The sequence below is a fragment of the Camelus dromedarius genome, chromosome 5, assembly GCF_036321535.1.
Source record: "Camelus dromedarius isolate mCamDro1 chromosome 5, mCamDro1.pat, whole genome shotgun sequence".
NCBI lineage: Eukaryota > Metazoa > Chordata > Mammalia > Artiodactyla > Camelidae > Camelus > Camelus dromedarius.
The window spans coordinates 18,864,136-18,935,803 of record NC_087440.1 but is presented as its reverse complement, the minus strand read 5'-3'; the positions used below and the strand labels follow the sequence as shown (position 1 = coordinate 18,935,803).

Here is a 71,668-nt window from a genome sequence, read left to right as displayed (position 1 = left end):
TTGAGGCCAGATGCCACCTAATCTTTGGGTTACCGTTTGGGTGAGGCTAGGTCTATTTTTGAAGCCATTAAGAGAGTGAGGGACTAGTCAAGGGAGATGGTTGTAATGACTAGTTTTAAAGCACTTAAAGCAAAAATTCGAAAGAAACACAATTGAAGGAAGGGGAGTCAGAGACAAGACAGGTAAAATTTGCTGTGGGGTGGTGATGTTAATTGAGAAGGAGAAAAGAAAAGGCCAAGACTGACATAGAAGCGTGGATGAGTGCTGCTCACTCCTATTCCATGTGTGACTTTTATTAGGACTTCGGCAAAGAGAGTCAAGTGTATTGAACACTTGGTAAAGGGACTACTAAGAAACAGAAGTGTATGTATGGACTTGAAGGTTCCTGGCTCTGCTTTGATCACAGACCTTTAAATTTTAAAACGTAGAGGACCTTAGTCCCGTGGTTAATATCATGTACTGAGAAGTCAGACTGCTGTGGTTTACATTTCTGTTTGATTTAGGGCCTTGGACTTACTTAAACCCTGTGTGCCTCTCAGTTTCCTAAACTGTAAGGTTGGGATAAGTGTTTCTGGCTTTATAAGGTTATGAGGTTTTGTGACGTCCATATAAAAGCCCTTAATCAAATAGTAAGAGCTCAAAAAATGTTGGGTGTTACAGTATCTTGAAGTCACATATCTGCGTGTGGTGATGCTTGTTTTGCCCTTTGTGCATGTCTGTTTTTTGCTTACACGGTTTCCTCTTGGATCCTTCGTCCTGTAACATCTTCCTGGTATACATCTATTTCCTCTTTGAAACTTAAATGCTACTTCTTAAGGTTTTTCAAACCACCTCCCAAAGAATTTCTTTAATACATTTGCCTTAACATTTACAATATTGGTTATATGTTCCCATCTTGCAAGGTTAAGGATATTTTTTAGTCACTTTTTTAATACTTCATGCAGTAGTGCCTGGCCTATAAGTTGGTGTGTGGATCAGGGTTCTTCAGAGAAAGGGAACCAAAAGTGTGTGTGTGTGTGTGTGTGTGTGTGGAGAGAGAGAGAGAGAAGGGTGAGGGAGGGAGAGAGGGGGAGAATTTATTTTAAGGAATTGGCTTATGTGATTGTAGGAGCTGACAATTCCAAACTCTGCAGGGCAGGCCAGCAGGCTGGAGAGCCAGGGAAGAGTTGATGTTGCAGCTTGAGTTCAGAGGCATTTGAGGCTGAATTCCCTCTTCCTCAGGAGACCTTAGTCTTTTTTTCTTAAGGGTTTCCACTGATTGGTTGAGGTCCACCCACATTATGGAGGATAATCCTAAAGTTTACTGACTTAAACAGTAGTCTGATCTGAAAAATACCTTCACAGCAACATCTAGACTGATATTTTCCCAAATATCTAGGTACCATGGTCTAGCCATGTTACTTACCACTTAAACTTAACCATCACAGTTAAGACTGAATTGAATCTAGTAGGAGAGAGAGAAACAAAAGTAGCTATGATTAAAAAAAAAAAAAAAAAAACTGGATTACAAAAATGTCAAATAAGGAATATGACAATAAAAAGATTAAATTCCTGCAATTCAGACATGGCTTGGGAGCCTGTAATCCTTGGATAATCCAAGCCACTGTGTCTATCCCTGATTACATACTCAGTTAGACTGAAAAAAATAGTGATAGCCAGTCCCAAGATCTTAGGAATAAAATGAGCTCAGAGATCATGTGTGTACTGGAGTGTACAAAAATAGATGCCACATCTGTGGTTCAGCTTTATTCCTTCTCTGTCAAGTTTTCTTAAAAACAGCTTCAAGGAAGAGGTGGACAGCTTTATCGCAGGCTCAACATCTTTAACTTCAAACCTGAAGTGCCAAAGGGACCATGCTGCCATCTTGTGGTGCTCTGTTCCCGAGTCCACAGTTCTGGCTTTTGTGCCTCAATTCATTTGGCGAAGTTTGGCCCAAGTGTTTTCAACTACAGTTTTTTTTGGTAAGTCGGGATTTTCTGTGTAGTCTGAACATTTATTTAAACAGTGAGATGTTTGAAAGTGATCTGTGAAACATTTGATGAGGTTTAAAACTACATTTTTCTAACTTTTTGCGTCTTTTAGTTTGATATTGGGCTTGAGGTTTTTTCATTTTTTTTTTTTTCCTTCTCCAATCAAGTAATCTGTCATCATCACTCATGTTCAGAATCCTGTTCTAAGAAAAATATTCCAGGCCAAAGATCTTGCTGTGGTCAAAGGCCCCAGGAGTTCCGTGCTTTTATTCACCTGACCCTCCATATTGGGCCTCTGCTGATAGGATCTGGGGTGAGCATCTGACCCAAGGGCAGCCAGTCCACGGGCCAAGTGGTGAAAAATTAGTTTGGCAGGAAAAACTCTGCCTAGATGGAAGCATAGAGTCTCCTTGGCTTAGTCAGTTACTGTCTTGGGACTGTGTATGAGAATATGCACTCGGACAGAATCAGTCTTTTGGTAATTGAGGGAGAAATGAGAAGACACACAGAAGCAGACAGCACAGCTGAGTGTTAAGTGGGGGGAGTAGGGATCCATGAACTTCTACTTCTGAAAGGGGACAAGGTCATAGACCCCTCAGAATGTCTTGGATCCCGAGCAGTTTTCCTGTATAAGGCTCTGTGTGACCTGGGGGCTGGGCTTTTCTTAGGTTTCTGTGGGATTTGATTCCTGGGCCAAGATTCCTGTTTTCCACGGATATTTTATAGTATCACCCTCCCATCCCCTTCTTCCCCCATTTATGAGATAACCTTAACAATTCTCTATTTAATGCAACTTTAAGCATCTAATGTCATTGTCTTTCAGGTTGCTCTAGCATGTTACATTTTTCAAGTGTTTTATTATCTCATTATCTCATTTAATAATAAGGATGCTACTGAGGGGATTGTGTGTTTCCATGCCTGCTAATCCAGGAATTTAAGGAAGAAGACGACACTCACCAGCACCCAAGTGCAGCCTTGCTGGCAGCCATACTCTTGTTCCCATTGCTTGCTGGGGTTTTCCCCTGATTTTGTCCAGTTTCTTTTCTTAGAGTATTTTCATCTCTGGCTGCATTTCTAATACCACATCTCCTTTCAGCTCATTCCCAAGCCTAAAATTCAGAGCCCCAGCTCTGTTGAGCATCTGTTACATGCCAGGTGCCTTATACATGTCATCTCATAACAGCAACCTTAGGAGTTACCACCCTAACACCACAGCCTTATCACCATTTTATAGGTGAGGGCGTATTACAGATGAGGACAACTGAGACACGTTGAATCTGAGTGACTGCCCAGATCACACAGCTGCAAGTCGGGGAACTGGATTTGATTTTGGGGAAAACTCGAAGCTATCACATTGCTGAGGAATTTTCTTGGGTTGGAGACCTTAGGAACAGAGGTAAGAATAGGCTTAGGAGTCTTATTTTAAATCTTTTGCTAAAAGTCTACAATGGTAGGGAATTATGTGGATACACTATTTCATCTGCCTATTTTTTTAATCCAGTCATAATATTGGAAGAACAGAAGTGGAGGAGACATGAGTGTCCCTGTTGGTAGAGAGCCTAGTGTGAAGAATGCACAGAAGTCGTCTTTGATTTTCCTGCAAGGCTGTTTTAATTCTAGGCTGCTGGTGAAGCTCCACATTTCTCCAACAGAAACAAGCAACAGCGGGACTGAACCTGGGTGGGATGTGGTTCATGAGCCTTTCCTGCTGCTGTTGCAGTAGACAGAAGAAAGACGAAGCTTCTGGGAGAAGTGAACTACCCCAGAAGGGCCAGGACATTCCCCTTACGGCTGTTTTGAGCAGTCTCACCCTCACCCCTACCTCGAGAAAGCTGTCATGGACGTTGCCTTGATGGGCCTGCCTTTCTGGGTCCTCAGCCTACCACTCAGCTCCATCTCTTATGCACCTTTATAGCTTTGAGGGAAGAACACAGCTAGACTGAGAAGCCAGGTTTTCTTACTGGAGAGCCCTAAGCAATGCAGTTTCCTTAGGATAAACGTGCAGGATCCCTGAGACTCTTCCAGCGTTAGCTTTATGAGACACCTTGCATCCGTGGCTCTCAAGGAGTGTTGATGTCTGGGCTCTTGTTTTCACCCAACAGTGGCGCCAGTCCACCTGCTTGGTGCAGTGGCAGCATCCAAGCAAGAGCGCTCATCTCTGATGAGATGTTTCTAGCCTTTAACTGCCTCACAGCCTGGGCCTCGGAAGGATCCTAAGATTTGTGAGTTTACCCTCTCACAATGGGGGAGTGGGGAAGGGGTTGCTTCTGAATGAGGGCAGATGCTCCTCTCCTGTTGGGACTGAAAGAACAATGGCAAGGGGAGAGGCACACAGGAGTTGCCATGTCTCCCTGTGGTCCTTCCTGAAACCCTTCTCTCCCGAGGGAGGTGTCATTCTGAGCAGCAGCTCTTGCCACCTGACAAGTCAGACCTGTTACAAAATATACAGACTGGCCTTTAAAGCAGGCTGTCACACCTGCCCTGATCTTTGTTCTGGGCTCCTCTTGTCGCCATGAGAGTATGTCTCACACATGTCTAACTCAAGGTACCACCGCTGACCAAGGGCCCCATCTACAGTGCTCTGAGACCTGCCTGCATTTGACTGAGGCACATTTCCTATAGGCTGCTCCCAGCCAGTGGTCTGCACCTGGGAGATGTGGGACTTCTCTGATGTCCACTTTGGCTCACGGACTCCCCATTGGCTTTGATGAAACTCTGAACAGCAGTTTAGGATGCTTCCCCCAAACCTTCCTTTTCTTCTTTTTCAGTGTTTTGTTTTGTTTTGTTTTTAGGTGGGGGTTGGAGGTAATTAGGTTTTTTTATTTAATTATTTTTTAAATGGAGGTACTAGGGATTGAACTCAGGGCCTCGTGCATGCTAGGCATGCACTCTACCAGTGAGCTATACCTTCCCCCTCTCCTTTTCTTCTTCACTCCAGCAGACAGTACAGGAAAGAATAAGGATGTTGAGGAAAGTGGGCATGCTGGGAGGGCTCTTATTATGTAAGCCTGAAGAGGATGCATCCCGTGAGAGGACACACCAGTCACCAAGCTGTCAAAATGCCCTGATGAGAGGGGTACCAACATCACTAAGAAGTCCTGCAGGCCAGGGGTGAAGGAAGGAGAGGCGGTTACAGACTGGACTTACCAGTATCTGCGGGGATGACAGAGTCCAAGAGGTGGCATTTACCTGCCAGAAACGAGGAGGCCCTAATTACCTTACTCATCAAAAGGCAAGAGTTGAGGGCAGGCAGGGGGCTTTACCAGCAGGGGGTTGTGGAAATGGTTCCAGGGGCATGGTGTCGATTTTGCACCTAGGGGCAAAAATCAGACAGTTGACAAGGTTGCTGTTTAGCATCTATAATGGGTCAGGCAACTTTTTAGGTAAAAGGCAGGATAGTAATTATTTTAGGTTTTGTAGGTCACATGCTCTCTGTCACAGCTGCTCACCTCAGCTGTTGTGGCACAAAAGTGGCCATAAACAATGTGTAAACAAATGAATGTAGCTATCTTTTAGTAAAATTTTATTTACAAAGACAAGTGGCTGCCTGGATTTGGCCCATGGGGCCATGCTTGCTGACCTTTTATCTATTAAAAAAACAAAACAAAACAAATTTGGAGCAAGAGGCTGAGGGCAGTCACTTTAATAAAATGTCATGATCTCTTGCTCAGTTCCCAGACTTGAGTCAATTGTCAGATCTAGAACCCAAAGAAGAAGTGTCTAGAGAAGGGACCCTGTGACATTATGGCAAGTACATACCATGACAATTCCTTGTCTTTCCTCAAAGAACTCTATGGCCATTTACTTGAGTGACAATTCACTAGGACTATTGGGCAAAGGTTCTGAGTTGACACTTATACTTGGAGACCCAAAGGAGTGTCCTGGCCCTTCTGTTGGATTGGGGGCCTATGAGGACCAGGTGAAAAATGAGGTTCTGGAAAAAATGCAGCTCACAATGAGCCCACTGGATCCACAGACCCATGCAGTGGTCACACTACCTTTTCCCACCACTGACCCTTCCAACACCATGGGGGTCAGCTGGCAGGGCTGCCTACACTGGGCTTGGACCTGTTGCAACAGTCTTTCCTGCTCCAGCCCCGCTGAACGCTGGCAGCTTCTGTGTCACTCAGTACCTGGGTCAAAGAAACATCCCCAGAGAACACAAAGAGGTCTGCTTGCTTTTTTGTGACAGGGTTGTAAGATGCAGTGCTTTTGTCTTCTACTTTAGAAGGGCCTATCCCCAGAAAATGACTGGACTTCTAAAACTGTCACTGAAATGGCCTGCTTCTGACTCTCCATAGGGTTTATTTCCCTATGGAAAGAAGCACAAGCATCGTATTGAGGACTGTGGCTGACTAGCCCCGTCTTGCTTGTCCTGTCCAATCAGCAAGGTCATCAGTGTAACGGATCAGTGTGATATTCTCCCAGATACCAAGGAGGTCCAGATCTCTCAGATGACAGTATGATAGGAGGTGGGAGAGTTAACAGAACCCTGAGGCAAACTGGAAGTGAGTACTGTCTGTTTTTCCTGCCTACAGAGCCTCAGCCAGCACTTCTTTCTGGAGGCTTAACGAATGTCCAATCCACAGGTATGGAATCCCTTGTAGCAGAGCAGCCCACCAGGGACTCTAACTTCAAATGGAGGGTGTGTGGGAGCGGGTCATGAGCGAGGATCCTCTGGTGCTACGTACCACACCACCCAGAGCTCACTGGCCGTATGGGTTGTTGAGAGGACCTTCTAAAAGCACAACTGATGAACTGGCTCTGAGAAATCTCTCTGAAAGCATGGAGTGCCATCCTTCAGAACCTGGGGTATTTCTTAAATGAGAGACCTGTATGGTGCTGTGTCCTCAGTAGGAAGGATACAAGGGCCTGGAAACCAATGGTAGAAGCAGGAATGGCCTTGTTTCCTGTCATTCCTAATGACCCACTGTGGGGTTTTGTGCCACCTTTCCCTGCACCTCTGGGCTCTGCATGGTTGGAGTTACTGGCCCCCAAAGGGAACACATTCTTGCCCACGGGCACAGTAAAGGTCCTGTTGAACTATAAGGTAAAGCTGCTGATGGGACACTTCGAACTTTTTGTGTCCAGGGAGCAGCAGGCCAGAGAGGAGTTGCCATGCTAGCAGGTGTAACCGACCCTGATTACCTGGAGGAAGGCTGCTTCTACACAGTGGAGCAGGGAGGACTATGAGTGAGACTCCAGTGATTAAGGTGGGCACCTCCTGAACCCTCTTGCCCTGTTATAACTGTGAATAGATGCCTACAGCAACTCGGCCTGAGGAGGGGGTGATTATCAAGGACCCCTCAGGAATAAAGGTTTGGGTCACAGCGCCAGGTCAGCCACTGAGAGCTGCCAAGATGAGAGCTGAGGCCGAAGGGAGTTAGAATGGGCGGTGGTGGGGGAGAGGGGAGACGTGAGTGCAGACTGTGGCCTTGGGCTCAGCTGTAGTGGTCTCAGCAGCCTGTAACTTATCCAGTGACTCCCTCTTCTGAGTCGGCCGCAGGAGGGAAGGCCCACAGGCCCCTGAGGAGCTGCTCCCTGCCCCTGTGTGGAGAAGTAGGTCTACATGGTGCAAGGGGTGACTGTGGTGGACAGGAGACCGTGGCTCCCAGCCCCCAGCATGCGGGGTCTGCTCAGAACCTTTCCTAACTTTGAATCTGATTCCACACCCACCCAGCCAGCAGCACATCTCTTGTGATTCTCTCCTGCCTGCATCCTTCACATCCAAACCAGGGTTTCTTTACTGGGTTGGGGAGAGTAGTGGGACTAGGAGGTGGGGTGGGGAATTTTGGAAATATATGGGGGTGTTTATTTATCAAAAGGATTGGGATAATAATCTATTGGCACTTAGAGGGTGGGAGCCAGCAGTGCTGACATCCTGTGCTGTGTGGATAGTGCCATATACAATTAACTGTCCTGAGTCCTGTGTAATTTTTGGTGTCCCCTTTTTGCCCCCAACATTTAAGTATGCAAAAAAAAAAAAAAAAAAAGTGGGTTGACTGAAACACATAGAGGACGAAGAACCGAGGGGATAGTGGAGGTGGTGCCTGCAATCCTGGTCTTCTGACCATAGCGTCTGAGTCTACAGCCCGAGAGAACCCAGTAGTAGCAGGGGAGGTGGTACACATGACTCTGGCCTCCTGCCCTCAGCAGTGCCTGCAGCCACAAGCAGCAGCAGTGGGATCTGGGACTCCAGCTCCCTGCTTTACCACCTGCAGTGTTGGACCCTGTGAACTTGACAACACTGGATATGGCAGAGGTACTTGCACGACCCCAGCTCCCCCCTCTCCCAGTGGTGACAGAGCCTGTGGCTCAGGGGATCCTGGACGCAACAGAAGAGTCCACCATCCCAGTGCACCGGTCAGCCACACCAGCAACACTGGCAGAAGCAAGGCACCAATGAACTCAGAGGCTCAAGAAGTGATAAGGAGGATGTGGGCCACAGAGGTGGTAGAGGGTGGAAGTACTTATTCTCAAATATAACGAGGCAGTGCAAGGAATAGAAACCAAAAACTTGTGCTATAGCACCACCTACTGGAAAACAAAAGAAAGGCCTCTAATCTCTAACCTGTTGAATTGTTAGAATCAAGCAGAAAAGGTGTTGGCTACTTCAAATACACCCACAGAGAAATAATTCAGGGAGCACAATGAAGAACCACAGTAACACCATACCACAGAAGGAAAATGGCAGTTACCCAGAAACCAAACTTAAAGTCATAGAATGTTGTAATCTAACTGCTAGAATTCAAAATAGCTGTTATGAAGAAACTCAATGAACTATAATAAAACTCAGGCAGTTCAGTGAGCTCAGGAATAAAATTAATGAACAGAAGAAATACTTCAATAAAGAGACTGAAACGCTGAAAGAGAACCAAACAAATCTGGAGCTGAATAGCTCAATGAGATGAAGAATGCATTAGAAAGCATTGGAAATAGAGCAGACATATGGAAGAGAGAATTAGTGACTTTGAAGATGGAAACCTAGAAATGATACTAGTAGAAGAGGAAAGGGAAATGAAATATTTAAAAATGAGGACTTTCTGTGAGAGCTATCTGACTCTTTTAGGAAGAGAAATACTAGGGTAATGTGTCTCTCAGAAAGAAAAGAGAGTGAGAAGGGAGCAGAGAACTTATTTAAAGAAATAATAGCTGAGAACTTCCCAAACCTGGGGAAGGAACTGGATATACAAGCCCATGAAGCTAAGAGAATACCTAATTACCTAAATGAAAAAAAGATCTTCTTCAAGACACATTATATGAAAATGGTCAAAAGTCAGTGACAAAGAACAAATTTTAAAGGGAACCAGGGAAAAAAGGATGGTAACCTACAATGGAACCCCATTAGGCTATCAGCACATTTCTCAGCAGAAACTCTACAGGCCAGGAAGGAGTGGAGTGACATAATTAAAATACTGAGAGATTAAAACTGTCATCCAGGAATACTCTATCCAGCAAAGTTATTCAGATATAAAGGAGAAATGCACACTTTCCCAGACAGACAAAAGCTGAGGGAGTTCATTACCGGTAGACCTTCCTTACAAGAAATGTTGAAAGGAGCTCTTCTACTGGAAACAAAAAGGCAAAAGTACAGAAAACTTCGAGCAAGGTGATAAGTAGACAACCAGAAAATTGCAACTCTCAATCAGAATTTGTTATGGCATAAAGGTTAAGGGGGGAGGAAGCAGGAAAAAAAGAACTACAGCTACTTCAATTTTATAACAAACTCACAACATAAAGAGAGAATTTGAGACAACAAAAATAAAAAAGGGGAAGAGGAAAAGGATGGAACTCATATGGGTAAATGAAGATAAGATGCTATCAGCAGAAAAAGGACTATTTTACCCAAGAAACACTTTATACAAACCTCATAGTGACCACAGAACAAAAATCTAGAGCAGAGACATGAAACATAAAAAAAAGAGGAAACTGAGAAAAATATCATAGAAAACCACCAAACTTAAATGGCAGACAGAAACACAAGGAAAAAGAAACCAGAATGAAGCAACCAGAAAACAAAAGATAAAATGGCAGTACTAAGTCTTCATCTATCAATAATCATCCTAAATGTAAATGGACTGAATTCAGAAATCAAAAGACACAGAGTGTCTGGATGGATTAAAAAACAAGATTCAACTATATACTGTCTCTAGGAGACACACCTCAGCTCTTAGGACGAACATAAGGTAAAAATGAAGGAATAGTAGATGATACTCCACGCAAATAGCAGCCAAAAGAAAGCAGGTGTATTCATACTCATATTAGACAAAATAGACTTCAAGGCAAAAAAGCTAAGTGACAAAAATAGGATAAAATGATAAAGGGGAAATTCATCAAGGAGACATAACAGTGATTAATATATATGCATCTAACATAGGAGCACCAAAATATATAAAACAATTATTATCAGACCTAAAGGGAGAAATTGACAATAACACCATAATGGTAAAGGAGTTTAGCCCCCCATTTATATCAATGGATAGGTCGTCCAGACAGAAAGTCAACAAGAAAACAGTGGCCTTAAATGATATATTGGACCAGTTGGATTTGATAGATTTGTACAGAACATTCCATCCACATGCAACAGAATACAGATTCTTCTCGAGCGTGCATGGATCTTTCTCAAGGATAGACCATACGCTGGTACACAAAACAAGTCTCAAAAAATTTAATAAGACTGAAATTATATCAAGCATCTTATGATCACAATGGTATGAAACTAGAAATCAACTACAAGAATAAAACTGGAAAAAATCACAAATATGTGGGGACTGAACAACATGCTCCTGAACAACTATTGGGTCAATGAAGAAATCGAAGGAGAAATCAAAAATTACTTGAAGACAAATGAAAATGAAAATATGACATACCAAAATCTATAGGATATAGCAAAAGTGGCACTAAGAGAAGTTTTTTAGCAATAAAGGCCTACCTCAAGAAACAAGAAAAGTCTCAAATAAACATTCCAGCCTTATACCTAAAGGAACTAGAAAAAGAACAAATGAAGCCCAAAGTTAGTGGAAAGAAGGAAATAATAAAGGTCAGAGCAGAAGTAAATGAAATAGAGACTAAAAAGACAATAGAAAAGCTCAATGGAGCTAAGAGCTGATTCTTCGAAAGATAAACAAAATTGACAAAACTTTAGCTACACACACTAAGAAAAAGAGGGAAGGCTCTGATAAATAAAATCAGAAACTAGAAGGGAGAAATAACAATGGATACCACAGAAATATGAAGGAGTATAAAATACTATTATGAACAGCTATATGCCAACAAATTGGACAACCTAGAAGAAATGGACAATTATTTAGAATCATACAACCTTCCAAGACTGAATCATGAAGACATAAAAAATCTGAATAGACTGGTAACTAGTACAGAGATTGAAATGATCAAAAAGTTCTCACAAGGCAGGAGGGTATAGCTCAAGTTGTAGAGTGGATGCTTAGCATCCACAAGGTCCTGGATTCAATCCCTGGTACCTCCTCTAAAAATAATAGAACTAATTGCCTACCCCTACCAAAAAAAAAAAAAAAATCTTAATAAAGGTTTTGTATTTCTTTAAAAAAAAAAGAAAAAGAGCTCCCACAAAACAAAAGTCTGGGACCATATGGCATCATAGGTGAATTCTACCAAACATTCAAAGATTAAGTATTCTCAAACTATTCCAAAAAATTGAAGAAGAGGGAATGCTTCCTAGCTCATTTTACGAGGCCAATATCACCCTGATATCAAAACCAGACAAATATGATACACACACACAAAAATCACCTGATGATATTCAACATTCACTTATGATAAGAACTCTCAATAAAGTGGGTATAGAAGGAATGTACCTCAACATAATGAAGACCATATATGACAGACTCACAGCTAACATCATACTCAATGGTGAAACACTGAAAGCTATACCTCTAAAATCAGGAGCAAGACAAGGATGCCTACTTTTGCCACTCTATTCAAGATAGTATTGGAAGTCCTAGCCAGAGCAGTTAGCCAAGAAAAAGAAGTAAATTTGTCGCTATTTGTAGATGACATGATTTAATATATAGAAAACTCAAAAGATTCCACCAAAAAACTATTAGAAATGATAAAGTTGCAGGATACAAAAATCTGTTGTGTTTCTATATGCTAACAATGAGCTAGCAAAGAGAAATTAATAAACAATCCCATTTATAATCACAACAAAAAGAATAAAATACCTAGGAATAAATTTAACCAAGGAGGTGAAACTACAAGATGTTGTTGAAAGAAATTGAAGAAGACACAAATAAATGGAAAAATATTCCATGCTCATGAATTGGAAGAACTAACATTGTTAAAATGTCCATGTTACCTAAAGCAATTTACAGATTCAGTGCAATCCCTATCAAAATCCCAAGGACTTTTTCACAGTAGCAGAATAAAAAGTGCTAAAATTTGTATGGAACTACATAAAAGATCCTGAAAAGCCAAAGCAATTCTGAGGAAAAAAGAGCAAAGCCAAAGGTATCACATTCCCTGATTTCAAACTGTATTACAAAGCTGCAGTACCAAAATAGCATGATACTGACAGAAAAACAGATACATAGATCAATGGAACAGAATTGAGAGCCAAGAATTAAGCCCACACACATACAGACAATTAATATATGAAAAAGGAGCAAAGAACATACAATGGAGAAAGGATAACTTCTTCAATAAATGGTGTTGAGATAACTGGACAGCCACATGCAAGAAAGGAAAAGAAAAAGGAAAAAAGAAAAAAGAAAAGAAAAGGAAAGAAAGAAGGAAGAAAGGAGGGAGGAAGGAAGGAAAGAAGGAAGGAAGGAAAGAAAGGAAGAAAGAAAATAAGAAAAAGAAAGAAGAGAGAGAGAAAAGAGAATAGAAGAAAGAAAAGAAAGAAAAACTAGAGCACTATCTCACACCATATACAAAAATCAACTCAAAATGGATTAAAGACAAGTAAGACCTGAAACCATAGAACTATAGGAAAACAGGCAGTATGCTCTTTGACATCGTCTTAGCGTATCTTTCTAGACATGTCTTTTCAGGCAAGGGGAAAAAAAGCAAAAATAAACAAATGGGACTACATCAAACTAAAAAGGTTCTGCACAGCAAAGGAAACATCAACAAAATGAAAAGAAAACCTACTGAATGGGAGAGGATATTTTCAAATATATCCTATAAAAGGTCAATATTCAAAATATGTAAACAATTTGTGCAACTCAACAACAATAAAAAAAAAAAACCTGATTAAAAAATGGGCAGAGGACCTAAAGAAACATTTTCCGAAGAAGACATACAGATGGCAAGAAGGCACATGAAAAGATGTTAACCATCACAAATTATTAGGAAAACACGAATTAAAACCACTATGAGATATTACCTCATGCCTTTTAGGAAGCTAATATGAAAGAGACACGAAATAAGTATTGGCAAAGATGTGGAGAAAAGGAAACCCTTGTGAACTACTGGTGGGACTGTAAATTGGAGTAGCCCAATGGAAAACAGTATGGATGTTCCTCAAAAAATTAAGAATAGAACTACCATGTGATCCAGTTATCCCACTTCTGTGTATTTATCCAAAGAACATGAAAACATTAATTTGAAAAGATATATGCACCCCTATGTTCATCGCGGCATTATTTACAACAGCCAGATATGGAAACAACCTAAAGTGCTCATGAACAGATGAATGGATAAAGAGGGATATATATATATATATAACGCTATGCTACTCAGCCATAAAAAACTATGAAATCTTGCCATTTGTGACTACATGGATGGACCTTGAAGGTATTATGCTAAGTGAAATAAGTCAGATGGAGAAAGACAAATACTGTATGATTTCACTCATATGTGGAATATAAAAAACAAAATAAATAAGCAAATCAAACAAAAACACTCAAATACAGAGAACAGAGTAGTGGTTACCAGAGGAGAAAGGGTTAGAGGGAGGGCAAAATGGGTAACGAGAACCAAATGTATGCTGACAAATGGAAACTAAATTTTTGGTGGTAAGCACTCTGTAGGGGATATAGCAGTAGAAATGAAACATACAATGTTATAAACCAACGTTACCTCAATAAAAAATAAATCTACAACAAAAACAAGATCAGGGGGAGGACCCAGAAGTTCATAGACAACTATATTAGGTTGCTTTCCTGAGCTCTTAACCTCTATGATTGCCTCAGTAAACTTTTGGTTTGTTAGAGTTACTCTTTAAAAACAAAAGACTGTTGACTGAAACAAAAAATTAAAAAAAATTCTTTATTCACAAAATGAAATCAGTGAAAAAGAAACGTTAACAATTACATGTTAAAGGGACTTTTTAAAGGAAAGGTTCTAACTCACGTCTGAAGTTATTAACGTTTAAAATTGCAGTAAGACTTTTAGGACACCTTGTATATATTACAAAAAGGCTCTAGATCTGATGTGGAGAACCACCAGCCTACACTTCGCACCTACTTAGAGCATCCAACTGAAAACGTCTGGTCATAAAAGTAGTACTACACGGAGCTGCTCCTGGCCTCCGCCCTGAGGGAAGAGCACTGCTCCAGCGCTGACTGAGACAGTTTGGGGGCTTCTCTGAGCCTCATCAGATAAGGGCTACCTTATCTGTGAAATGAGCACGGAACAGCTGTCTCGATGGTGTGGGGAACCAGATGAGAAGCACAGGGCGCTTGGACGACCCGACGCAAACCGCCAGGGCCCCTATCCACAGCACCACCTTCACCTTCGTCCCTCCCAGTTACGCAACAGTGTAGACACCCGGGATGAGGGGAGCGACAGGTGGCCTCCGTGCCCTCCGCCGTCTCTCCGAGAGCGGCGGGCCGCACTCCAGGGTGCGCTGGGGGTAGGGGCGACTGTGCCCCGCTGGCAGCGCCCGGGGCCCGCTGGGCCCGCGTCCCTGGCGTCCGCTGCGCGCGCTCAAAGCCCGAGTATTTTCTGCCCTTGGCCTTGGTGCCGGGGCTGCGGCGCCGGGCGGGGCAGCGGCGTGACTTTTCCGGAACTTTCCGGGGGGGTGGGGTGGGGAGGACTTGCTCTCCCCGCCTCCAGCCTCCGCCCGGCGGCCGGGCGGGGCCCCAGCCGAGGCCGTGAACCCGTGGAGGGAGCAGTAGTTTTTGCTGCGCCAACACTGTGGCCGGAGGTTCTGCGCACCTCTGGGTAAGAAGCATCCCGCGGCCGATCTCGGGCCCTTGCCCAGGGGAGGGGGACCGGGTGAGGACAGAGATCACCCCTGAGGCTGGTTGTTGGCCCACCTCTGTCCCAGCAGCCGGGACTGCGCGGCCCCTGTGCGTCCCGTTCCATCCCGCTTCACACTTTCCTTCCCCACTCCGGCATCCTCAGCTCTTTGCTGCCTTTGCTGGAACCCGGGTCCCGGGACTCCTGCTTCCTTCTCAGAGTGTGCAAGGCCTCAGGGTCCTGGAGAGGCCGACCTGCGAGGGGCGTTAAAAACCGAAGAATCCGTTGTCTTGTGTATGGGACTTTCTTGATACCTTAGTGTGTGGGAATATATGGCGCTTTCCACTTGTTTACTGTGTCACGCAAAACGGTTCCCAGAGCGCAGTTGGGTGCTCAGCCCCTGCCAGTGGGAGGTGACGTCTGCCCACAGCGGGGCACATTCATCCACCCACGCAGCTTGTGAGACCGAGAGGTGCTCAACTTTAGCTGAACCAGCAGAGGAGAGCATTTAGGGCACATGATGAACAGGAAGTGGTGGAAGGGTAGAAAGGGTCTTCTGCTGGAATTGGGGTCCTCTTTCCTCTTCGTTTCTCTCTTTTAATTATAAAAATCCCAATCTAGCTTCTTACTCAAAGACAGAGCGAGCAGAGCCTCTGGCTTTGCCTGGGCTGCCCATTGCTGTAGGATTCTGACCCGTTTTTTGTGCCATGTACTCCTTTGGCAGTGCTGTGAAGACTAAGGACCCCTTCTCAGTACAATGCTGTTAAAGGTGTAAAATAAAAGGCAGAGTATTATAAAGGAAACCAACTCCAAAACACTTGTCAACATATTGAAAGAATTTATGATGTAATTTTTGGGCCTTCAAAAAAAAACGAATGCTGATGGGGATGGTATAGTTTAGGGGTAGAGTGCATGCTTAGCATGCACAAGGTCCTGGGTTCAATCCCCAGTACCTCCTCTGAAGTAAGTAAGTAAACCTAATTACCTCCACTTTTTTTTTTTTTGAGAAAAGGAATGCAACAACAGGATCTAGCAGTGGATCTACATTTTGAAGTAGTAATGAATATAAATAGCATTTCCAGATTTAGGAAATACCTGTAATATAAGAAAGTATCTATGATTTCTTTTTGTGACAAAGTCCTAGGTACTGCTAGTACTGCTGGGGTTTATTGCCTGTGTATGTAATTGAAGAGAGTGCTAAATTTCACCTAGAGATTAGTGAAAATAAAGAAGAAAAGTTTTACTTTACATCCAAGTTCATGATTGAGTGGAAAGGGTACTGCCCAGGAAGTCAGGTCACATGGCTTCTGATCTTGACACTTCCATTTACTAGCAGTGTGACCTCGTCTTTTGAACTTCTAGTTTCACTTCATCATTGTACTGTGGAGATAATCGTGCCTTCCCACATATTTCCAGTGTCTGGCACTGCACCTGGCACAGAGGGATGAAATATTACTTCACCCAAGAGACTGCTAGCGGTTTGCCATATGACTTAAAATTTGGGCTTCTTTTTTCCTACTGGCTGAACAATGTATAAGCACATCTGGAACTAGATTGCTTGAAAGGTCAGTCAAGGCCCATGGATCTGTGTGTGTATAGATGTGTGGCTGGTGTTCTGCCAGAGAAAACAAAATTGTGTTGATAGGAAACCATGATTCCTTTGCCGAACAGTTTCTCCTGCATCTTGCCTGTGTCTAGGCTTGTTAATCTGACGTGATGTAACACAGGAAATGTCTTACAGGGAGTGGCGACAGACCCGTGATGAGGCATTTCTGGACATAATTGCACGTTTCTCTTTCTTCATCTCTTTTCACCTTGCCCTGCCCCACCACCCACTGCATAACTCCTCTCTTACCCTGAAGATTTGGTGAATAGGAGCAGTAGGTAGAAGTTGCTAGAAGCTGCCCAAACTAGACTTGAAGCCAACTAGTTGCTTTTTAATTCCAGCCTTAAAACTCTATGTAGTTCATCAAATGTTGATGGAAATAGGAAGAAGAAAGGTAGATCCAGCTAGCCATCCCTGTGATTTGCTTTGTAAAATTGCTAAATTGAGCAAGAAAGATGGGGAGAGAACTTGGTAAAGAACAGTAAATTTAGAACACACTGGAGCTATCTATGCCCCAGTAACTTGTGGAAGGGCAAATACTGGCATTATGGACTGAATTGTATCCCTTCAAATTCATATGTTGAAGCCCTAATCCTCAAAACCTTAGAATCTGACTATTTGGAGAGAGGGCCAAGGTTAAGTGAGATCATAGGGGTGGGGCCCTAACCCATTATGACTAGTGTCCTTATAAGAAGAGGAAAAGACACCAGGGGTGTGTGCAGAGGCAGGACTGTGCGAGGACATAGCAAGGTGGTGCCCTGCAAGCCAAGGATAGAGGCCTCAGGAGAAACCAAACCTCCTGACGCCTTGATCTTGAACTTCCCGCCTCCAGAACTGTGAGAAAATAAATTCCTGTTGTCTAAGCCACCTAGTCTGTGGTATTTCGTTATGCCAGCCCCATAACTGGTAATATAACTGGGCGTCCTATTCTAAGTCGTGATCTCAAGATGTCCATCACTTTCTCCTAGGACCTCTCTCCCTCTTCTACCCAGGAGACACCTATACTCTCTTTCTATGGACACTCTTTATAGTCCCTGAGATCCTGTCTGAGACCATTAAGGCCTGTTCACCTTCATGATCCTGACTGTTAGGGAAAACAGAACTTGCCATCTTAAGCAGACGACCAGGCCAGCTGCCTGGCCTTGTACAGAGCAGGTCCCTTATAAATGCATGGTGGGTAGTGGGACGACGGTGCTGGTGCTCATCCTTAAGTACCATGGAGCGATTCCTTTCTAGTCATAATGAATTTCCAAGTTTTGACTCTAGCCCAGCCCTCAGGGAGCTTTTATTCTGTACAGCCCTGTCTACAGTAATGGAGAGGACATTTCTATGTCTTTATCTTGTGACCAATCCCTGACTTCTGGAAGGGGGGCTTCAGTAGTGGGGCCTGTGGTGATTTCACCTTGCCATGCTTTCTTTTTGCTTTGGCAACTTGCTCTAAGGCAGCCCATGATGTCTCCATAGGAAAATGATATGTTTTAACAACCATCTTGTTTACAGTCTAGATTGTGAGAGCATCTCAAGGAGCTGCTGTGTTTAAATGTGGTTTTGTGTTTCTGTGAGCTTGTAAATGGTGCTTGAGGTAGGTGAGAGGTCATCCTGTTTTGGGCCACCTAGGTTTGCATGGTCATTGTGAGCCTTTCAAGATGTGGGTGATCAAATCTAAGCTTGCTTTGAGTCATAGAGTAGGAGGGGGCTTTAAAGTCAACTGGACGCATCCACTTACTTTACATTTGTGGAAATGGACTCAAAGTGGTTGTGACTTGCCCACGGCTCCACGATGTCTGTTTCCTCACTTATAAAATGAGGATAGTAATACCAACCTCTCAGGTTGTTGTTAGTACAATGCGTAGCACAATGCCTGTCATCCAGCAAACCTTCAGCTGTTTTTTCCGACGTTTTTATTATGCCTGGGATAGGGCACAGCTGCTGCCCAGTGAATCATGGCCAATCATGGTCCAGGTGTAGGACTCTGGGGACGAGAACGGGAGATATGCTTTCCAGTCTGATTATGTTCTAGGCCTGGTTGTAAACCTCTGTCAGTCTTTGCTGCAATAATTCAAAGGTCCGACCAATTTAAGGAGTTAGTAGAACAAGTATTCTCATTTGGGTATCTGCTTATGAACTTCCGTTTCCCTTTTGCTCTTATTTAGAGGACCATAGAGTTTTAGAAAAGGAAGGGACCTTTGAAGCTACCCAGTTGAGTCCTTTATTCCATTGATGAAGAAAGTGTGACCTGGAATAGTTAAGGACGAGCCCTACCTGGCACTACCTGGAGTATGGGCCTGGGTCTTCTGACTCCTGACAAGTCCTCAGACGAGGCTTTTGCAGGAGCGGGGAACTGTGTCATTTGGTTAGACGTAGGAGCCTGGCACACCCGCTGCCGTGTCTACTCCTCATGCTGTCCTAACCATTAAAGGATTGAGTTTGGCGTCTCTTCCATCCTGTTCAAACAGTAGATGTATATAACTTGTAATTAAAGAAGCTCTTCTCGCTGTGTGAAGACCTCACACCCTGGAGTCCAGGGGACACTATGCTTGACTAATTGGCCAGTCAGTTGTCTCTGTTTATAATGAAACTCCGCTCCTCAGAGTCTTCTTGTATGTGAAACTGAGTGGGGATTCCAGCACTCCTGAGGCTGCTGAGCAATTTTACTGTGATCATTGAATGGGTTCAGGAGACCAAGGTGTAAGCTGGATCCCTGCTGTGTGATGGAAGCCAATTCATTCCACATCGGGCCACGAGGCCTCCCTCTCCAGTGTGCCTTGCTCTGTCTTCTCAGGATGGACACAGACAGGCATATGCAAACGCTGAATAGAAACCTTCAGTACACTTGACTAGAGGCCAACTGTGGATGATGGAGTTGAAGGAGAGCTAAATCGTGATGTTTTAGACACTAGAACGTGAGCGCCCAAGCTCCCACTGGCTAAAGCAAGTGGGAAAACAAGGCACTCTCCCCATAGAATTCGGTCAAAGCCTTTAACTTTCAGTTGAATATTCCAATTGACTGACTTCTTTTTTCCTTTTCTGGAGCCATAATGTGAGAGAATTCTCCTTCTGTAAACATAATTTTTGTTTTCTGCTTAGCCAATGTAAGGTTTGGTGCAATTGTCAGCCCCTCCCTCTTATGTGGCTTTCTGGTCATACAATGAGTGTGGGCTAGGGAAACTTGTAGGAAAGGGAGTCACGCCTCATGGACACATTCCCATTAGTAACTCTTAATTAGTAATTCTTTAAAGAACTTGACTACTGTTTGCCCCTAAAGAGTCAGGGAACTAAAGAACCCCAGTGTGGCTCTAATCCCTGAATCACCAGGGAGCTATAGGTGATTGCTTCTGTTTCCTGGATGATTTGCTCCTGGTCCACTCCCACAGTACTGGCTCTGCAGCTTAATATTTAAACAAATATTTGCCACTATAACAGCTCTGGCGATCGAGTTCCAACATGGCCCTGCAGGCCTGAATGAAGATTGCTCCATTTTCTTTGTTTGTTAACAAAACAGTCATCCAGTTCCTGAACATATGCGCAATGCCATTACTCCCGGGGAGGCGAGCCAAGAAGAAGGACTCTGCCTGCGTAATCCCTGCAGACGGGCTCATTCTGCTCTCAGAGGGTGTGGTTTCCCTCCCTCTCTCCCTGCTTTGGACCTTTCCTTCACTTTGAGTAACTCCATACTGTTACTTCCACCCTCTCTTCAGTACAGCCACCTGAACAGGGTCCTAGTTCACCATCTTCCTTCTTTATCTCCTATAGCTAATTTGTCACAAAAATTCCTTCAACATGTGTTTTGCATTCACACCTTCACCTCTGTTCTCATCGACTGATCCAGGCCCCCACTGGTGCCTGAATGTCTGAAACAGCCACTTAATGGATCTTCATATTCCTGGTCTCTCCTGTAACAATAGTCAGTTTCTTCTTCATCCCAGGCTCCGCAGTGCTTAGCACAGTGCTTGGCACGTAGTAGACCAGCAAAAAAGCCGAACTCAACTGAATAGCTCTAATTCAGCCTCTCACGCCGCCCCTCTTCCCAGGGAGGGAGGGTCTTCTTCAGTTTCATTGAGAACTTCCAAGGGCTCTCACTGCCTTTTGTGGGGACCACAGCTCACATGCATCCAGGGCTGAGCAGGTGACAAATGATTATCGTGGGCCACGTGGGGCTGGATGAGCTGGAACCTCGTGTGAGGTCTAGCTGGGCAGGGACTGCTCAGCTCCAGCTAAGTGTTGACACATGAGAATGTGGGCTCAGTGTTGTCAGGAAGGCCAACCATCTGGAATTTTTGGGGTGAGATAGCCAAAATTTTTAATGTTGGCACTAATTCAAAATGTAAGCAAAATTTATGAGTTAAACAAAACACTGGTCTGCTCTGGTCTGCATTGTGACCCCAAAATGGGATTACAGTTGTCTAGGGTTAAGCTTCTAAACCGGAATTTTACTTGCATCTGCCCATCCAGTCTTATTTCTCCCTCTTCCCGGTGGACACCAGCGTAGGCTACCTTCCTCCTTGTCCACAGTTATGTGATGCTCATTCTAAGGGATTCTGTTTCTCAAATCTCAAACCTAACTGTCCCAAACTAGCCAGGGCAGGTCCATGTCTAGGCTGCGCTGTTTCTGCCCACCTAATTCCTCTCTCTTAGGTTACCTGAATGTCAACTTTGGCTTTTTTTTTGTTTTTTTCCCTCCCTCCCAGGGGCCCTTCCTACCTCTTATCCAGTCATTCTCTTTCCTCCACCTCGGTCTTATCTGAAGCTTTGTTTGTATTTCTGGTGAGCACACCTAATCACTCACACCTAGACCTCTGCACTAGTTTTCTAACTGACTTCCGGAACTGTTTTTTCTTTCCTCTAGTTTAATCTGCTCCCCGACACTAGATTCATTTTCTCAATGCTGCTCCCTCTGTTCTATCACTTCTTAAAACTTTGATTTTTCAATACAAAGCCTCAGTTTCCTCACATGTAGTCAGGCTGTTATGTTTCTCATCTCAGTATCAGGCACATCTGGTTGGCCTCCCCACCACGTCATTCAAGGGTTTCAGGGAAATAGCTGGCACACTCAAAACAGTGTTATTAGGAAGGGTTTAATGAAATAACTATTTATAGGGTTAAGGCAGCCAACAAGAGTGGTGAAGCAGCTGTGTTGATTTGGGGCCTGAAAAAGCAAGGAGAAGGAGAGATTGCTGGAACCCTGACAAAGAACTGCAGCTGAGGAGAGGGTCACCCCACAGGAGCCGAGGCCTTGGGCTGGAGGAATACAGCACTGCCGGGCTGAGGCTCGGCAGGAAGGGGTCTGGGGAATAAATATCCTAATCTTACTCTTTTCCCATCCTACAGTCTACTGGTGCCTCCCATTGGCTGAATCCACCTGGAAGCCAGAGGACAAGAGAGGCCAGTTAATGCCCACCTCATAGGTCGGCTCTCAGGGCTCAGAGCAGGACAGAGAAGGCTGGAGAGAGATCTGGAGGGCAGTCACCATCTCTGTCATCTCTCTGATTCCTTTACTCGTGTCATTTACTTGGCGTCCCTTCCCGCAGCATCTCCACTAGTCTAGATACTGCTGATCTTTAACCTCCTGCTCAGATCCTGTCTGTTTCACCAAGCTTTCCTGGATTATTCTTTCTCTCTTCCAGATGCCTACGGTGTTTGGTTCGTATTAATTACATTACACTTTGCTTCTGCTAGTTAAATCTGAGAGCTGGAATATAAACCCAGATTTTTGGAAGCCATCCCCAACTTTTCTTCCACTAATCCAGAGATTTGTCAGTGGTGGAAAATACAGGTATCCTATTGTTGGCAGCTGCACCTGAGGTGGTGGCTAGTGAGTGCTATAACCTTGATAGGCTTCAGGGATCTTCTGCCTGCTACCACCAACTGTGTGGCCCCCAGCTGGGCCCAGGTACTCCACAAGGGTCAGTGGGGATAGACAGGACCAGAGTCTAGAACCAGAGTCTGAAACCACTGAGAGGTTTCAATCCTACTGAGAAAAGAGATGCATCAGAACACCTGCAAATAACAGTGACCTCAAGAAAGTTTCAAGAAGGGCGAGATAGGTACCTTACGACTTATAGCTGGAGGGCTGGAGGGACTAGAGGAGCTGGGACTGGGCTGGACTTGGGGCCACAGCTAAGATGAGGAAACAAAAAGGCATTTCAGGCGGGTAGAGCAGTGAGGGGATGAGGAACTGTATGTACTCCATTCCAGTAGAATCTAAGTTCTGTCAGCACAAGGACCTGGGGTGACACGTTCGCTATTTTTTTCCTGGCGTAATGAAGGGCAGGATCCCAGTAATTGTCTTGATCTACTTGGGCCACTCTAACAAAATCAGTAGTCCTCTCTTTTCCCAAGGTCGCCCAGTGGGTGCCTGAAACCACGCATAGTACTGACCCCTGTAGATACTATGTTTTTTCCTCTGTGTACATACTTGTGATAATGTTTACTTTATAAATTAGGTGCAGTAAGAGATTAACAACAATAACTAATAATAAAATAGAACAATTATAACAATATACTGTAAGGAAAGTTATGTGAATATAGTCTCTTGCTCTTTCAAAAGATCTTAACTGTATGAATTTAATGCCTTTTCCATCCTAAGTAAGCACTTTTCACACACTGGGGCTGTAACTTTTGCAGTTTGAGGTGCAACAGCAAACTAGCACAAATTTCCTTTCCTTCTTCACAATTTCATGGAGAGAAGATTTGTTCTTACCGTAGATCTTAGCAATCTCAGCATATGATTTTTTTTTCCTTATTAAGTCAACTACTTTCACCTTTTCACTTAAAGGAGACACTTTATGGCTTCTCTTTGGCATATCCAAACTGCCAGTATCACCACTCTTGTGCTTTGGGGCTGGTGTTGAGTAAAATAAGGGTGCCTTGAACACAGGCACCACAATAGCAGACAGTTGAGCCGATAATCAGGTAGCTACTAAGTGATTAACAGGCAGGACACTCTGGACAAAGGGAGACTGACGTGGAGCGGGACGGTGAGAGATTGCATCACACCACTCAGAATTGCATGCAATTGAAAACTTATGGGTTGTTTATTTCTGGAATTTTCCATTTAATATTTTCAGACAAGAGTTGACCATGGGTAACTGAAACCATGGAAGGCAAAACTGTGGGTAAGGGAGGACTACTTCTTGCAGACTGAGTGGCTTAGAAACAACAGAAATCTATTTTTCAAAGTTCTGGAGGCTGGAAAATTCAAGATTAAGGTGCCAGCATGGCTGAGTCAGGGCCGATGTCTTCTCCCTGTGTCCTCACCTAGTAGAAGGGGCAAGGGATCTCCCTAGACCCTCATCATCCCTGAGGCTCCACCCTCGTGACCTGATCACTTCGCAAAAGCCCCACCTGCTAATACCCTAAACTTTGGGAGTTAGGATTTCAACATATGAATTTTGAGGGGACACAGACATGCAGACCATAGAATGATGAATGGATTTATTCAATGCCTTTCCATGTCAGATGTGTACACAGTGAGTGAAGGTGGAATTTAATTTATTCAAAAAAATGAATGAGTGTGGAGGAAAACAGAAAGCATTAGGACACATCCCTACTCAGGCTAGAAAGAGAAAGATTTGCACACATCTCACTACCTTTTACATTCCAGTATTTAAATTAGACCTTCTAACATTAAAAAAAAACCCAAACTTTCTCCTGAAATTTGGCTCACCTTACTCTTGGCCCACATTATTGGAAGTTGGCAAGCTCTGCTGTTCTTCCATTGGCACCTAAAGCTACTGTGCTGGGAGTGGGACCAGGACTGGGTGGGGAGACTGCTGTGCGTCAGCACAGGTCCTTGTATATAGTGGGTACTCACTGAGTACTTGTGAAAGCATTCTTAGATACAGCAGATTTGTGACCATGCAGACTTCGTGTAACTCTTTGTTTCCATAAAGATCTACTTGCACATTCAGCATAGCTAAATGTAATTTAATTTGCATACGTTTTGTATAGATATAAATCTGTAAATGAAAGTACAGCTTAGGTGATGTTTTCTGAGCACTTGTGGCTGATGACACTTCCCTTTTATCTAGGGTAAATGGATGAAAGCGATGTAAAAACTTTCCTTGGTGGATTAGATAGCTCAAGCTTCAGTCCAGCAGGAGATAAAGAGTGTGACCAAAGAAAGGAAGGCAGGGTGCTGTATTCTTCAGGAGTAATTTTCCCATTGAAAAATCATACTGTAGCTATGTTATTTAGTTGCAAAATTTGGCCCACTCACTCACCTAATTATAACATTCGACAGTAATATATAATTAAATGGCTTTTTAAATGTCACCTGACAATGAAGCGGATATGTAAGGAGAAGGCGCATAGCACAATTTGTTAAGCATGTGAAATCCTCCAGCAGGCTGAACAGTCAGTGAATGCATCTTAATGTCAGTGTATTAAAATGTACCTGGGGTTTGTTTTCCATCGGGTCTGGTGAGGCCAGCACATCAGGAGATGACAGCCATGAGGGAAGAAGTTTTGACTCCCAGTTTCCTAGGAACAGGAGGCAGGGTACACCACGGAGGGCCACATGGGGAAGCACCTAGGTTGGTCAAGAGGTGAAAAATTAAGGGAAAAGCATGTGCAAAACCTGTAGTGTAGTTTTCGTGAGGCAGGGGGAACAGACCGATCAGGTTTGGGATTGGCTAATTTGAATATTTTAGTGAGCTCTGGGGTATAGGGGCTCTCCTGGTTGTCTGATGTCTGGCCCTGGGATGATTAGGGCAGAGGAATGCTGCCTTCTGGAATGAAGAAGCCAGAGAGAGGAAGTGGTTGAGGTACAGGCTCGGGGTTGGTTGGTTTACTTACCAAAGGTGTGAGTTGTTTACTATCTTTAGGAGTTAGCTAGCCCTGGGAGGAGGAGTCTCTTTAGAATTAACAGAGCCCCAGAAGGCCAAACAATTATGAAATACGGAAATTAAAAAAATGGTTAATACAGTAGGATTTGAAATCTCTCTAGAAAGGTTTCATGAAGTGTCTAATCCAGTGCCATTTGTAAGTGCCACAAATATGCCCACATACTTCCCTTGCATGTACTTCAGATTAAGATGAGATCATTAAGGAGCCAGAGCATTTTTGGGGCAATGTTTGGCATTTTCTTGGCACCCAAAGTGGTGCAAATTCAGTCACAATGATCATTTCCCTTCTGAGATTTTTGCAGATTTGGACCTGCCCTTTTATAGTTTAAGTCAGAGGGTGTGATGGTTAATTTTATGTGTCAGCTTAACTGGGCCATAGGGTGCCCCGACATTACTCTGAGTGTGTGTATGAGGGTGTTCCTGGAGGAATCGGTAGACTGAGTGAAGAAAATTGCCCTCCCCAGTGTGGGTAGCCTCATCCAATCACCTGAGGGTCTGAATAGAAAAAAAAGGGCTGACCCTGCCACAAATAAGAGAGAATCCATCCTGTCTGATGGCCTGGGAGCTGGGACATTAGTTTTCTCCTGCTTTTGTACTGGAACTGAAACAGCTCTTCCTGGCTTTTGGGGCTGCTGTTCCTTTGGACTGAAACTACACCATTGACTCTCCTGGGTCTCCAGCCTGCTGACTGCAGATCTTGGGACTTGTCAGCCTCTGTAACCATGTGAGCCAATTTCCAGGAGTGTCCTTTGTAAAATAGGGAAAATTACATTTGCTTTGTTTCCCTCCCTTGCTCTTCTCCATCCCCTCCAGTTGAATCCTGGTTTTGTCCTTTATTGGTTCTTGGCCTTGAGGATATAACCAGTATCCTGGAGCCTCACTTTCTTCAAGTGGCAAAATGGGAACAGAATGTCTACTTCAAGTGCCTAGCACGGTGCCTGGCACATAGGGGTATGGGTTGGGGCAGTGATGAGCCAATTTTACAACAGGGATCAGGATGGAGCTTCAGATGGTCCAGCATAGCCATGTTATGCTAGGAAGGGGTGGGAAGGGCTTTGGTAAAGCTCAGGACTGGTAGAGGGAGGGACTGACCTGTTCAGTGAGTCCCAGACAGGCAGGTGCGCAGAGAGCCCTAGAAGACCGCTGTAAGCACTAGAGGTGGATTTACCCAGAAGCAAATGAAGTTTAAGCTTCAGGGCCTCTCTCGCACAGGACTGTGTGGGTGCAGGGAGTGACAGGAGTGGAGAGGTAGCCAGGTTCTAACCAGGAAGCATTTCTGTGCTGGGATTGCTGACAAGTTGCCTAAGAGAGATCTCGGAAGAGTCCTGAATCACCAAGGATCCAGACATTTATTGTGATTTATTTTCTCATTCAAAATTATTATTAACTATTGTGTCTAATTGTATATTTGTAATTTTGGGTCCCCGGATTGTATAGGCTTCAGTGCCCAGAAAGCCTGAATCTGCCCCTGCCCAGAGGGCTGCCCTTCTGGGAGATGGCGTGTGGGGCCACTTGGGGTTGCAGGGCCCTTCTGCTTTGCCTGGCCCAGCAAAGAGGCCATCCCGAGATCCAGAGCTGGAGGAAGGTCAGACTGGGAGCTTCTCCTCCTCTGAATTGCTGCCTCCTGCTAATCCTGCCTTGCTGCTTCGAATGGCACTCAGAAAAAGTTGCTGTTCACAGAGAGGTCTCACAGTAGCTCTGGACCCACTGTGGATTTAAGTGACCTTTAGAAAATCACCTCGCCTCTCTGAGCCTCAGTTTCCCCATGTGTAAAGTGGTAGCAGTACCTCCAGTGTGGGCTCATGCGTGGGCCCTGTGAACTGTGAAGCTCTGTGCACGTGGGAGGGAAGAATGATTATGATTGCGTTGCGGTTATTTGTCTGTCTGTTGTCTTGCTCTTACTTGAAATATGCTCAGACCTTACCATTTCAGTGACTAAAGATCAAAGCTAATGTCCACCTCGCACACTGTTTTTTTGATTTTGCGTTTTACAGTTTTATTCATTCATTCATTTTAACTTTTTATTGTGGAAACTTTCCAGCATATACAAAAGTACAGATTACCGCAAGGAATGCGCATATGTAAGTTGGCTTCAAATTATTATCAACCTGTGGCCAATCTTGTGTCATCTGCTCACCTCCTATATTTTCAAGCAAATTCCAAATCATTTCAACTGTAAGAATCCCAGTATGTATTTTTAAAATTTAAGAGCTCTTTGAAAAATTACATTAATATTATTATTCTACCTCACCCATCCCCCTCAAAACTTAATTTTTTGCCTTCCTATTTGCTTAGTAAGCTAAAATTTAATACCGTATTTTTCCCTCCCATCCCACTCCACGGGGGATAAGCTACTTTACATTTGAATGTAAATAAAATTCAGCTGGTAGGCATTTCCCTGAATTATCTCACAGGTCTAACACTGTGAGAACTCAATTGAGGAGTCAGTTTGAATTAAATTCTGCTGCTTCAGTTAGTGATGTGACCTTAGCAAGTGCTCTAACCTTACACTCCACTTCAGTTTTTGTCTGTAAAATGGGGATACTAACACCTCATTTACAAAGTTACTATAAGGAGTCCCTGAAACAGCGTAAGTACAACTAATAAACAATAAATGTTAGCCATTATTATTATGATAGTTTCTCTCTACTTTTTCTTATCAAATCCTGTCTTCCGGAAGTAATTTGGTTGAGAGATGTAAATAAGTGATGGTAGCCTTGACTGATTTAACTTAAAAGGCCCAGCGAGCCCAAGGGGGAGGAGCTAAAGGAGGAGGCGGAGCCTTCTGGGAGTCTTGCCACCTGGGCACTAGGTGTAAGCCCAACGTGTGCTGTGCGGGCAAAAGGGTCACTTGTGTCTCAGACACTGGGACCCGCAGGGATCCAGACCCTCAGGACATCACAGCTCAGCAAGAGCTTGGCCCTGGAAGCTGGAGGCAGAGGTCAGGTGGGAGGAATGGGGTGGGTGCCGAGAGCCGGAGGCTGTTCGTTTTCTGTTTTCCTTTTTGTCTTTGGAAGTCTGCCAAGGTAGTACATTAAAGGCTGGCCTTGTGGTTATTGAACCCCAAAGCGCAGAGGGCCCAGCCTGGTGTGGGCTTGAGATAAAACAATTCTGACCCATACAAAGACCCACTGTTTCCTCAAGAGCAAAAATAGCTGAAAGATGGACTGTAAGTCTTGTTGGCCTGATGGCTCTCTCATTAAGATGCTCTGAATAATCCTTGCTGAGAGGCCAGCTCTGCTTGAACTCAGCCAAGTGTCCTAGCTGACACCCAGTGAGTGGCATGTCACGTGGCATAAGATTAGGGAGCCTGTGACACTGGCAGACTACACTGCTTGTCCCAGAAGAGCTGATTGTGGAGAGGTGTGGAGTCCCAAAAACCAGGGAGCCCCGAGTCAGCGGCCAGCGATGTGAGTAGATGCCCGGCAGGCTGTCTTAACTTTCAGTCAGCTGGGGTTTTACTTCTCCAGTTAAGCCGCAGATACAGCAAAACATTTATTTTGATTCTTTGAAGGAGGCACTCGATTGATTTAGGATTAATTGAGGACTTTTTAATCTAACTTTAAAGCTTGGCATTATTTGACTAGAACATTTGTTAAATGAAATACATTTGTTTCAATTAAATAAATGAGTCACTTGTTAAATGAAAGTTAAATTTGCCTTATTTATTGATTTTTTTAAAAAAGTGTGTGTATGGTCACCTTGTTGGAATGCACAGAGAAAGCAGCGGCATTCTTCTGCATCGTTGGTAGTTAATTCTTATTTCTTAACCTAACAGGTGGATGTGTTTCAGGCTACCTTCTAGGGAGACTAAGAGACTTAGATTTATTCTTTGTGTTTTGTTGACAGAGATTTTCTATTTTTGTTGACTTCAGGGTCAGGTGTGGCTTTTCTTTCCTTTCTTTTTTCATTCTGGTTAAGATTGTGTGACTTGTTTCCTTCAATTGTCTGTTTTTTGATTGTTGCTACAGACTTGGTTTAGGTCAGTGTCAGAAATTTCTCTTGGTTCCCGTGCAATGTTTTCTGACACTGCTTCTAACACCAGATGTATGGTTTTTCTGACACCAACTGGGTGTCCAACAATTCAGTTTTGATGTTCACTTCCAGAGCTACAGATGGGGTCCCAGATGACCCACACTTCTGCCTGACTGGCTGACTATAAATTTTAGGGTGCCAGGATCCCCTCTTAGGTTTGATAATTTGCTAGAATGACACACAGAACTTAGGGAAACACTTTACATATGCTTACCAGTTTCTTGTAGAGTTGATTACAACTCAGGAATGGCCAAATGGGAGAGATGCATGGGTCAAGGTTGGGGGTGGTGCATGGCAGAGCTTCCGTGGCCTTTCTGGGTGTGTGGTACCACCCTCTCTCCTGGCACTTTAACATGTTCACCAACCCTGAAGCTTTCAGAATCTCATTGTTCAAGAGTTTTTATAGAATTCAATCTCCAGTCCCCCTTGCCTCCCAGAGGCTGGGGGCGGGGCTGAAAATTCCAACCCTCTAATGACATGTTTGGTCTTTCCGGTGATCAGCCCCCATCCTGAAGCTATCTAGGGGTCCCACCCTGAGTCACTTCATTAACATAAACTCCGTTATGGTTGAAAGGGGCTCGTTATTATTATTTGCTATAGGAATAACAACTCCTATCACCCAGGAAATACCAAGGGTTTTAAGAGCTTTTTCCCATGAACTATATAACTATATATATATAGTCTTTATTCAGAGCTGTGGTGTGTATATAAATTTGTGTGTGTGTGTGTGTGTGTGTGTGTGTGTGTGTGTGTATACATACAGTTCCAGAGTGGGATGTTGGAAAGTTATGACTATGCATTATTGTCCTGGGTTGTTTCTGGTCTTTGACTTTGTATCACGCCCTTCCTTCTCCACACATAATATTAGATTATAGTTCTGGTTTTTCTGATCCGAAAGTTGGAATGACATTACATTGTTAGAATGAGAATGTTAGTGAGATTTTCAAGTGTTTCGCAACTTGGAACATTTCCTCCAACACATTCTTTTAAGTTCTTGAAATTTTTGTTTACAATTCACAAGTGAAATTTGACTGCAAAGGCCAGAACGTTCTGCTTGATGCCTATTATTAATGAACTTGATAGAACTGGTTCAGAGGACTTTGTGTTTATAAATACTGAATCCAGAAACAGGCTACGGGTAACGGCTGAAATGAAACAGAACTAGCCTTCTTGGCCGAATGAGGGAAATATTTGCAAAAACTCTTCCTCTTTCAAGAGAGGAATCAAGGGAACTAGGAGGTTAAACAGGCTCAGATGATGTGGCTGGAAGTCACAAACTTAGCCAGGCCTCTTTCAAGATCATTGCTTGTTAACTCTTTCTGTGGAGTTAAGATATCATGTCGGGACTATGAAAAAACAGTCTCCCTTTTCTGGCAAGTGAGGAGTTTTGTTGTGATTCTGTCATTCTGTGGACACACAGAAAGGCAGGATGTGATGATGACTATTTACCGTCAGATCATTTCTTTGTCTACCAAACAGCAACATCCTACTTGGTGATTTTCTCCACTCTTCAGTCATTGAAAAACAAACAAACAAACAAAAAACCCAGCCAACCAAACAAAATCAAATTGAGTGATTCTTAAAATTTAAAGTTCACTAAAGAAGACTTGAGAAAAGTACACACAAAGAAGAGGAAAAAATCCATCACAGCACAACATTGCTAATATTTAGGTGTCTGTACCGTGAAAAAATGGTTCCCCTTTTCTGGGAAGTGTGGAAAATACACCTGGGTTTTTTTCAGGTAATGTTACTGTATGAGCATTGTTTTGTTGCTGATAAAGATCACAGATACAGTAGATGAAGTGGTTTAAAGTTGAGGCTCTGGCACTAAGGTGCCTTGGTTCAAACGACAGTCTACCACCTGTGTTCTCCCTGCCTCAGTTTTATCATCTGCAAAATGGCGCTGATAATGACAGCCAACTTACAAGGGAAATACTTATGTGAAGGACTTAGCACATATTTGTTATTATCATAAAACAGATTTTATTATTATAACATTAATGTATATAGTAGAAATTTTATAGATATGGAAAAGCAGCAGAAATAAAAATCATCCATTATTCTAAAACCCAGAGAAAACCACTTACCCAGTGTTAACATTTTACTATCTTTTTAAAAAAATGCAATTTTCTCTTACATAGTTGAGCTCATAGTGTATTTCCAATCTATATCCTGATAACATAAGCATTTTATATGTTCTTTGTAAACATAATTGTAAAAGACTACATAGGTCATCTTGTGTAACCATACTTCACTTAACCTTTCGCCAAGGTTTTGACATGGAGGTGGCTATCCCTGCCCATCCCCTGCCCCACCATATTCAATATGAGTGATCATAAGTTAGCCCTGGTCAGAGCGTTTGGAGCCTGAGCCTTCCGTGGCCAGTGTGGCGCCTGCAGTTTGTTTGTTCTATAACCAGGACAGAATCAGATCCAATCCACAAACCAGTTAACTCAGCGTTGACCGTATTATGAATGAATCTGTGAGATAATCATTGTAAAGGCTTGTTGTCCTCCATAGTAGGGCTTATTTCCTTAGACCAGAGTCCCAGAAATGGGTCAATGGGTGATAAATGTTTTTGATAAGGGTCATACTGATTTAACCTTGTGGCAACAGTGTATGAGCCTGCCCCACTTTCTGTAGCTCCCATGCCCCCTGCCCCTCCCCCAGCTTCTTAGATCTGAAATATTGAGGAAATTGTCAGGGGTGCCAAGACACTGGAAGAGAGTTAATCCTAATTAAAATCAGCACTCTGGCTCCTCCTTCTCTCGCCCAGTGACTTCTCTTCCTTCAGGGCCCTTCCTTCTGCCTATCATAGCCTGTTTCCCTCTTTGCTTCATCCAGTCCCCTCGTGTAGCCCTCCTCTTCTCCAGCAGAGGGGAACTCATATAATTAAGTCGTCCCCACTGAGAAGTTAGTGCCCTTAGCAGCTTGAAGTGTTATCCCCTAGCTTGCATTTTAATAAAGGGTTCCTGGAGCATTGTTGAACCCAAAGGACTGAGCTTGATGGTGGAATCTGGGACACTGTAATACACAGGGAGGGAGATATTTTGAGTCTGGGCCCCTCACATTTTACAATAGTTGGTGTCCAAGATGCGGGGTCCATTCTGTGAATGGGGTGATGCCAAGGCCAGTTTCTGAGACTCCTGCATTTCCTTACTGCCAAAGCACTGACTGCTCAGAGCAGAAACATCTTTTCCTAAAGGTAGAGTGTGTCTCTTGGAGAAACTATTAAAAGGAGATTATCTACTTAACTGGATATAATAAAAGACTGGTCAGCAGATTCTTTACATAAAATATAACTTTGTGATACCAGGCAGGGCTCCTTTTATGGCTTTTTAATCACATGGTTAAAACTGCCAAAGGTGTGGCAGGCCTTTGCTTTTATGTCTGTAGCCAGGACTTGATTGAATTGCATGTCCCTGGGCAAGCAGATCCAGGTACTTCTGAGGCCCTGATTACCTGGGCCTGAACTCTGAGTTACAGAAGGTGGCTTTCTTGCTGGACTGTTTCTATTTCAGCAAGGTCTTAGGTGCCCTTTGTGGCGAGGGATTGTGGACTCATTCATCTTTGATGGATTGAAAAGCCAAAGAAGGAGCTGAGGAGTGTGTCTGAGAGAAGAATGGGCCACAGCGGGATCCCCTCACTGATGCCCTAGATTTAGGGATGGACAAGGATAGGTCCAAGCACTTTATGGGAACTTAAAAGGTGGGGCTGACCTGGTTCAAACAAAGTCCGTGATGTCCTGAAAGGAGGAGGAAAGGGAGAAACGGAAAGCTTAGCCAATTGTTAGCTGTTGGTGGAACATTCCCCAGGAGACATTTGACCACAACATGGGGGCCAGGGGTTGGGGGGTAGGTGGTCTTGAAATGGTGGGAACCAACTAGAGCCGGCCAGATGCTGGCCAACCCCTTCCTCTGTGAAAGAAAATGCTTTGGTCCCGTTGTGGTTCCTTTCTGACCCGTAGCCTTCTCTGTTCCTTGCTAGCCTGATCCAGCCTGAAGATGACCCCACTGGCTGCGGTGATGTCCGGCTCCCGCACCCGGCTCTTTGCCTGCTTCCTCAGGCTGGGCGCTCAGCAGACCAGCCCACTTCAGCTGCACACAGGGGCCGGCCTCGCAGCCAAGAACTACTATGAGGTGCTGGTGCTGGGTGGGGGCAGTGGTGGCATCACCATGGCCGCCCGCATGAAGAGGAGGGTGGGCGCAGAGAATGTGGCCATCGTTGAGCCCAGCGAGGTAAGTCTCCCCCTTTTGCGTGCGTGTGTATGTGTGTGTGTGTGTTGTGCATTGTGCATGTGTGGGTTAGGGGTAGGGTGGGGGTGACTGTCAGGCACTGAGCCATCATGTTCCCAGGTTAGTGCTTCTCTTTCTGGGCATAAAAAGTGGGCCGTCTGAAAGAACTGGGAGAAGGTGCGGGGAGGGAGAGAGCAAGGACAGATCTTTTGGCTTCTTGTGTTCTCTGTTTCAGTTTCTTAGGGCTGCCATAACAAATTACCATAGGTGAGGTGGCTTAAAATAGCAGATAATTTATTCTCTCGCAGTTCTGGAGTTTAGAAGTCCAACACGAAAGTGTTAGCAGGGCCATGCTCCCTCTGAAGGCTGTGCAGGGGAGGGGAATCTGTCCCATGCCTGTCCCCTAGCTTCTGGTGGTTGTGTATAGTCCTCGGTGTTCCTTGGCTGCTGGTTCATCACTGCAGTCTCTGCCTCCATTTCCATGTGGCCTTCTCTCTGTGTGTCTCGTGTCTTCACCTGACCTTCTTATATAAGGACACCAGTCATTGGATTAGACATGAGAGACAGTCTAATGGATGACGTTAGAGAGTCAAGGACACTCTAGTCCAGTAAGACCCCATCGTAACTTGATTATATCTGCAAAGACCCTGTTTCCAAGTAAGGTCACGTTCACAGGTCCCGGCATGAGGACGTCAGCATCTTTTTTGGAGAGAGACCATTTAACTCACATCACCCTCCACCTTCAGTCTCATGTCCAGAGGAAAGTCTGGGGCCATTGCACTTCCCTTTCCCTGTTCCGTTCTGGAGAAAGGGTGATGAATTATGGGATGGGGGGGGGCCTCCAAAAAAGTGTTAGTGGGTTTGATAAATTTAAGTGCAAGGGATTATAAACAGAATATATAGCAGAAAAGGTAGCAGACATCAGGCGGGAAATTGGAAAGTGTTTATAAGGCACTATCATGAAAAACATTTTAAGACTGTCCAAAAGCTTCAGAAAAATAGTCAAGATTTTTGGCAGTTTGCCTAATGTTTCCTAAGGGATTGGATGTACACCAGCTGGGAGCTGTATCCTTGGAGGGGAAAAAGCAAAGTGGATCTGGTGCCTATTTGGTGGAGAGGGTAGAGCAAGGAAGGCACACTCCTTTTCAGGAGGTCTTCCCTGCACCAGATGAGGCTGCCCAGGGCTCCTTGCAACCTCCGACTGGTGTGGTGTGATCTGTGGGGAGACTAGAGGGCCCTGCCTGTCACTTTACTTTTTAAAGTAACTTTAATTCAGGGGCAGCATTTTAAATGGCAGTGGTCTTAGAGCTGTATCCAGTGGCCTCTGGTGGATTGTAGCTAACCCACAGAAGTTCTCCCCGTGGGGCTGCTCTCTGTAATGAGACAGGCTCCTCCAAGGCACTGGACGCAGTTCAGGAGGCCAGGATGGAGTCTGTGCTGCCCTGTGGGGAAGTGCAGGATGGGGGTTCTTGAAGGAGCTGCCAGTGACTCAGGCGTTTGGCGCTTTCTCTCCTGTGTCTGGTTTAGTGATTGCTGGAGCTCGAGCTTGCTTTGTAGTCTTAAAAGAAAATCGGAGCTTGTGTTTTCGTTCCCTTTTCTGTTCAAGATGAACTTGAAATTCTTGAGCCCTCACAGCTGGAGACGTCTGCCCTCCTCCTCTTTGATCACACACATTACGGCTGTCGGGAGATTGCAAAGCCGTCCCTTATATCCTTGTCACTCTCTGGGGGTGTCGGCAGTTCTATTTGGCCGGTTTGAGATATCTTGGCGAGATTGAGATCTCTTGGTCCCCTAGGCTACTCTGTGATTGAATTGGAATTTTCAGAGGCCATTAAATCAGTCTACCCTCTGGCCCCCAAGCCTAGAACTTTCACAGCTAATTGAGATCAAGAGTGGACCATCTGAACGAAGAAAGCTCCAGAAAATTGTGGAAATTTGGGCATAATGGGGTAGGATCTGATGCCTCCTTGCTTTGGGTATTAAACCTCTGAGAAAGGAGAAGAGGGGAACTAGGGCTCATATGGAACGTCTGCAGTCCTCCCCATGGGCTTGGAAGCCACGGTTGGAGGTTAAGTTTCGAGCATCCTCAAAAATGGCTGTCAACTTTTCATACTCACCGTAGTCCCCGCAAACTCCCGAGGAACCATATTTAGGCTGCTGGGCTTAATCTTCTTTATATCTATGCACATAAATGTATTTATAATATGTGTATATATGCATGTATATATACCATGTATATGTTAAACACCAAATCTATTTTCAGCAATAAATAATACAGTGCTCACTAAAAACAGTGTATGGATTTTTTCACCAAACTTGACTGCTCTTCAGAGCTTAACATAGTAGAAGACACCAATGGAGTCAGTGGGGGGAAGACTAACCTTCTGGAGACTTTTGTATATGATGCTCCAAGGGTCAGGAGGGAGTAACTGAGAGAATCTAGTTCACGTACTTTTAGCTATGACCCTTTTGATCAGCTTCTCATTGAAATGAATCTCCAAATGCTTTGTTTCTCAGAGACATTTCTACCAGCCAATCTGGACCCTGGTGGGTGCTGGTGCCAAGCAGTTATCCTCATCTGGCCGCCCCACAGCGAGTGTCATTCCATCGGGTGTGGAATGGATCAAAGACAGAGTGGCTGATCTGAACCCAGACAAGAACTGCATCCACACAGACAGCGGCAAGGAGGTAACCACTGGGGTCCTTTGGCTTTTGTTAATCTGAGGGCTTGTATTGAATGCACAGCCATTGTCAAACTGGACGGCTTCATGGGGAGAGGGTGGTGTATGTGCACATGTGCTGGACACTGCATGACATGGGAGGGGCTGTGGTGAGTGGAGGGTGGGATGGATGGAAGGATGGAGTGATGCTAAATTAATCGATAAACAATGAAGACAAGGATTTGTTGAACACCATTGCTTACCCTATTGCTTGGTACAGTATCTCGTGCCTGAATTTTTATTGAACAAATACCACTGCTATGTGCTACTTATATATGTTAAAATACCAGGTACTTCCCTCCTTTTTCTTTTGAAGCAGACCTCTTCTCCACCTGACAACTGGCCCTGCAGAGGAGGGGGATGTTGGAAAGCATCCATCCCAGTCACTCTAGGGGGCGCTCTGCCAGAGTTGTAAGGGAACCAGGTGACCGTGGTTGGTGTCTGGGCCAAGAACTGCTGCTGCTGCAGCTTGAGGCTCATAATTGCTCAGCACCATTTGGGAGTCTCCTCCCACCCCCACCATCCAGGGATCGAAGCTTTTCAGAAACCGTAGTGTTTGACTGAGGGGATGAGGGCAGGATGGTGAGAAGACAGGCTCAGAAGGCATCAGCAGCGTCTTGTCCCCTGATATGCTGCTGAGCACGGGACGGCCCTCGTGCTGCACCTGGCCTGTTCCCGGCTCCCGTGGTTCTTGGGCCCTCAGGTGTTCTTGGTCTTAATACCCTGACCCGTCTCCCCCATATTGGGCACTCTGGCATTGTCACATAACTGTGGAACTGAGAGTTGGTGGGGATCCAACCTTGCCCTAAGCAGGAACCACTGGCTGCAGGCATCTTCAGCCTTCCTTTAGTCATGGATCTTTCTGAGCAGGGATCTTAGCCTGCTCTAGAAAAATGCTTATATATCCTAATTTAATTTCAAGGAGTTTAGAGATTCTTTGTAGCCTTTCCCTGAACCTTGGTCAAGATTTCTGCCTACCTTCTGGCCGGTCTTCCTTCCTTCCTTTTTTCCCTCCCTCCTTCCCTTCCTTCCTGCCTGCCTCCCTTTCTCAATATTTATTAAGCACCTACTAAAGCCTAGGTATAATTTTAGGGATATACAAGTGAACAAAAATAGGCAAAAATCCTTATTGTCCTGGATTTTATATTCTAAGGGAGGAGGAGACACAATAAACAGACATAATAAGTGGTTATATAGTGTGTTAGAAGGTGATGAATATTAATTTAAAAAAATAGAGCTAAGTTACTGGGATTGGGGCATGTGAGGGTAGGGGGTTGGATTTAAAATGGGGGAGTATTTGTGTATCCAAGAGCCAAGGACATCTCTGACAAGTCATCCCTCTTCATTTTTTTAGACAGACAGGTTATGTGAGAGTTCTGCCTTTAATAAGTCAGAATCCACTTTCCTGTAGCCTCTTTTTTTTTTTTTTTTTTTTGCTTTTTCTTGGGCCTCCAGGAGTGTTTTTGGCCATAATACCTGTCTTGTTCCTTATTCTTGCTACAGCGTGGGAGAGAATGCCTTCTCTCTTTTCTGAGGAGAAACCTTCCAACTATTTGAAGATGGCTCTTACAGTCTGTCTTAGTCTTCTCTTCATGTTGACTCGTCCCCCTGTCCCTACTTTCCTCATATTTCATGGTCTCCAGTCCCCTCCCTACCCCCTTTACCCTGCTTTGGACGTCATCTGGCTTGTTAGTGCCCCCAGGATCTGTGGCCCCAAGAGGTGCCTGGAAGAGTAGCCAGTGCTACAGAACCACCCTGAATAGAGTGGGACCATTCTCTCCCACAACTGGGTATAGTCCAAGCAGCATTTGCCAAGCGACAACGATCATAATGCTGATTCGTGCTGGGCCAGAGGTCAGTTCAAACCACTGGGCCTTTTTTTCACATGATCTACTGTCAAGTCAGTCATCCCCCATCCTAAAATATATACATACTTATTTATTTACATTAAATTTTAAAATATATCTTATTTTCCCCCTGTTGACAAACTTCCTTATTTCCCTGTATCTTCAGGAAAGCAGGCTGAATTAAACACAAAATGGTTCTCAATTCACAAGACTGAGCTTTGGGGCTTATTTCCCTTGCCTGTCTGCTGCCAGCTCACAGGGCCAGCAGACTTGTATCCTAAAATACACATCACCCCTTTGTGCAGCAGTGCTTGCCTCCTAGTCAGACCCCTTTGCATTACAGGAATTGCTCAGAGTCCTTATGGTTGGGTTTGTGTACGTCTTAAGAACCACAAACTTGTGTCATCTCTTGAGACTGAAAGGCACTGGTAGGTTTTCTCACTTCTGAGCCCTGCGTAGACATCTAAGGCCTAGACCTTTGGGATAGCTGTAGTGTCTTGTTTTAGGGCTGAGAAAGAAGTTGGTAAAGCTAGTAAGACTTTCGTCCAGGATATTTTAAACAGAAGTCTTCCATAGCCAGATATCAGAAACCTACATATAATGTCTCATCTTGTTGGTTTTTCCCAACTTGCCTGGATCTTTTGGATCTGTGATTCTGACACCCGATTAGCAATTTTTCCTAGCCATTTTCCATGATGGCTTCATTTAAGTTCCAGGTTTTAATTATTTAACATGTCCCTAGACAACTTTTTCTAGCTTATGTAAATCAATCAGTATCTTTTGAAGATAATTCAAAAATTTACCAAATCTTTGTTTACACTTTCCAATCCTGTTTACAGTGTGAAAGGCTGAGTTGAAGGTACTGCTGAAATCCAGACTCAATGTGTCTCTGACTCTTCCTGACCCAGGAGTCTGTTTGTCTGGAATGTGTCCCACAGGCCCTGTATAGACTGGTCCTTGCTCCTTCTCAAGTCTTAACCTGGTTATATTCTCTTCCTTGTTCCTACTCCAGCACACTGAGCTCTCATTTCATCAAATACCTTGGTCTCCTTCTTCCCCAGGACATTTGCACATGCCATTTCCACCTCTTCCCCTAGCTAACTCCTACTCATCTTTAGCTTAGATATGACCTCTTCAGGCAACCTTTCCCTGACCTACCAGACTAGTTAGGTTCCCCCTTGATGTCCCATCACAGCATTCTGTGGTTCAGTAATTGTTTGTATGATTATCTGATAATGCCTGTCTTGCCCAGTAGACTGAGTTCTGGAGGAGTAGGAACTGGGTCTTTCTTGTTCAGTGTTGTAGATCCAGGAGCTGGCACAATATCTGTCACATAGAAGGTGTTCAGTAAATCTTTGTGATCCAGTTGTGTCTCAGTTTCTTCATTTATAAAACTATGCTACTAATAATACCTACTTCATTGGGTTGTTGTGAGGATTAAATGAATTAAAACATGTAAAACATTCAGAACAGTGCCTTGTACAAAGTGAGCACTCAAGAAATGTTGCTGTTATTATTTTTTAATGAATACATGGGAAAAAAAGGAAAAGGAAGTATTTATCGAGTATCCACTCCAGCCAGCAGAGGTTTGCGATCTGTGAATCCATGTTGTTGCTCTTCTTGTTCTAAAATTTTAAGACGCATCTGTTTAGTAGATGTGCCTGGAATTTCAAAATGGATAAACATCCTGTTTACTAAGCCATTAGTGTCAGAATTTACCTCCCTCACCCCTATATAAAATGAGAACACTTGCCCATATTTAGGTTTCTGGCAAGGTCTGCACTGTTCTCTGAAATTGCTCAAAAATTTTGTCTACAAGTTTTTGCAGTTCCTTAGAGTTAAGGTCATCTGGCCTGGAAGCTTAAACTCATTCAAAAGGCTTGAGGCTTTCTTTTTGTCCTTTGCTACTTTAGGGTTTATTCTTCCTCAGTGATTTTTAAAAAAATGATCTTAAGCTTAATCTGTTACTTGTTCTTAAAAATAATCAATATTATGCTCTAACAGAGCCATCAAGGCATACGCAAACCCAAGGCTTTTCTTGTTGACAATGTTCGTATGTTTTACCTGTAGAACATCGCCTCCGGACCCCATGCTGTCTCTGACCTCACATCCTGAAGACTCAACACTGTTCACTCAGCCATTTAATGAGCCCAGTACACTTTTCTACAGAATAAGAAATTTAAGGGCACCTAGTCTCTATGGGGAGGCAAATCATACAGAAGATGTATATATTATCTGTCCACTTTGATAAACTATTTTTCACATTAACTGAAATCAACCATCCACCTATCCTTTCATCCAACAAACATTAGTGAGTTCCTCTCTTGAATCTAGTGACTGCCAGATCCTAGGACTATGAGGAATAAGACATCACCTTTATCCTCTGGGAGTGTTTGACGTAGTGGGGGAGGGCTTTGCTACTTTATAACCCGACAAGTGATATAAAGCATTGTGTACATTGTGCTAAGGGAGCTCCCGGGAGGGGCCAGCAAGGAGGGGGACTGAGTCATGGGGAGGCCTTGCTGTGGAGGTGACCTTGGAGCTGAGTCTCCTGGGTCCCAGGGCAGGACCTCTTCAGCGACTTGCCCCCATCAGCTCCCCAGGCCAAGCCAAGCACTCTCAGGTCTTAGAGTCCCCTCTCTCCCAGGGTGGTCTGCCCTGCTCACCGCTCTGCATCTTTGTCTGGTACAAGACTGTGGCAGTCACCCGCTGTGGTTCTGGACTCGAGGTGTTCACTGCAATCATTCTCCAGTTTTCTAGGCAAATTTTTTTACTTTACATCCTTCTTGTTTATACTTTCATTCAACTTGTCTTCCTTCCTGGTCCCAAACCCACATTTCCATCACAATAAATATGGGTATTTTCGCCCTTAGCATGAATAAACACAATGCCTGTATTTAAAGAGGGGAGTTTTAAATTCCAAACAGATCATTGAGTAAGATCAGGTAGCTTACATCACATCCTTCTCAGTGACCCTCAAAAGAGCCACTTTTCAGTTAAGATATTGATCCAATCCATACAACAGTTTAGATTTGCTTGGGATTCACACATTACCCCACAGATTTTAAAGAAGGTTGGTGGTTTTAAGATTAGAAAGCCATCCTCCCACCCTTCAACATGAAAAAGTGTTAACACAGGCACTGCGCAAATAACTGGGGCCTCTGCTGTTGTCCTCTGTCTGAAAAACAGGCATCTCACGCTCCCAGGGGCCAGGCAGGTGATGGAGTATTTGTGGAGCGGGGAGGTGTGAGGTGGGCAAGATGGGGACCTGGAGCCTGGGTCCCTGCCTGCTGCCCTGCTCACTACCCTCAGCCCCAAGTCAGTCACGTCAAAAAAGGGAAACACAATGTTGGCCACACACTTCTGGGGTCTGAGTCAGCCCTAAGGCTGCCACTTTTTGGGTCCTGGTCTAAAATGTCATTGTTTTGTATTGCAGATCTCCTATAAATATCTTATCATTGCTCTCGGAATCCAGCTGGACTATGAGAAGGTACTGTTTTAAACTTCCATGGTACACTGGCCTACTTAAGCCAAGATCAAAACTACAGTTAGTTGCTTTATATTCTCTTTGACAGGAAAGTGTATTAAGAAATCCTCTTCTAGGTTTTTCTTAGCAGCCTTTTTGTGGTTTTAAAAAAGTCTTCTCTAAGAGTCTGTCACTGATAATGATACGGTCTAGCTTTAAGCTTTAATCAGAATTCTGCACACTGATGGCCTGATGGTAATTCTTTCAAAACAGCAGCCTTTTCCACACTTAAAAGAAAAACTAGCTTTCTGTGTAGGACTGAGTTGACTGTATTACAGATTAAATTTTCCTTTGAAAGTAAGATCTGGCTTATAAATTCCTAAGCAGACTTTAAGGGTAGAATACCCACAGTTAGTTTATCAGTCCCTGGAAGGATGTCTGAGTTCTGTTGCATAGAGGCTGGGTGTTTTGGTATGGAGTGGCTGATACAATATAAAGGCTACCCTAGGGGTTCCTTAGACATCCCTCTTCAGTGAGCTAGGGAGCCAGATGCCCTCTGACAACTGTGAGATTCAAATTTAATTTTCTAAAACATAATGGAGTAAGTTAGTAATTGTGATTTCCAGAAACTTGTTGGGGAAGGTGGATAAACAGTTGGAGCACAGAAAAGCAAAGTGATGACCAGGTCACAAGTTTCAGGAATGTGGTCCAGGCGAAGGCCTATCTGAGTTGGATCAGTTAGGTCTTTGAAGTGTGTTTCTTGGTAAAAAACCAGAATCATGACATGTCCAAGGTAGGGGTAGTGAAAAAGACCTGGGATGTGTTCTGTGACAGTCCAGAGAAGCCATGAATTGGTGTGAAGATGTCATGAGTTTGGCGCCATGGTCGTGAGTCTCAGAGCAACCAGCTATGGAGCAGACTCCACGGACAAAGATGCCACTTACAGTTTCTGGGAGGTCCTTGCTTCTCAGAAGCCACGCCAGTGTTGACTTAGCAAGGAGAGCCCATCTCCATGGTCCTGTCTTCCTGGCAGCCCTGTGCCATGTGAGGAGGACTGTGTGAAGAGATCAGTGCTGAGAGGTCTTCACAGCTTCTTGCAGTAAAGCAAGAAACAACAGTATTTAAAAGTAGCTGTTCCTGTGGGGTCTCTCCTCTGTGCCAGGGACCATGCTAGGAATCTCATGTTGACTTCTCACAGCTACTTGTGAAGTAGGTATTTTTATCTCCTCTTAGTAGTTAAGGAAACTGAGGCTACAAGAATGTGAGTAACGTTACCAGGGCTACTGTGTTACTTGGCGCTCTTTGCAGATGGTAGAAAACTACTCAAGTTAGTGCAAACAAAACGGGGATTTATTCAATGAGGATACCAAGGTGTGTGGATCTCAAGGGCAGGAAGGTAGCTGGGCCTCCGGAAGGGCTGGATCTCTGATCTGGGTTCTGTTGGAGCCGAGGCAGCCTCTCTGAGCTGCCTCTGCCTGTTTCTCCCACCAGCTCCAGGTAGGCTGTGCCGCACGGCGCCCTGCTCACTGTCTGCTCAGTGCGACAGGACAGTCCACAGCTCCCACCCTACAGCCTATTGCTGTGCAGCCAAAGTGCGGGGTCGGTTCTCATCTCTTTCTCAGACTCTCCCTGCCCCTTCAGATTCAGAGTTCCCAGGGAAGCAACTTGGACTCAATGGGGGGTCATCACCCATCTCCCTAAAAGGAACTTTTTGTCACCTTTTTCCCTTAACAACAACTTCTTCAGACTAGATAAAAATAATGAAAACAGTAAGAGATCAGCTGTTTAGCTCTTGGAAGGTGACTTTCGCTTTGGGAGCCGGGAAGCACGGCGGTCCTGTGGGGGGAGCCCTCGGCAGCGGTCAGGGGCCTCGGTGACTAGAAGGTGGTAGGTGGCTCTCTCACGCTTGCTCTTCTGCAGTTTGCTCATCTATGTCTATGGACCGGCAATGCTTCCCTCCCTCAGCGGGGTGTCACGAGCATAGTGAATCCCAGCACAGACGCAGAACTGCAGGAACGTTACAGTGCGGGGCGGCTTTATAATAGTGGCTATTATTGTTGTGACTACTCATATCACAGCTACTTAAACTGTAGCAGGAGATCTAGTCAGTTATCAGAGGACTAGTTGCTGTTTGATGTGAGTATAATGGGGGAGACCGTAGGACTCTGTTTCCTCGGGACCTGAGGGATAGGTGTAGGGTGACTCTGCAGGTGGGCGCCCCACAGCCTGAGAACAGCCCGGGGGGGTTCTGAAGGACCAGCCCATCTTGGTGATTTTACGATGGTTCCCTGCTCATGCCTGAGTCCCTTTACTCGCCCTGCGCCATCCTCATTGTGCTGTATGAACCTTCCAGCATTTAAGGCAAGGGCCCAATTACCCTTCCTGGCAGGACTACACTGAATACACGTATGGAGCAGTCACCATGTACGTGTCATTTTTCCAGTCACTTTACACACGTGGTCTCCTTTGCTCCTGCCAGGAGTCCCATGAAGCAGTTCCTTTTATCCCCGTTTTACAGGTGATGCACATAAGCTGCTCAGTATGCGACAGGGTCACCTGGATGGCCTGTGGGAGCAGACTTCTGGGCTTGTCCCCAAGTTTCTGGTTCAGTAGGTTTAGGGTGGGGCCTGATAATTTGGATTTCTAGCAAGTCCCCAACTGGTGCCGTTCTGGGGACTGTACTTTGAGACCCACCAGCTGAGCTATTGGGTAATTTACCCAGGGTCACACCACTCCTAAGTAGAAACACCAGGTCTCAAGCCAGGTCTGTGGGGTTCCCAAGTCCATGCTTTTAATTACCTGCCTTTACCAAGAGCTTGATCTATGCAGCCTAATACAGGGTAATTAAAGTTTGTTATTACTGACAGTATGGCTCTTGGTCCTGCCTGTCATTCTTCTTCCTAGTAAGGCAGCTGGTTCTCCAAGAAGGAGGTACGACTGGCTTCTTGTCCTCACTCAGATGGTGGGATATGTTCAAATCCTGGTCTTCAGGCCAGGGAGGCCGAGATGTTCTGCGGATTGACAGGGGACTCCAGGCATCCAGCTCTGGTCTTGGCAGACCCCTCATCCACCTGCCTGCTCCACTGTGTGTGAGTCCTGGGGGCTAATAATTGTGCTGAAATATTTGACAGGTTGTAGAATTGACAGAGTACTAGGACCCGAAACATGGACTCTGTTTACACTTTTGTTAAAAAATAATTTCTTTGTGTGCTTTGTTGCAGATTAAAGGCCTCCCTGAAGGTTTTGCCCATCCCAAAATAGGGTCCAATTATTCAGTCAAGACGGTAGAGAAGACGTGGAAAGCTCTACAGGACTTCAAGGAAGGCAATGCCATCTTTACCTTCCCCAATACTCCAGTAAAGTGTGCCGGGGCCCCACAGAAGATCATGTATTTATCCGAAGCCTACTTCAGGAAGGTATGCTTCCTTTGCAGGGGCAGAGATAAGGGGAGCAGATGGCAGAATCATCAGTTCAGTGACTGCCAGAATTCCCTTTTTATCCATGTCAATACCTTTTTTATTTCTCAATTTTTATTACAAACATACAAAATCATATAATTAGAAATTGGTAAAATAGAAGATAGGAAGAAGTCACTCATAGTCCAGTTGCTTTGGCATAGCTGCCGTCACCAATTTGACATGTCCTTCCACTATTCCCCTGTACGTGTGTTTTAAAACGTAATTATAATTATGCTGTAATACAAATTTTGGATGTATTACGGGATATTAAATAGTCTTTGTAACATACTTTTAAATGTGTGTATCAAAAACCACTGGGGAGATGTGTTAGATTGTTTAAGTATTTCTATGGAGTTACACAGTTGCACGTTTTTCATTTTTATATGTAATAATATCCTCAGCTGCTCCGACTCAAGTTCAATGTTATGAATATTTTCTGGCTCTTGATGACAATCCTAAAGGCAAAAAATGTTCACGTAGAACTTCAGACCTTAGTGGCAAGAGGTATTTGGGTGGGGACGCTTTCTCAGCATTCCTCAGACACCCTCAGGCGTGCACAGCTCAGCCGGGAAGCTGCTTTCGCCCTCCTGCCCTTGTGTGGGATGTTGCAGTTGGTTTACAAAGCGTGCTTTGGTGGGAGACAGTGGCAGAATTCAAAGCAGCCTGTAGTTCTGTAAAGGGACAGGTGTGCAGAGGGGAGGGGGAGGGGGGCTGAAGAGGTGTTGAATGGATGCTCGGAGCTGGCACTGGGAGGGCCTTCACCTGGGTCATGTAGACCGGCTCCAGCCCTGGCGGGGAGAGTCGAGGAACAGGTCCACCATTGCTGCTGTTTCTAAGAAAGGTCATTCCGGGTCATGAGAATTCTGGGTTGGCACAGCCTTTTGAGGTTCTTGCCTACTCAGCTTCTTTCAAATAGTGCGATCCAGGTAAGCACATCCTAAAAGGAGCTGAACAGAGGAATAGAGTAAGAGACTAGCTTTCTTCCCTCCCAGAATTCTCTTTTGTGTAACATCTCCCAAGTCTTAGATGGCCTGAGACGACGTTTCTCTTTCAGGTGCCATGAGATCCTAGGCACCTGGGAGAAGACTGGCCTCTCTGAGACACATGAACAATAGTACAGTGTACGAGCCAAAGGGAGGGGAACTTTGTTTTGTTCACTTCTGTCCCCTCAGCACCTAGAACAGTACCCGGACTCCGGACTTCATTAACTATTTATTGAGTGAATCAACAAATGAATATATGAATAAACAATTCAATTCTGTCTTCTCTTGGATTTGACCTTTGTCTCTGGCCCTCGCTGAACGGTACCCACCTCCACCCCTGACTCAAGTGTGCGCTTAGTTGCTGTGTCACTGACGGAAGATCAGAAGGAGGAGTGGATTGGTCCACATCCCACCACACCAGTGCACAGTGATGGAGAAAGCTGGCGAGGTCTCTTCTGAGGGTTTTAATTCTTGTTTAGGTTTAAAAAAAAAAGTGGCTGGAGCAATGCTTTGATGTTGGTTGTTTCTATCCTTTCCTTTTGCTCAGGTGGGGAAGCGATCCAAGGCCAATATCATTTTCAACACTTCTCTTGGGGCAATTTTTGGGGTCAAGAAGTATGCAGATGCCCTGCAGGAGATCATCCAGGAGAGGAACCTCACCGTTAACTACAAGCAGAACCTCGTTGAAGTCCGAGCTGATAAACAAGAGGCTGTTTTTGAGAATCTGAACAACCCTGGAGAGACTCAAGTGATATCAGTGAGTGTTGAGGTTAAGCGGTCAGCTGAGCAGTGACTCAAATGCAGGTGGCAGGGAGGCTGCCTCTTCCTTATGCATTGTCATCATCATGTGCTTTTGGAGGCTGGTTACAGTGAGCATCTTAGGGCTGTGATAGGCGAGAAGGTAACCAAAATGAATGGGGAAGAGAAAGAGATGAGGTTGTGTCTATGGGAGATGAGGAGGGTTCACCTTCTGGTACCAAGTGAATTTTTATTCTCTTTTGTGTCTACTTGGCGCTGAGTCACTTGAAGCAGCTGAAAACATTTCACAGCTTCAGTTAAAGCCTGGAGTTTGGGAAGGGCTCCTTAAATGCAGGACTTGGGGCTTGTCTCAGTTTATGGTTTGTGAGAATCAGCGCTGCTTGTGGGTGGTTCAAGGATGGGTGTCTTTCACTTGTGGAAGAGGCTGTCTTCAGACACCTTTCACCTGTGCATCAAAGGAGATGCTTAGAAATCTGTGAAAGATCCGGCTGAGCCACACCCTGTTTGAAAAGAGCTTGCCTTTGTGTATGGGTTTGGCTTCTATGTGTCTGTTTCTTCTTCTGTGAAGGGGGAAAAGTACATCAACAGCAAGATGTAAAGGCATCTGGAGAAGGTGCACAGAGGCATCGTTTGTTTGTCATTCTGGCAAGGGCTGTTAGCAGTGAGAAAACAAGACACAGTTGCATTTGATTCATTCAGCATTTTTAGAGGAATGAAGGATTCCGTAAAAAGAAATTTTGAATTGAACCAAAGACTAATTTTCTAAACATCTTAACATCATATTTTAAGCTTTTTACTGCAAGCTCTTTCTGCAATGTATCGCACACATCTTTCCTTTCTTAAATGGTGTGTAATGACAATCATTTAAAATGTTGCTAATGACTCAAGGTCATAGTTTAAAAAACTTTTATTTGGAGATAATCTCAAACTTAGAGAAGTTGCAAAAATAAAAAGAGTTAAAATAAAACTGTATATAGACCTTCCCTAGATTCTCTTATAGAATTTTACCTCATTTGCTTTTTCATCGATCTCACTTTCTGTTTCTCTCTTTCTCTCTCTCTCTATAAATATAATGTAATGTAATATAATATATTTTCCCTAAAGCATTTAAAAGTGAGTTATACACATCATACATCAAGGCCCTTCACCTCTAAATAGTCCACTGTAAATGTCCCAAGAGATAGGAGTATTCTCTTACAGAACCACAGTACAGTTACCGACCCTGGAAATTGAGCATGGGCACAATATTGTGGTCTACGACTTTGTGTTCTAGTTTTGTTGATGGAGAGGCAGCATTTGTACCGCTTTCCCCTCTAGGACAGAAGCCGGTCTACAGGCAAGTATTGCATATAATTTTCGGGTCTCTTTAGCTGAAGGTTTCCACAGCCTTTCTTTGTCTTCCATGACTCTGACATTTTGGCGTAATACAGCTCCCCTCCCCACAACTTTTATTTCTTAACAGAATGTTCCTCATTTTGGGTTTGTCTGTGTTTTCTTGTGATGAGTGTCAGACTGTGCTTTTTAGACTAAACTACCATGTCAGTGACGTGTCCGTCCAGGGCATCACGTGGGAAAGCACACAGTGTTCATCTGCCCCTCATTGATGGTGTTCATTTTGATCACCAGTTAAAATATGGTTCAGTTTCTCCGCTGTATAGTTACTATTCTTTTACCTCCTTGCTGCTAAGGAGTTGGAGTGGGGGTACTTCAAGACCGTGCAGATACCCTACTCCCTACTCATTTAAGTTTCCCACTAGACAACATCCATTAATGATTTTTGTCTAATCTGGTCCTTACTATGATGGTTGTAAAATGATGATTTTCCAGTTCAGCATTTTCACCACGTTTATTGGTAGACTCTTGGCATCCTGTCAGCAAAAAGCCATCTCTTCTCAATTAATTATTAGTATGAACTCATGAATTCCTATTCCTCCCCCGCCACCCCCACCGTGGTTTATATTTTCCTTAATTATTTTGGTGCTCAAGTTGTCCCAGATTTGATCAGTAGGGGCCCTTTCAGGATGGCTCCCATGACCCTGTGACATGTTTCCATCACATCTTTGAGCACTTCTTGCTTTCTGGTGTCACAGGATGTCCCAGGCTCATAATTTTGAATAGCTCTTACATAGGGCCTAGTGGGCTGTTAAAAGCTAGTTATCACCTTATAAAATGGGCTCAAACTACTCTGTTTTTTTTTTTTAACATTTTTTATTGATTTATAATCATTTTACAATGTTGTGTCAAATTGCAGTGTAGAGCACAATTTTTCAGTTATACATGAACTTTATTTAATTTCGTGGGCATCCTCTTTGTAGTTTTCCAGTTTTCTTCTTTCCTGGCTGTCAGGCAGTTGAAGGCATGTTTGGAAGGTCCCTTCAGCTCTTTTAAACTGCTGCTTATTATTTTTTTTACTGGCTGGGAAATGAAATAGCCAATTGTTAAATTCTAAGTAAAGTTAGAGCAAATGGGCTGTGTGTGAGGGCCCACAGCCTCCTATTTATGAGCGGAGTGTGTGAGCCTGCATGCCCGAAGATAATTTTGTTATTTGGTTCTTTTTACTTTGGTTCTCAGCTGTGCTGTGGGTAGTTGAGGCTGCAGATGGAGACTTGGATAAGTAAATGGTTATTGTTCTTCTAAAAGGTTTATAAGGAAAGAAGATTGTGTCCATTTTGAAGTGTATGATTTCAGGTCAGATTTTCTTCCCAGACCCAGTTCTACTCTTCAACATACAAGTTTCAAAAAATCTATCAAAAGTCTTTAGAGCAGTGGCCCTCAGCCCTGGCTGCACACTGCAATGACCTGGAGAGCTTTTAAAACGTGCTGATGCCTGAGTCTAACCCCTAGAGATTTTGATTAATTGGTCTGGGGTGTGGACTGAGGATTGGGAGTTTCAAAAATGCCCCTAATGGTTCCCATGTGTAACCGGGATTGAGAACCACCACGGTAAAGAATTAAATGTACCCCAAAGCCTGTAGTCTCTGATCCTTCACAGAGAGCTTGTGAACTGGTCCAAGTAGCTTATGTTTTTAAAAATCTAAACTTGCTCTATGTCACAGAGTCCTAGAACTGGATGGGATTTTGGAGATTGTCTAGTGCAGCGCATTTCTTTCTAGATAAGGAGGGGTGAAGCGGCTTGTCCAGGTTGCAGCATTCCATTCTTCATTGTAAATGAACCTGTTGCTTCAAGCCAGAGCTGCTAAGACTGTCATCTGTGGGTTTCATGTCTCAGAATCACTAGGGGTTTTGTTAAAGTGTGGATTCCTGTGCTTCTCTCAGACCTACTGGATTGGAATCTTAGGGCCCAGGAACCTGCGTTTTCCACAAATCTCCCAGATGCTGCTTATGAACATTCAAGTTTGAAAATCATCATTCTGAGTAGGTTATTTATGCTACTGAAGGAGAACCAAGTTATTTATCAGATTCAGATTATGGAACTAATGGGTAAAGACCAAGCTACAACTAAATGCCAATGTTATTTTCAATAAATCTGTAGCACGGACCCTAGTGTTTCTTCTGCTCAAGTCGAATTCCATGCCCTTATGATTATGTGGAAATGTTTAACTTACCTTCTAGAAAAGATGTGGGAAATTCATGTGTATTTGTGAAATTCAAGCACGTTAACAGATAGAGATGACTGGTAAGAGTAAGCCCCCAGCTAAAAAAAGTGGTTCCGGTTAACTGCAGAGATACAGACGTGGCCTTCGTAAGTTGGTGGGTCATGACTGTTGCCCATCCCACCCACAGTCCTGCAGACACGTGCTCAGTCTCTGTGTTTATTAACAGACCCAGCCTCAGGGACCCACGCCCCTGAAGAACCATCCAGAGTACCTCACAGAGGAGCGCTCCCATTTGCCAGACTCTTTCTTTCTTATGGTTAATTAAGTTTATGATTATCTGAGAGTGGGAATAAATACAACCCACCTTCCTGACTCCCTCTGCCATTAATGACTGCCATGCCCCGGTGAGGGCACGGGCCTCCTTAGGGAAACCCAGGGCAGGTGACTCTCACAAGGGTAGGATTGTCTGAAGCTGTGAAAGTTTTCACCATAATGAGTGTTCTGTGAACATTTAAATCAATTTGAAATTGCAATATGGAGTTTATTAAAACTACCTAAAAGAATAAACTTTCTTTATAAATAAAAGAATATTCTATGTAAATAGATAAGCAAGATTATACTGTATAGTACAGGGAAATATACACAAGATCTTATGGTAGCTCACAGAGAAAAAAATGTGATAATGAATATATATATATATTCATGTATAACTGAAAAATTGTGCTCTATACTGGAATTTGACACAACATTGCAAAATTATTATAAATCAATAAAAAATGTTAAAGGTGAAAAAAAAAGAATATTCTATGTAAAGAATAAAAGGGTAAATGAGAAAATATTACGTAAACAAACAGAAGAGTTAAATGAGCCGTCAAGATTGGTCAGGTCCGTGCCCTGTTGCCTTGATAGAGGTTTTGGAAAGAAAAGTCCACCCCACCTTCTACTCAGTTCAGTAAACCCAAGGCTGAAGCAGACCCCTCCTTCTCCAAAGTGCTAGCCGATATTCTTACTGTCCTTTTTTTTTTTTTTTCATCTTAAATTGGTGTTTTGACGGTTTTTCTTTATGTATTTGGAGAGTTGCCCCATATCTGGGAACAGTGCTCCCTTACCAGCTTCTCACATGGCTTTTTACAAGTTTCAGGGACTCTGAGCACCTCTTTGCAGTCTTTACAAGTAGCGCTGAGGGTCAGGGAGAGAGCAACTGAGATACACCACCCACTTTGTTTTAGTGATGATAGAGACATCAGTGTGTTCTTTTAGAAAGTGAGGTTCGCTGCAGTATTTCGGATTCCCCATGCCTCCTGCCATAGGGATCCCGTGGTCTTTGCGGGAAGACCATGTCCCTTATTTTATCACCACATTGCATGGGAGCACGTAAGATCTTGGAGAGGGTGTGGATCAGTGTGAGCACCAATTGTACAGTGTTCCGAGCAGCCGCGGGACAGTGTATGGGTGAGGGAGATGGGGTGGGACCGGGGTGGGGGTGCTATAGAGATCATGGAAGAAGCACAAATTGGGCTGCTCTCCTTTTCTGTAGTATGAGATGCTTCACGTTACACCACCAATGAGCTCACCAGATGTCCTCAAGACGAGTCCCGTGGCTGATGCTGCCGGCTGGGTGGACGTCGACAAAGACACTCTGCAGCACAAGCGGTACCCGAACGTGTTTGGGATCGGGGACTGCACCAACCTGCCAACGTCAAAGACCGCCGCCGCTGTGGGTAAGATAGTGAGCCATGTTTCCAACCCACTCAAGATGATGTCACCCTAAGGCACCATCAAAACAAAAACAAAAGCTGGGCACAAATGGCATTTCATCATATGTTCATTATATTAATGAAGATATATTTCATTGTCTTCATTAATAACAAAGAAACTTGTGTGGCCTAAAAATGACTTTGGGCTCCCAGCCACAGAAGCACGTCGTCGGTGAACCTAGTGTTGAATGCTTTGCATGAGAGTAACGTGACCTCATCTGCCCTTTCTCCGCCCGAGGGGTAGTTTTCAGGGGAGGGGGCATTAGAGTGAAGGACTGCTCTTCCAGCTCTCTGGACTTCTGTCACTTCTCATACTGCCATGATCACCTCCCTGGCCTTCTTTGCCCCTCATGCCGGGCAGGCTGATTATTTTCCCTCTGCCTGAAATACCGTAAAACACTGTAAAACTAGGGAAGCATTTGTTTGCCCAGGAAACACATGCAAGTCAATGAAAGCTTGTGGACCAGAAAATTGTTCTGTTAAGACAGATACAGTGGAGAGTGCCCTGATTGGTGCACGATTAAGGCCTCAGCCTGGAAAACTAAATCCTTCTCCTCAGTGTTCTGCTCTAGCAGTGATGGGGAGAATTGCCTTTTAGATTCTGTTCTCTGTAGACAGGCACTGTCTTCTCTAGAAGCTATAAAACATGAACCTCCCTGCTGGTGGGTATGGTAGCCTTCTGTGTGAATTACGCACCTGCCGAACATGTTGTGTTAATTTTGCTGACTATTTCAACCTAAGAGGGACTTCCTAGGAAACCACTGAATGTCTTTTTCATTATTAATAGTCATTCCCCCCAATTTTTTATTTCAAAAATCTCAAAGCTGTGAAAAATTTGAAAGAAAGTCCAGTGAAAGCCTGTATGCCCTTCAGGTATTAGTCAGTTATTAATATTTTATGATCAATATAATACTTAACCAATAAATCAGTATTTTGCTTGATCCCTCTATGCACATTTTTTGGTTGAATCATTCAAAAGTAAGTTTTGACATTATGATACTTCACCCTCAAATATTTCAACCTGTATCTCCTAAGTAAAAGGACTTTCTCCTCTATACCGACAAGGCCATTATCATGCTCAAGAAACTGAGCATTGTATTATAAAATCATCTCATATACCATCCAGTTTGAATTTCTCTAGCTTTCTTAAGAATGTCCTTTGTAATTTTCCCTCCTTCCCTCCCCCACCCCATCCCCCTTAAATCCATGAGCCAGTCAAGGGCCACACTCTGTACTCTGCATTGGTTGTCGTGTCTCTTTGGTTTTCTTTAATCTGAAACAGGCCTCTGACATTTGTTTTTTTACTTTCATGACATTGGCATTTTGAAGAGTCCAGGCTGGTTATCTTACAGACTATCCACAGTTTAGAGTTGTCCAGTGGTTTTCTTATGATCAGATTCAGGTTTTACGTTTTGGCAAGACCCTCCATAGCGAGGCTGTGTGCCTCCCACTGTGTCATCTCAGGAGCCTGCCCTGTTGGTTTGTCTTGTCCTTGGTGAGGGTAGATTTCATCACTGGGTCAAGGGGTGCCCATTCGTTCGCTCCACTGTGAATATCTTTTCTCTTTGGGATTCATAGGTAGAGTGTGGGGGAGATACTTTGTTTTGTATTTTGTTTGTTTTATGAGGGGGAAGTAATTAGGTTTATTTATTTATATTGGGAGGAGGTACTGGGGATTGAACCCAGAACCTCGTGCATGCTAAGCATGCACTCTGCCACTTGAGCTATACCTTCCCTGCTGGGGGAGATACGTTGAATTTACATTTCTCTTAACATAAGCCTGATGAATTTGGAAATACCTGTGATCTATGTGGTGCCCAGATTACCCAACTTCTGGCCACTGCAAATACACATACACTTTATTCAGTGTTCCAAATAGAAAATATTAAGTATGATTAAACAAAAAGTGGTAAGTGAAAAGTCTTGATCCCAGCCCTGCCTTCCATTTGCTCAGCTTCTAACCCCCCTCCAGCCAGAGAGCATTCCTATTGTTTTTACATGTTTAAAAATTCTTTAAGTTTAATCTTATTACTATTTTTTACAACCTATATTCCATTGTATTGTTGCTCCAGAATTTATTTAATTAATCAACAATTTATACGTATATCGTTTGCAGCTCAGTTTTATTTCAAACAGTACTGCAGTGAATGCTCTTCTTTGTACGTTATTTCTTTTGACCTGTGTGAAAGTCTCTTTGCTCTTCTCTATAAGGGTGTCTATTTAACAGGAGTCCTAGCTTTCCCCAGGTGGATCTGCACTTATCACTAGGTTCGCCTCTCCAGGTCCTCTGAGGATCCCTAGGCAATGCTTACACAAGTGCCACAAATCCATCCTTGGCTTTACTTGCCACCAGCCATGTGTCTTACCTCAGTCCAGACCACCATGGGGCTACTTATCTAGGCTGTCTGAAGCAGGTCACAGGGACATCCCAGATACTGGACGCACAGACCAGGCTGACACCCATTGGCCCCTAGGAGGAGGGGGAGTGGCGTTGGGGTAGGGCCACACTTAAGAGTCCTCTTGTTTAAAATTGCTGGCCTTTCTGTTGGAGGCAGCTGGCTCTTCAGTTTCAAACTTACGAGATATCTGTGTGGGCCTTTGGTGACCTGAAGAATCCCTGTTGGTAGCCAGCACTTCGGGTGGTAAGAAGAGTTGTGTTCTGGTTACATTCTAGAGGGATGGGGAATGGAGCCTTCTTAACTTGTTCACATTAAAGTTGTTTGCAAATTAGTTTCATGGAAAATCTAGAAGCTTATGTTTTTCTGACTTTTCCATTTATCATATAGCTGCCCAGTCAGGGATCCTGGACAGGACAATTTCTCTGATCATGAAGAATCAAACACCAGTGAAGAAGGTTTGTATACCTTGTAAGAATCACTGTCTCCTTTTACCATCTCCCATTCTGCACAAAAACAGTGTTTTCCCATAATTTTGTTGCTTTCTTAGTTTCTCTAATATGGGCACTTCAGGGTTTGCCTTTCATATATTTTTTGTTATATAATTTCTATTTTTCACTATAGAAAAAATTAGAATATACAAAAAATAGCAACTGCTCAGAGTAGATAATAAATTCTAAAGTGTCGAGGTAGCACCATGAAAAAAGCCACTTTGTAACTCTGTCTCACGGACAATTTTAGTACGATGGCTACACGTCGTGTCCACTGGTGACGGGCTACAACCGTGTGATTCTTGCGGAGTTCGACTACAATGCTCAGCCCCTGGAAACCTTCCCCTTTGACCAGGGCAAAGAGAGACTCTCCATGTACCTCATGAAGGCTGACATGATGCCCATCCTGTATTGGAACTTGATGCTAAGGTGAGTGCATCGCCCGGGAGAGAGGCACACCTGTTAGCAGGTGGCACGGACTTGTGCGGGGTACTTGTTTCAAGGAGGCCCTCCAGCTTCAGGAGATAAGCCCAAAGCAGGACTGGTGAGAGGGGCCCACCTGGCTGTGCCATTCTCAGGGATCAGTGATGGCAGCCTGAGAAGGGTTCTGGAGCCTCAGCCAGACGTCGCGAGAATGAAGCTGCCCTGGCTGAGGGAGGGGAGCTCTAGCCCAGCTCCCACCCCTTGGCGGGTGCAGCCTCTTCTCTTCACTACTGACAGTGAGCAAGTCCTCTGTCTTCTGTGTTCTGGCTCTCTCTTGCTGCTGGGTAAATCATCGTCATCATATTAAATCACTTTGACATGTCAAGTACTTTATCATCTGCTACCTTACTTTTGTTTTATTATGTTATAGGAAAAAGAAAAGATAGTGATTAAGAGCATAAGCTTTGGAGTCAGACCTGTGTTTGAGTCACGTGTCTGCCGTTTGTTGGCTGTGTGTCCTAGGGCAAGTTGCTTAAACTCTCTGTGTTTAAGTTTCTTATCTGCAAAATGAAAGTCCCGTTGCCTTCCTTACAGGATGGGGATGAATGAGACAATACACAAGGAGACAGTTACACAGTAGTCATTAAGTGAATAGAGTTACAAAATTACTAATTCTTCTTTGTTGCAAAGAAAAATCTCATTTGACTTTCCCAAGCCCTTTGAGAAAAGTAAGTCAAAATATCAATACCAGTGTTTTTCAGCTAGCAATTATTTTGCTCCCCAGGGGACATTGGACAATATCTGGAGATATATTTTGTTGTCACAACTGGAGGGGATGCTCCTGGCATCTAGTGAGCAGAGGCCACAGATGCTGCTAAGCAGGGCAGCCCCCACAACAAAGAAGTATCCGGTCCAAAATGTCTGTAGGGCTGAGGTTGAGAAACCCTGACCTATACTTAGTTTATGAGCAAATGCAAGTAGAGAGGATGGCACTTTGCATGCAGTAGAGGCTTCGTCCAGGTTTGCTGAATTGAGCCAGCATGTTCAGGCTCACATAGCAAGTCAGTGTCAAAGCCAGGACTCGAAGCAGGTTACCCGCTCCTAGTCACGGGCTCTTTCTACCTCACTAGACGTATCTTGCTCTATGGCCTGAGAAGCATTCTCTGTGAGCAGCCTGGCTTCCCTTTTAACATCCTGCTGGCTGGAGTCTTTTCTGATGCAAACATGTTTTCTGTGTCACATCTTAACAGGGGCTACTGGGGAGGACCAGCCTTCCTGAGGAAATTGTTCCATCTGGGTATGAGCTAAGGATGGCTCAAACCTGGCTCTCCTTGGATGGCTTCTGGACCAGAATCACAGCCACTGATTGACCGAGAGCAGCGTGAAGAACTCAAAGCGTAACCCTGTGAAGAATCCACTGCTGGGTGATGGTGACCCAATGCCTCCCTTTTCAGTACCTCTGCACGGCCTCCATGCGGGCTGCCCAGGAGGAGCTTGAGTCTTTGGAAACATGCAGATGAAAGAATAGACATATATTTTTTAAATAAAAGCTTGCCATTGACTGAGACTCTATGAGAAAATATTATCTTGACTAGTGGCATGAAAAGTTACAGCCCTTGGGAGAAAAAGATGGTGGTAGGGGGGGATAGCTCACCAGTCATCTACTTTGAGTATTCCACTGGGAACTGGCATAATTTTGGTGAAAACCAGAGTCTGTCTGGATTTGCAGAAAACAAGAGTCATTCCAGGGAGAATATTATTCCAAACAGTGTCTGTGACAGCCCTGAACGTATGCTTTGGGGGCACCGTGGACTGAGAGCCCAGCTGCTGCCCCTCTGTTTCACCACTATGCTCATGCTGAGGCCCTGTCTCCTCCCCGCTGTGACTGACACTGTGGGGAACTCGTGCTGGCCCATTCCTGTAGGATGCGGAGCTCCTCTGCCTGGCAACTTTGGCCCCAGGATTCCACATCAGCCTGGTTAAAACCTTCTGAAAAGTGCATCCCATGTGAGATGGTTCTCCCCACCCCCCAGCCCTCCCCTGTTACTTCCCTTCCTCCCTCCCCGTTCCTCCCCTGCCCGCTTTCCCAGGTATCCCTCCCACATCATGGTCTGAAAGCCTCCCTGCCCTCTCCTGTTCCTTCTCCTTTAGCCCTGACAGACGTTTCCCCCACTAAATCTCTCGTAAATCCAATTCTCCCATGGCCCTTGCTTTAGCAGAGAATGTACCTACAGTGAGGATGGCACTGATTCAGTTCCAGTTTTGGCCAGTAAAATTTTGAAGGCGCTCGCATTGGAAATATTGCAGAAGTGTAGTTCCAGTTTACTTGAAGTTCAGCAATGGCTTCAAAATCATTTGTTTCCAGGTTATTCGGAAGCTTATAGTTTCAATTCAATCTGGAATTTGAAAGCTTTGCATATTTTATATTTACTTATTAACCCCACCGACGGGCAATGCCTTAGATTTTTTGGATCTGTTTTATTAAAAAAAATTTTTTTAAATGGAGGACTGGGGATTGAACCCAGGACCTTGTGCGTGCTAAGCATGTGCTCTACCACTGAGCTATTATCACCACACTGCTGCCTGTCACTGCAGTGCCTTAGATTTTTATAACAGTTCTAACCTAAACAGTTACCTAGTTTATGTAATAGTGTTACCTAGGATTGCCAAGTCTCTCTGCTTTCCTAAAGTTCCCCATGATTCTAGAGACTCTGCTCACGAATTCATTCATTCATTCAGTCAGCAAGAATTTACTGAGCATCTCCTAGCTGCCAAGCACTGTCCTGGCCCAGGGGATGCATCGGTGAACCAGACAGGTAAGGGCCCTGCCACATTTTGTGGCTCCTGTGGTAGTTTCCGCTCCTTTCCCTGGGATGCCAGGGAGCTTGCTGAGTGAGGCCTTGGTTTGATTTGGAAAGATTTTCTTCGGTGGCGCATGTTGTGAGGAGGAACAGGGTAGCATCCTAGCAGCAGACCCCTAATCTGGCAGTAGAAGTGGGAGATGTTTTCCGAATGACCTGTTTAACATGTTATTCTGGCATAGCTCTTCACAGCGCCCCCTTTCCCTCTCCACATGTTCCGTTTGGACAATAGATTTTATTGACCCCTGCAGTGATCACTCACCTCTCCCACCCCCACCTTCTTTCTAGAATAGGAGAACCCTGCTCCAGAAGATGGCACTGTCTTTCACTATGTGGTGCTGGTGAAACCAGCGGAGGTGGGGTTCATCTGCCCTGTTCTTGGGGTCCCTGGGCCTTGGCAGAGTTCCTGCCTGAGACAGCTGCAGCCGGGTCCTAGGGGGCTGCTGAGTCCGGGGAGCTGGGGGCTCTTCATCCTGAATGATCGTTCTCTGCAAAGTCGAAGGAGTCCTGGGAATAAACAGACATGACTGTTTCCCGAAATGTGGACAAAAATGCATTTTCAAAGAGTGAGGCTGTGATTCTGGGAAAGGCTGAGGCTCCGGGTTGAGTCACTTTGAAATCCCTCACCGGGTGCGCTGGAGCCTCCTGGGCCTGCTTATGGTCGTGCATTCTGAATAAACCACCTAGCTTCAGGAAATTGCTTCGGTTCGCATTATGCTGGGCAGAATTTATTGCCAAGGCTGCAGGGAGCCGTAGCCACTATTGGCCAGTCCACTGGTCTCCAGCTTTCATTCCTTGGAGTTGGGAAAGATCAGAAATGTGCTGAATTACAGAAAATTTTGACCTTTGAAACCATATCCTCTTAAACATAATTGTGGGGTTGGCCAAGGGAGAGGCCTTCCTCTGGGACTGCCTGTGCTTATCAGGGTCAGCGATAGGAAAGGGGGCGGGGTGAGAGCAGGGCAGGGTGGTGGTCTCTCCCAAGGGGATGCCCGGGGTGTGGTGAGGTTGCAGGCTTGCAGGTCCCAACCTCCAGAGGGCTCCAGACTCCAGAAGTGACCCAGCGCTAGGACTGCAGACTCGGGAAGTCCCTCCTCGCCCTTGCCCCTTGTCCCCAGAGCTTCTTCCCTCTAAATTTCTGCCTTGGTGTCAGCTCTGGGTGAGCTGTGGGTATAGTAATAACAGAGCTGGGCAGCCTTAGGGACCACCGAGATACAGGGAGGGAAGTGAGACTTAAGGGGGCAGGGGGGACACAGGGTTTCAGATTTAGTCTTTTTTTTTTTTTTTGGTATTAAAAACATTTATAGTTTTTTCTTTTTGAATGTCTAAATTTTGTAGAGAGCAGAGACCAACAAAAGGAATAAAAATCACTCCAAATCCATCATCCAGTTGTAACAACTAAGAACATCTTGGTGCCTCTCTCTCTATTGTCCTAATATGACTATTACATATAAGTTACTGAAAACAAATAGGATCAGATGGTAAGTGCTGTTTTATGACCTGTGTTTTATACTTAATGTGTGTTGCAGATCCAGTGGTTGGTTATAGAGAGTTGGAGGAGATCAGTTAGTAATTAATCAAGCTACACAGATCCTTGTGCTGGTTGATAAAACTGCTAATGAATTAATGTACCAAATATACATCATGTGCCTAGAACGGTATTGGTATATGGTCAGCACTAGATGCTTTTGTCACATAATCCTCACACAATCCTACTAATAGAACGATCAGACCTGGAACATTGTTCCTTTTTAGGAAGGTGGATTTGTAATGCAACATTTTAGAGTAGCTCCTCTGACCGTTACCACAATCAACTCCAGTCTGGTTTTCAAGCAAACTCCCCCTTCATGCCCTAAGACCACAGATGAAACTTTCGTTCAGGACAGGCTCAATGAGATCATTTCAGGGAGGGAAGGAACAAGGGCAATGCTTTGGAGAAGATGAGGCTTTCTGAAAGGATTAATGAAAACCGAGTCTCTCTGGTTAGGTTAACTGCCAAGTTGCTAAGGAGATTGCTTGTCTACATGCTGGAGAAAGTCAAGGATAATACTTCGTAACAGATAGGTAGAGAGGACACAAGAGACCCTTGGGAAAGTTGGATGGTGAAATATTGAACAATTTTCTCCCCCAATATTGATTTTTTAAAAGTAACTTCCCTGGAGTAGTGCATGCTGTGAACAGCCCTAAATTAAGTTATAACTTTCCATGCATGCAATAAAATTCCTGTAATTGCATCCCTCCATGGCCCCATACAACTTGGGGCCACTCCCCAGCCTACAGTGGGACACAGGTACAGAAAGGCAGGGACTCTGGTGCTGTCCTGGCAGAAGCTGGGTTCAGATCCTCTCGAGGGACAGCTGGACAGAACACAGGATTTGCAGCCACAGATTGGGATTCAGGTCCTGGCTCTCCCACTGACTAGTGCCTCACTACGTCCCACTCAAGAATTTTAATCACCACTTTGTCACCTGTAGAGCAGGTAATAATCCCTACTTCGCAGAGTTAATGTAAGCACTAAATGAATCGAGGTACAGCTCTCAGCAGTTTGGCACATAGACTGTAGCTATTACTGTTGTCATTAACTCCTGGAGTTGAATGAAGCGCTCAGAAATACAGCTTCCCCTTAGACTAGCAATTCCTGCCTGTCTGGGAGAAACGGGGTCATGACAGGGGCTTCCAACATCCTTGTTCTAACAAGGCGGATGGATTCTGTTACTAGACACTACCATGGCTTCTGGCCTCGTTTTTGACAGACTTTCAGAGCTGAGGAATTGCCAGCATGACGGATTAGCCCGTGAAGGGCAGTGGCTAAGAACTCAGCCTGCCTGGGTTTGAATCTCACATCTGCCTCCTACTGGCCGTAGGACCTAGGGGAGTGGCTGAAACTCTCTGGGCCCCTGGCTACTTTAGATCACAGATGGCCCTTTGTATTCAGTCTCCCTTGCGCTCCATCAGTCCCTCTCTCCAGGGTGTACAAATACATATGATAGGCATGTGCCACTGGATAGACTGCCGGTTATAGGGGTTCATTGACTGCAAGAATTCATTAGCAATTGCTCCCACAAACATTTTTGGGGCATCTAATCTACACAAGGCCCTGGGGATTCAGAGATGAAAGCTTTGTCCTCAGTGAGCTCTGCTGGATTCTTTATGTGAACTGCCAAAATTAGATGTCCCGTCTGTACGTGCTCAAGCATTCAGAATGTGCCGCTGACTTACACCAGGCATTTGGGGAAAATATCCAGAAGAAGGCAAAGTTTAAATTGAGTCCCTGTCTTAGCCAAGACTCATTTGGTTCCAAGAGATAGAAATCCAACCCAAACAAGCCTAAGCAAAAAAGGGGAGCTTATTGGTTCATGTGACCAGGAAATTCAGGTGTAGACTTCAGGCTTGGCTAGATCTAGGAGCCGAATAAGATAATCAAGATGCTCTCTCTTTTTATCTCAGTTCTCCTAATTCTTCTCCCCTCTGAGTCATGCTCTGTGACAGACAGGCTTTCTCACTGTGCCAAGGAACAGGGCTACATGCATGTCCCCCTGGCTTGGCTTCCACAGAGGAAAAAACTTTGCTTTCTAAATGTCCATAGACCTGTTCTAGGAAGATTACGAATATCAGCTGATAAACAAATAAATGTGTTTCCCCTAACTGAATGAGTGCTTTTTGGCTCAGTCCCTAAAACAGTATGACCTAGGACAGCATTAAGTTCTCAATAAATATTTTTTAATTGAACTAACCAGGTAAATTTTGGCCACGTGCCCAATTCATATCTAGGGGAGTGGGGTTTGCTACCAAAAGAAGGAGATTGGTAGACAAGTGCTCTGAGCACTTCAAACCATGATCACTGCTATGATCCTGAAACATGAGGAAGGTCTGGCCAGGAGCAGAGAAGAGGAAACTTCGCAGGCATGGGGAATAGGATGTGTAAAGGGACTCAGGGGGAGGATTTGGGGAGTATGGGTAATTTGGAATGGATGAGAAGGCTATTGCACAACAGGAAGACAGGGTGGAAAATGGGCTTGAAGGCTCTTGGGCTGGGTTCTCTGGTGTTGCTTTTTGTCCCTTCAACCCCGTTCCCTGCTCTCTCTGCATCCTGCTTTCTGCCCCGGGAGGTGTGAATGTTCTCCTCCTCTGCTTCTGGTTGGGTTTGGCCAGTGGGGGTTGGTAGGGGATGGGAGGGAGGGAGGACAGTAAGTTTGGGACAGTAATTCCTCTGGCTCCCTCCCTGTGGGGCTGTCTTGGCCTCATGATGAGGTAAGAACAGAAATTGAGAGAAAGAGTTTATAAACTTTTATAGCAATTTGACAGATTTTATATCTGTTATCTGCTGAATCTGATAATAAAAAAATTGAGCTTGTATTTTATGTGTGTTTTCAAATTTCATTTTTTTCTAATTTTTTTTTTTATTGTATTTTACAAGAGCACTAGTCTGAGAGGAATTAGATTTAAAAAAAAATCAAACAAAATGAAAACAAAGCCCACAAGTCTGGTCTTTCAGCACAGATGGCTGGGGAACCCCTGCTCTCCTTTTGGGTTCTGATGACCTCTCCCTGCACCCACCCCAATGGACACAAGGGTGGAAACAGCTCCTTGGCTACGAACTACGAGGGAGTGCACTGTGCCTGCGGTTTCCGTAACCTGGCCTGCCTTTGTCAATAAGCCCATCTTGAATTATCCTGACTCCTCTGTGTCATCTGTGTCCTGCTGGGACCCTGACGGACACAAGATAACCTAAAAGGGGTGCAGAGCCATTGAAGGAGTTTACCTGTGAATGACAGTAGACTCTAGAAGCATGGGTGAGCCAAGGATGGAAGAGAAGACTCCGGATGGACTGACCAAGGCCAGGGCCAACTAGCTGCAGCAAGGGATCTGGGGGCTTGAATTACGGCACTGAGGAAGGAGAGGAGAGGAAAAATTCCTGTTTGGATACTGTATCAATCAGGCAAACAGAAGCCACTATATATACATAGCTCAAGCAGAAAGGGAATTAAAAATTGTTGCGAGGTTGGCACACTATGATCTGTAAGCCAAATTCAGCCTACTGCCTGTTTTTATTTTTTTAATTTTTACTTTTTAAATTTTATTATTAAAAAAATTGGGGGGGATGGGAATTAGGTTTATTTATTTTTTTAATGGATGTATTGGGGATTGACTCCAGGACCTTGTGCATGCTAAGCGTGCGCTCTACCACTGAGCTATATCCTCTTGCCTGCCTGTTTTTATAAAGTTTTATTGGAACACAGTGGTGCTACTCCGTTTCTGTATTGGTTAGGGCTGCTTTTGCACTACAATGGCGGAGTTGAGCAGTTGTGACGGACAGTCATGTGGCCCTCAGAGGCTAAAACATTTACTACCTGGACCTTTACAGAACATTTTACCAAATCCCGGAACACTGGGAAATTATTTCGAAAAGAACACCAGGAATGGCTGGGGAAGCAAACCTCGTGGACAAGTACTGCCGGTTTTCAGGGATCAAGAGGCTGCAGAAATTGCAGGAATACTGGCCCCACTGATCCTAGCATTTGCCCCATCCAAGCAGGTGACCGCCTGCAAGCTGATGCAAGGCTCATGTCTGCAGACGGAAACGCCGGCCATCGCCAAGGGAAAGGGCTTCTTCTCTTCCGGCTTCAATCTGGTGCGAGTGCGCCTCCTTCACTGGCCGACTCTAGGTGAAACCAGTTGTCTTTTCCCAGCTTTCTTCCTTGCTACAGAGGTGAGTATAGGAGGGACAGGGACACACAAACCCAGGGCTTCAGACGGCTGCAGTGGGAGGGGATAGTGAGGCTTGGGTGACTGTGATGGATGACAGTGCCGCCCCGGAGAGGGAGAGGAGCAGGGAGAAGATTCTGGACAGGAAGGGAGGCTGTGCCAGCAAGTTAGATTCCCAAACCCCTGCCAGCTGTGGAGTCGCAGCCATCTTCCACAATAAGGTTTTACTCAGACACCTTTATTCAGTGATATTCATGGAGAGAAACTTAAAGTAGTTTTGACATAAGAAAAGCCTGTGATGAACATCTTTCCAAGCTTACAGGTCAAAACAATTATAAGTATTCATTTTAAAGGAGACCTTCCAGAAATTGGAAAACGCTGGCAATCTCTTTGGTCCCAGGGCCCTGTTGACACTTGTAGTCCTGTGAATGGCAGAGAGAGGTCTGAAGCAAAGAGCATACTGGAGGGAGAGGTGGTGAGAGGCAGAGAGTGGAGAGGAGAGAAAAAGTTGCACTTGGATGGGCCCCATTAAACAGGTCACCAAATCCCTGTATGGGGCAATGGGAGGACAAGGGGAAAGGGACAACTGCTGACCAACTTTTGGCTTCTGCCCCCACCTGTTTACTGTCTCAGTGGTCAGTCAGGGCCCTTCCACCCAGAGTAGATGTCCTACTGTTGACTGGGGACCATCCCCTGAAATTTCACAAGATTGTGGCAGAAAACTCTCCCCATCTTATTTCTTCCTTATCTGAGCAAATGGAGGCCTTTTCCGTCCAGCAAAGCTGATTTTGTGAGCTTATTTCCTCGAAATTGGTAACGGTCCAGCTTGTAAGTCTATCCACACATCCTATTAACCCACCGTATATCTGACTAATTAGTGCTTGTCTTCTAAATGAGTAATGCCTTCTTACGGTTTTATGTGCAAATACAATACTGTAGGTGCTAAAACATCAATAACTGTACAAACAACACAGTAATTCAAATGGTTGTGATTAAAATGAAACTTTTAGAATCCAATTTATAACCCTGGAAAATGGCCATTATTTTTGATTAGGAAATGATGTGTTCATTGTCAAAAGTTCCACAAGGTTTTCAAGATCACAAAGCAAATGAGCAGCAGAACTGGGATTTGAATCTCAGTCTATTCTCACAGTGTCTTAGAAAAATTGTTATCAGGATTACTTTGGAAGGCTCCTCTCAGTTCAGTGCTGTCATATTTCTGCTCAGGAGTAAAAGAGAAAAGAGAAATGCATTAGTCCAAGTTCTCTTATTTGCCAGGCAGCAAAAAAGCAATTTATTGGCTTATATACTACAAGTTTGGGAAGGAGATCAGGCATGGCTGGATCCAGAAGCTCAATTTCTTCCTCTCTTGTTCTTGCTCCACCTTGCTTTGTGTTGGTTTCTTCCTCAGGTCACCACTTCACATGCTGACAAAGTAGCCCTAGGCAGAGTCAGGCTTACCTGGTCTTTAGAGCCCGCAGTCTCTCTTTCCTGGTTGTTACAATGGCAAAAATCTGGGAAAAGATTTGATGGTCCAAGTTGAGTTTGTGACTTTGGTTGAACCAACCATGGGCCCACTCTTGCAGGAGAGGATTGGGTCAGCCCTGTAGGAGCCAGTTGGACTGATGAGAATGGGGTGGTGGTGGTGATTCTCCAGTGCGATGTTGGGGTTAAAAACGTCTTTTTACCACAAGAGTAAGAAGGTTGACCCATCCTACCTTCTACATTATCAACATTAATCTAGTTACGCATTTATTCATTCTCTAGCCGGCTACTGGAGGTCCTCAGGTGACTAAATTGGGTTGCGCCTTGGAGGAGCTTAGACTCTAACCGAGGCTGCGCGCTCAGGCAGGGTCCTCCTGCGCACGCGCAAAGCAGCCTCCTGACTAGCAAGGGGAACTGGAGCTCCTCTGGTGCCTGCTGACACCGGGGATTCCTGTCAGGACCTGCCAGCAAGGGCCCTTCCAGCTTCCCAGGGCCTCGCAGTGTGCTTTGTGACAGAGCCAGTCAAGTACTGGAGAGGGGCGCCGACGGGCAGAGCGCGCCTGGCTGGGTCCTGGAGCCGGGCTGTGGGCGCCCCCTGCGGGAGAGCTGGAGCAACTGGAGATCTTCTTTTACAAACTGGGCCTAGAAACATTTGGTTTGACGTAAGGCTAGGCTGTGTGTGTGTGTGTGTGTTTACCACCTGCAGCGGATTAACTGGCAGCCAGGTCAGCGCTGAGGAAAGGAGCCCAAGCTCCGCATCACGGGGAGCGCCTGCCCGTCCGTCCAGCCACGTTTCGCACCGCCCCAGAGCGCACAGGGGCGGCGCCGCGCTCCCTTTCCCTGCCGTTTCCGGACAGGTGAGTTCGCTCAGCCATAATCATAGTCACAGTCGTAAGCAAAACGGTTATTAAGTGCTACAATTTTGAATTCTTTGAGGCGGACACCCGGCTAGAGACTTTGCATCCAATCTCTTGTTTAATCTTCATGGTCACCATAGGGGAGGGCATTTTACTTGTGTTTGACAAAGGACTGAGGCTTAAAGAAAAGTAACTGGCCCAACTTGCATTGGTGAGGAAGCGACAAGGCCAGGCCAGCGTCACAAGAGGGTGTGCCTCCTTTTTCTATATTGTCCTATGAGTCTTGCTTTTCCTTGGGGAAAACCCACATTGTATTTTCCAGCTTTTTTTTTTTTTTGGTATATATATATATTTATTTATTGAAGTATAGTCAGTTTACAATGTTGTGTCAATTTGTGGTGTACAGCACAATGCTCCAGTCATATAGGAACATACATATATTCATTTTCACATTCTTTTTCACCATTAGTTACTACAAGATATTGAATATAGTTCTCTGTAATAAATATACAGTATGAACGTCTTGTTTATCGGATTTTGTGAGAATCCTGTATTTTGAAGCTAGAGACACTCTGCCAGAGTTTAGAAGGTGTTCTGTGTGATTCAGTGGGTTTATAGATATAATTTTTGGTGTATTTGTGGGAGAGGGTGAGCTGTGAGTCTCTCTACTCCGCCATGTTGGCACCTCCCCTCCCACATTGTATTCTGACAAATGTAAAAAGCCACATAGACACCTTTGTGTGTGTGTGTGTGTGTATGTATTTGTTTACTTATTTTAGGAAGTGGATGGCTAGGGGCTGTAGGTAGGATGAGCACATTTCTGGAATTGCAAATTATGCTGTATCTGGTGTGGCAGAGCCAAAATTTTTGAGTTTAGGGGTTTTGTACAATCTGGGATGTTGGTCATCAATACCATATGGGGTGACACTGTAAAGCTATGAGAGGCCTTCGTGAGTTATGGCTGTCAGTTCACATCATGTGCATGTGGATGCAAGTTCACACTTACCTAGAGCTTCCTCTCAGGCTGGTCCTGGGTTCTTGCTCTGATGATGCTCACGATTAAAGTCTAGAGCAGCTGCTTTCCTTTGCCTAAGGTAATCTAAAGGCACCAGGCTTCTTTTTTTTTTTTTTCCCATTTCCTTCTCCCAGTTTCCCCTTGCCCCCTACTCTTGGTCTGATTGAGGGCTCTGCATGTCTAAATTCTACTTACTGTGTGCAGAGGAGAACATTGGTATTGGACTAGGCCATTTCTGTTTGCAAGTAACTACTCTAGTTTCTTTAATCAATTAAATCAATTGATTTAAAGTGATAATTTTTAGAAGTGATATTTTAAGGAAGTTTGTATCCAGTGATTCCTCCCACCAGACTTTAGGCTTCTGGAGGGCAAAGACCTATTTGTTTTATGCATTGAAACCTTACTATGTACCTGTGTTGGATCTTGATATCTGTGATTCCAAAATCTGGTTGTACATTGCAATCAGATTTTTTTTTCTTTTTTGGGGGTGGAGGGAATTAGGTTTATTTATTTATTTACTTTTTAGTGGCAGTTCTAGGGATTGATTCCCCCCCCCCCCCCACTTTTTTTCTTTTTAATGCCTTTGCTTAGGGATTTTGTCTAGATCATGTTGGGTTGAAGCCTGGCAATCTGTGTTACACGAACAGGTGGCCCCCGTCCGTGTGGCATCTACCTCTGCTACACTGATATCTCCCCCAGCTCTTATCATGGCTTCATGGGGTGGAGTGGGGATTCCCAAGACACTGGGAGAAGAGCTTGGGTCTGTTGGCGGGGGTTGAAATGGACTGCTTCCGCACTACTGCCCTACTCAGGAGTGGCCATAAGGACTGTAATGAGGGAAATACTCTTAATGGGCAGAGCTGTGAGCGGTTCGCTTGTTTGTCCATTTTGCATGGAGGAAGAGGTGGCCCAAAGTAGTTTCCATGGACTCCTGGGCTGCAGTGAATAATTTGGTTAGTCAACTGGAAGGAGCAGGAATGGAAGATCCAAGAGTATGAGTCTGGGGAAGAAGCTGTGGGAGTGGGCGGATCTTTATGTTGACCATCAATACTCAGCAAAGGGATGACTCAACAGCTAGGTAGACAAAATGATGAGTCTGGTAGATGTCTGTCAGCCTCTGTTCTTGATTACGCCTGTGCTCACATGGGGCAACAGGCCCACGGATGGAGGAGCTACTGAAGCAGGGAGGAGGCTCTGCATGGGTTCTCTCTGACCAGAGCAGGCCTGGTTAACGTCACTTCTGAGTACCTGATGTGTGAGTGGCAGACACAAAAGATGAGCCCTTGATATGGTACCACTTCATAAGAAGTCCAGCCACCCCTTTGTTGGCAAGTTGATGACATCAGGCCTTTATCACCCTCTAGGGGACAGTGGTTCATCTTTTTTGGAATTGATCCCCCCAGATATTGATGCCTTTCCTGTGCGTCCACTGCTATCACCCAAGGGTTCACAGAGTGCCTGCTTGCTGACATGGGATCCCACACAACAGCTTTTCAGGCCAGAGGCCTGATAATAGTGGAGCCAGTGTGATAATGCGCAGATGAGCACAAAATCTTCCGAGCCTACCATATGCCACGTCACCTGGAAGCAAAATAGAAGGTTGGCAAGGCCTGTGGGGCCTTCACCCCTCAGCTGGAATCAGCTGGCCATAGACATCCTTGAGATAGGGCTTCCGAGGCACCTGGGGCTGCTGGGTGCTGATGTTTCCACAGAGGAGGCCAGAGGCCTGATGGTAGGAGTGCAGGCCTGGGAGGGTGTGTTCAGGCGGACACTGAGTGTCTAGGAGCGGGGGCAACAGGAGAGCTTAATGGGGGCAGAAGAGGGTGGCAAACAACCAAACAAAACCCGGAAACCGGTCTCTGGATTCCCTCTTTGGTGGTTCTGAGCAGTGACTCTGAGGGAGGACTTGGAAATCTGTACTTTTAAAAAGCTCTTAGCTATTGTAAACAGTGCTGCTGTGAACATTGGGGTGCATGTATCTTTTTGAATTAGAGTTCCCTCTGGATATATGCCCGGGAGTAGGATTGCTGAATCATATGGTAAGTCTATTTTTACTTTTTGGAGGAATCTCCATACTGTTTTCCACAGTGGCTGCACTAAACTGCATTCCCACCAGCAGTGTAGGAAGGTTCCCTTTTCTCCACAGCCTCTCCAGCATTTATCAATCGTGGACTTTTGAATGATGGCCATTCTAACTGGTGTGAGGTGATAGCTCATTGTAGTTTTGATTTGCATTTCTCTGATAATTAGTGATACTGAGCATTTTTTCATATGTCTATTGGCCATTTGTATGTCTTCATTGGAGAAATGCTTGTTTAGGTCTTTTGCCCATTTTTGGATTGGGTTGTTTGTTTTTTATTATTAAGTTGTATGAGCTGCTTATGTATTCTGGAAATTAAACCTTTGTCAATTGTATCCTTTGCAAATATTTTCTCCCATTCTGTAGGTTCTTTTTGTTTTGCTTATGGTTTCCTTTGCTGTGCAAAAGCATTTAAGTTTAATTAGGTCCCATTTGTTTATTTTTGCTTTTATTTCTATTGGCTGAGTAGACTGCCCTAGGAGAACATTGCTAAGATACATGTCAGAGAATGTTTTGCCTATGTTTTCTTCTAAGAGGTTTATAGTGTCTTGTCTTAGGTTTAAGTCTTTAAGCCATTTTGAATTTATCTTTGTGTATGATGTAAGGGAGTATTCTAACTTCATTGATTTACATGCTGCTGTCCAGTTTTCCCAACACCATTTGCTGCAGAGACTGTCTTTTCTCCATTGTATGTTCTTGCCTCCTTTGTTGAAGAGCAATTGACCAAAAGTCTGTGTGTTTATTTCTCGGCTCTCTATTCTGTTCCATTGATCTATATATCTGTTTTTGTGCCAATACCATGCTATTTTGATTACTGTAGCTTCATAGTATTGCTTTGCCCATTTTTAAATTATTTGTTTTTTTTTTTTCTATTGAGTTGTATAAGTTCTTTATATATTTTGGATATTAATCCCTTATCAGATATATGGTTTACTAAATATTTTTATCCATTGATTATGTTGTCTTTTCACTTAGTTGATGGTTTCTTTCACTGTCAGAAGCCTTATTTTGATGTAGTTCCACTCGTTAATTTTTAATTTTGTTGCTTGTGCTTTAGGTGTCGTATCCAAAAAATTACCAAGACCCATGAGAAGGAGCTTTATTCCTGTGTTTTCTTCAGGAGTTTCATGGTTTCAGGTCTTACATTTAAGTCTTTAATACATTTGAGTTAATTTTTGTGAGTGGTGTAAGATATGGGCCCAGCTTTATTGACATGTGAATATCCAATTATCCCAGCATTATTTATGGAAGAGACTGTTTCTTCTCCATCGAGTATTCTTGGCTTCCATGTCAAATATTAGTTAATCATATATGCGTGGGTTTATTTCTGGGCTCTCAATTCTGTTCTGTTGGTTTATTTTTATGACAGTACCATACTGTTTTGATGTCTACAACTTACAGTTTAACCTGAAATCAGGAAGTGTGATACCTCCTGCCGTGTTTTTCTTTCTCAGGATGTCTTTGGTGCTTCAGGGTCTTTTGTGGTTCCATATAAATTGAGGAGTGCTTTTCAATTTCTATAAAAATTGCCATTGTGATGTTGATAGGAATTGCATTGATTCCTTATTTTCTAATACAACAGGATATTTCAGACTCATCTTATGCTGTGCTCATTTATTTATATCGTTAAGGCTTGATAGATCACCATTTTATTCAATGGTTGTAACTCATCACTATCGTTATTTATTTTAAAGTAACTGCTCCTTTCATCTCTCTCCCCTCAAATTCATCCTATCCTTCCACCAGATTAATCTTCTAAAATCTATCTTAGGTAAGCTACTGTCATTTTTTGATCAAGCTGAAGCTTTGAAGTAGGAAGAAAAAAACCCCTAGCTTCTCACTTGTCGTTCAAGACACCCCACACTCTGTCCTCGTCGTTTCAGGAATTAGTGGGAAGATAATTGTAGCAACTCTTTCCAGAACTCTCAGCTATGACTACATCCTCATC

At 44.4% G+C, this 71,668-nt stretch overlaps 1 protein-coding gene across 2 annotated transcripts; it reads left to right on the top strand.

Annotated features, from left to right (window-relative positions):
- The first annotated feature begins 14,965 nt into the window (after positions 1–14,965).
- Positions 14,966–57,283, top strand: SQOR (sulfide quinone oxidoreductase). Of its 2 annotated transcripts, XM_010998685.3 has the most exons (10): positions 14,966–15,119; positions 33,612–33,862; positions 36,377–36,547; positions 41,863–41,916; positions 45,114–45,308; positions 46,881–47,090; positions 52,187–52,370; positions 55,193–55,260; positions 55,544–55,722; positions 56,967–57,283. In XM_010998685.3, exons 2-10 carry the CDS (start codon positions 33,629–33,631, stop codon positions 57,022–57,024), a joined length of 1,353 nt encoding a protein of 450 aa, XP_010996987.1. In that variant the 5' UTR covers positions 14,966–15,119; positions 33,612–33,628; the 3' UTR covers positions 57,025–57,283. The 2 variants fall into 2 exon arrangements, with proteins under 2 accessions (XP_010996987.1, XP_064341703.1); XM_064485633.1 differs by lacking the exon at positions 41,863–41,916.
- The last annotated feature ends 14,385 nt before the right edge of the window (positions 57,284–71,668 follow it).

What these genes read in the sequence shown, in the direction of transcription:
- SQOR (XM_010998685.3), top strand. Translation starts at nt 33,629, where the DNA reads ATGACCCCACTGGCTGCGGTGATGTCCGGCTCCCGCACCCGGCTCTTT. An exon ending in GAGAGACTCAAGTGATATCA is followed by an intron (nt 47,091 to 52,186) that starts GTGAGTGTTGAG and finishes CCTTTTCTGTAG; the next exon opens with TATGAGATGCTTCACGTTAC. An exon ending in TATTGGAACTTGATGCTAAG is followed by an intron (nt 55,723 to 56,966) that starts GTGAGTGCATCG and finishes ACATCTTAACAG; the next exon opens with GGGCTACTGGGGAGGACCAG.